Source organism: Danio rerio, chromosome 5, assembly GCF_049306965.1.
Source record: "Danio rerio strain Tuebingen ecotype United States chromosome 5, GRCz12tu, whole genome shotgun sequence".
NCBI classification, from domain to species: domain Eukaryota; kingdom Metazoa; phylum Chordata; class Actinopteri; order Cypriniformes; family Danionidae; genus Danio; species Danio rerio.
The window spans coordinates 73,259,374-73,322,070 of NC_133180.1; the positions used below are offsets into that span (position 1 = coordinate 73,259,374).

General features: G+C 35.7%; 4 protein-coding genes and 1 long non-coding RNA gene across 17 annotated transcripts in view; 2 read left to right on the forward strand and 3 right to left on the reverse strand.

Moving 5' to 3' along the window:
• The window catches only part of clip1a (CAP-GLY domain containing linker protein 1a), a 67,667-nt gene extending 65,656 nt beyond the window's left edge, over window positions 1-2,011 (reverse strand). For all 4 annotated transcript variants that reach the window (XM_073951644.1, XM_009301994.5, XM_009301993.5 and 1 more), the window contains exon 1: window positions 1,888-2,011. The gene's annotated coding sequence lies outside the window, so the exon portion shown is untranslated. The remainder of the gene's footprint in view (window positions 1-1,887) is intronic.
• A 3,589-nt stretch (window positions 2,012-5,600) lies between these two features.
• On the reverse strand, window positions 5,601-19,413 carry zcchc8 (zinc finger, CCHC domain containing 8). 2 transcript variants are annotated; one of them, NM_001083818.1, is given in 14 exon segments: window positions 5,601-6,781; window positions 10,086-10,203; window positions 11,158-11,244; window positions 11,985-12,094; window positions 12,297-12,433; window positions 13,147-13,271; window positions 13,412-13,472; window positions 14,883-14,948; window positions 15,080-15,183; window positions 17,301-17,378; window positions 17,470-17,569; window positions 17,889-17,963; window positions 18,067-18,109; window positions 19,215-19,410. In NM_001083818.1, coding segments are annotated over 14 exon segments (2,079 nt in total). In that variant the 5' UTR covers window positions 19,390-19,410; the 3' UTR covers window positions 5,601-5,981.
• Window positions 19,414-19,796: 383 nt separating this feature from the next.
• Window positions 19,797-26,217, forward strand: si:ch211-110p13.9. 5 transcript variants are annotated; one of them, XR_012406012.1, is made up of 6 exons: window positions 19,797-20,082; window positions 21,333-21,462; window positions 21,749-21,882; window positions 24,019-24,844; window positions 24,998-25,144; window positions 25,694-26,103. XR_012406012.1 is itself a non-coding variant. In NM_001326457.1 (4 exons), exons 1-4 carry the CDS (start codon window positions 19,960-19,962, stop codon window positions 24,760-24,762), a joined length of 1,131 nt encoding a protein of 376 aa, NP_001313386.1. In that variant the 5' UTR covers window positions 19,821-19,959; the 3' UTR covers window positions 24,763-26,217. The 5 variants fall into 5 exon arrangements, 1 of the variants encoding a protein (NP_001313386.1); XR_012406013.1 differs by lacking the exon at window positions 24,998-25,144 and having other exon boundaries at window positions 24,019-24,871; window positions 25,469-26,217; XR_012406010.1 differs by having other exon boundaries at window positions 24,019-25,144.
• Window positions 26,218-27,981: 1,764 nt separating this feature from the next.
• On the reverse strand, window positions 27,982-44,386 carry rsrc2 (arginine/serine-rich coiled-coil 2). 5 transcript variants are annotated; one of them, XM_073950106.1, is made up of 11 exons: window positions 44,276-44,386; window positions 43,693-43,822; window positions 40,945-40,985; window positions 40,574-40,653; window positions 34,906-35,081; window positions 34,268-34,405; window positions 34,060-34,176; window positions 32,849-32,928; window positions 31,815-32,068; window positions 30,354-30,446; window positions 27,982-28,323 (listed from the first exon to the last, which is right to left on the reverse strand). In XM_073950106.1, exons 7-11 carry the CDS (start codon window positions 34,086-34,088, stop codon window positions 28,135-28,137), a joined length of 645 nt encoding a protein of 214 aa, XP_073806207.1. In that variant the 5' UTR covers window positions 34,089-34,176; window positions 34,268-34,405; window positions 34,906-35,081; window positions 40,574-40,653; window positions 40,945-40,985; window positions 43,693-43,822; window positions 44,276-44,386; the 3' UTR covers window positions 27,982-28,134.
• Window positions 36,369-38,981, forward strand: LOC141385674 (uncharacterized). The gene is made up of 5 exons (XR_012406501.1): window positions 36,369-36,423; window positions 37,227-37,271; window positions 37,500-37,644; window positions 37,828-37,918; window positions 38,366-38,981. It is a non-coding gene; the product is annotated as an uncharacterized lncRNA (long non-coding RNA).
• Window positions 44,387-62,697: the final 18,311 nt, after the last annotated feature.

A 62,697-nucleotide genomic window follows, 5' to 3' on the forward strand; every position in this document is an offset into this window, starting at 1 on the left:
ACCCTTTTTTCAATTTATTTATTTATTTAACCATGGCCTCACTCTTTTTATTTATTATTTTGCCACAGCTCCGCTCTTCTAATATATTGTCTCGCAGCCCCATGAGCAAAATGCAGCCTGCAGGTTAATGATGTTGTAAATATCATTTTGGCCACACGAACGTAACAGCGCCATTGTGGTCCAGTGGTCAGCGCGTTGCGTTATGACGTGTTCGATCCTCACCTGAGCAATTCTTTCTTTTTTTATTGTTAAGACATATAAAACTGTAAGGTTGTTGAACATTTGAAGTTCTAAAGCAGCTGTTTTCTTGAAAAAGACGTGATAGTGTAGTTAGAAACTGAATTGAAAATGGCCTTATTTTAATATAGTCAGTCGTGAACTGAGGTGGGCCGGTCTAATGCTTGAAACTCCAGGGCTTAAAAGGAGTCCCACTCCGGCCCTGGGCCAATAACAATCCTGTCTACTGTCCCGAGCATCTCACACATTGGCCCCGGGCCATCAGGCAGTCCTTATTGTTAAGCCCTGACTGCGCTTCAATAATGAGACTAAAATTAGCATACTCCACATGTCTTAATTCCATTTCTGTTGTTTGATTATGACCTTAATCTGATAAATCAAAAATGGCCGTTTACATGGTCGACTCTTAATCAGAGTATTGTATTAATCGCATTCAAACCGCATCACTGGTGTCCATGTAAACGTACTTAATGGCTGCTGGCTTCCAACATTCTTCAGAATGCTTTGGATTGTGTTCAACAGAAGAAATAAATAAAAAAATTTAAAAAGTAAAGATAAGTAAACCTTGAGTAAAGATAATAGTGAGGAAATTTTCATTTGAGTGAACCAACCCTTTAACCACCCCACCTCAAAACCAGCCAAAGTGACTACAAGAGTATTGCAAGTGCACTGCATCAAATTATTTTTTAGCTATATAGTTATAAACAGCTATTAGTGACTAAAACAAGATAACAGTTCAAAACACAAATGTACTTTACTCAACATGACATTTATCTGTCAAACTGACCGAAAACACAAACAAGACAAACCTGCAGCAAAACTAACAAACGTCTGTTCGACGGTAGCAACTAGCATCTTGAAAGGCCACCCAGCTACGGCTATTCTCACATGCTGAGAGTTTACAGCCTCAATCAAAAACACGAGCTGTTTAATTCTGGCATAAAACTTATACTGCAGAGCTGTATGCAATCAGGAGCCACATCTGGGGCTTCAAAATCTGAGCCGATTTGCGCGTTACAGCTTGACCAGTTAAGCATGGTTTAGGATTTCCAACCAAAACAACGACCTGATATGAAGAACAGGATATCAATTTACAAAGCCTATACATAAACTAGAGGTTTGTCGACGACTATTTGACAGTTTTAAAATAAAAATGAGCTAGCTCAGAGGTGTTCATACGAGAAAATTAACAAAAAGTTCAAGCAACAAAACAAAAAGTTTCTCAGAAAACAACACATTACATATTTAGCAATGATTAAACTGTATATTTTGTCCTCAGAGGACTTTCTCCTTCAAGTAAACACAAGTTGGACATGGAGAAAGTTCACGAAGTTGGTCAGTATGACGACTTTCCGCAATGTCACATCTTGACTAACCGAACCAAAATAGAGAGAGCCGCAGTCAGTGATAATCAAGCAGCAGTGCTAGTCTTCGCACATACACAAACAACGCATTTCAACAGCAGCGTTAGCATAGAGAATGATGACAAACGTACTAAAGCAGGACTTTAAGGTTGTCTAGTGCGGAGCGAGGCCGAGAAGCAACCTGTTTTAATGGGAAATTCTGACTTAGCAACTTCCGATGGAAAAGGCGATGGATCCACGACACCCGGCGAACCTAGCACTTATAACCGGCCGATCGCAAGCTCACCTGCGGTCTCCTGTCTGCGAGCTGCTGTCAGAAATGAACAGTGCTGAATTCTCTTCAATCTACTTAGCTTGACGCCCGCGTTGGCGAAGGATTTAACCTGGTGCGTTCAAGCACCCACTTCTGTAGTGACACGAGTGGCGTAATGACGTAGACGCTCGTAGCTCCGCCCCAAGCCAACGGGAAGCCTTAAGAGGCGGGCAGATGGAAAAGCAAACGTGCTCGACTTCCCTTCTTCAGTATTAAAAATAAATTAATAATAATACTGCACTTGCTGTCACTCATAGAAATGCTTTATTGGTAACTAAACGATTAATAGCAATTAGTCCAAAATTAGTTTTTACATGTGTGTACTGTGCTTATTATAATGTACACATGCATGTATTTGTTCAAATGTTTATTTATATATAACATATTTCTGTCTAATACATATTGCACATGAATATAAGTAAAAATATATAAATAAATATATATAATAAAATTATATTTACATATTGTTGCATATAAATATGTCAATATTTCAGTTTTGTATCTACAATACATCTGTATTTTGCACTGTCTGTCATTTTATTTGCACTGTGTATTTAGCACTGTCGTATTTGCGCTGTCTGTATTTTAGCAGCTGTATGAGACACAAAATTTAAGGTTATAAAATTATTAATCACCTGTTTCGAAATGGTCTATTTCTAGGCGTGAGGGGGACCCCCGGTTGCTACGTACCTGCCCACCTGTAATGATATATAACCATATCAGCTACTCGTGTGATATTGCGTTTATACAAGTTTGACGGCATAATCGTGTTGATAACAGAAAATCAAACACAGAAAGACTTAAAATCCTTTTGTTTGAGGATTTACTTTTTTACTGCCACTCATTCACATCTGCAGCTGATGTCAGAACAGCAGAAACCATTGCTCATTCACCAACATCATTTTACAGCGAGTATTAGAATGATTTTCTTGCGTAATATCTAAAATTATGACAAAACAGGTGAATTCCCTGCTGAAAAATCCAGCTCAAACCAGCCTAGGTTGGTTGGCTGGTTTTAGTTGGTTGACCAGACTGATTTTAGAGGGGTTTTGGCCATTTCCAGGCTGGTTTCCAGCCATTTCCAGCCTGGTCTTAGCTGGTCAGGCTGGAAAATGACCAGCCAAATCCAGCTAAAACCAGCTTGACCAGCCTGGTTTAAGCTGGACATAGCTGGTTTTGGCTGGACTCCCAGGTTGGCAAGGCTGGTCAAGCTGGTCATCTCCCAGCCTGACCAGCTAAGACCAGGCTGGAAATGGCTGGAAACTAGCCTGGAAGTGGCCAAAAACCCTCTAAAACCAGGATGGTCGACCAGCTAAAACCAGCCAAGGCTGGTTTAAGCTGGATTTTTCAGCAGGGTTTGCTCACATTTTAAGATTATAAGACTGAACAGTATGAAATGCCATCAGTCTATAGACATTTCCCAGTATTTCTCTGTTGCAATGGGGAGATCACAATCATTACCCCCCAAAATAGCAAAAGCAACCCAATCACTACTACGTTACTGTTGTGTTTGCGATAACAACATACAAGAGAGGGAGTGATCAACTTAGACATCACTTACCTGTCCTGTAATGATTTGATCAGCTGTAGTTTGAAATGTACATTTTCTCCTCTAAGGAATTATTAATTATTACGCAGTCTCTGTCGCCATCTTGTGATAAAACATCAACTGTAGTAAGTTTATTGATCTGCAGTCACTCTGTCACTCTATGTAGGCAGAGTAATACACAAGGGTGAAGAGGCTGTAAAAAAGCTGTAGATACAGGAATATCGCACTGCAATGTATGAATTAGCATGTTTCTAGTATAAAATTGCATGTTTTTAGCATGGATTATACATGTAATAGCATGTTGCTAGTATGTTTATAGTATGAATTAGCATGTTGTTAGTATGATTAGTATGTTTGTTAATATGTTTTAGTATGAATTGGTGTGTTGATAGTATGTCAATGTAAAGTCAATAGCAGTTTTTTTTACAATGGAAGTCTGTGAGACAGTTACTAGGGTGCTGGTAAGCGGTTGCTTGGGTGTGGTTAGTAAATTAAAAGGTCATCAGTGATTGGCAGATTGGTAGGCTGAGTTAAATGAGCCCAACCTTAGGTCTGTATGACAGTCTGGCACAAAGTTACAAAAAGGTCACAAATTTTGGTCCCATGTTAAGTCAATGGGACTTATCTGAATGTCCAGGTCAGTGTTCGGAAAAGTCGGATCAGATGGAAAAGATAAAGTAACTTAATTCAGTATAGTTTGGAGGTTTGGAGTTAGTTTTGTAGTAGTATGAACGGATCAGGAGAAGATGCATTCTTAAAATAGTCTAAGAAGAAGAAGACGACGAAAGGAGAACTAGAAAAGTAAGCAGAGAAATCTTATAGTGGCTTGAGGAAGCCGAGCCTGGAAGTTCGAAGTAGTTTTTTTTAAAAGTTTGAAACAGTTAGCATAGATAACTACACGTATGTTAGCATGTTTCTAGCATGGATTGTCATGTTTCTTGCTAAGGCGTTGCTAGGGTGTTCTGAGGGGTTACTAAAGCATTGCTAGGTGGTTCTAGGTGGTTACTAAGGTGGTGTTAGGCAGTTGCTAAGGCGTTGTTAGGCAGTTGCTAAGTTGTTCTGATTGGTTGCTAGACAGTTGTTTGGGTGTTCTAGATGGTTACCTAGGTGGTTGCTAGATTGTTCTAGGTGGTTGCATGGGTGTTCTGAATAGTTGCTAGGTAGTTGCTAAGGTGTTTTAGGCCATTGCTAAGGTGATGCTAGGTGGTTGCTAAAGTGTTGCTCGGCGATTGCTAGGGTGTTGCTAGGTGATTGCCAAGGTGTTGCTAGCTGGTTGCTAGGGTGTTCTGAGTGGTTGCTAGGCAGTTGGTAAGGTGTTGCTAGGTGGTTGCTAAGACATCGCTAGGCAGTTTCTAAGGTGCTGCAACAGAGATCTGAGTGGTTGCTAAAGTGTTGTTAGTTGATTGATGGGGTGTTCTGAGTGGTTGCTATGGCGGTTGCTAAGGTGTTACTAGGCGGGTGCATAAATTAGCATGTTTCTAGTATGAATTAACATGCTAGCATGTTTTTAGCATTAATTAGCATGCTGTTAACATGGTTCCAGCATGCATTAGCATGTTAATAGCATGAATCTAGTATAAACTAGCATGTTGTTAGCATGAATTTAGTATGTTGCTAGTATGGATGGATTAGTATGTTTCTAGTATGGATTGGTATGTTATCAGTATGTCCAATGTAAAGTCAATGGTAGTTTTTTATAATGAAAGTCAGTGGAAAGATGCTAACACGCCATAAGGGTATGCTAGGGTGTGGCTAAAAAGTTTAAAGGTCATCAGTGATTGGCAGATTGGTAGCCTGAGATAAATTAGACCAACCTTAAGTCTGTACGACAGTCTGGAGCAAAGTTATGAGGTCACAAAGTTTGGTCCAATGTTAAGTCAATGGGACTTTTCTGAATTTTCCCGGTCAGTTTTCGGAAAACCTTAAGTCGGATCAGATGGAAAGACATAGCAGCTTAATTCAGTATAGATTAGAGGTTTGGAGTTAGTTTGGTGGTTGTAGTATGAACGGCCCAGGAAGAGATGCGTTCTTAATATAGTCTAAGAAGTTTATGTAGTATAACAGTACGTTGGCTTTCTTAAGCCACAATAATAATATAACTCCACCTTTCCAAAGAAAAAAAGCAAAGAATCCCAAAAACGACTCAAAAGTGCACCGATTTAATTTTACTACCAAGTTCAAGTTAAAACCTTTTAATTCGGCCATAAGAAATCTGAATGGAAAAAAATATTCACAATTAATTACATGCCACGAGATGTAGTGAACGCAAACTGTAATAACAGAAGATGGAACAGGAGGAAGAAGAATAAAAAACGCCTGTACACAGAACGCATACCCACAATCCGTTAATATTCATGTACAAAACAAACGTGACCTTTTCATCTTTAAAAATCGCACGACAGCAGTAAAAAGATACAAAGCACCCAAAAGTAAAACTACATACAAAAGGACTGCGATAAGAAGAGAAAACAATGCATGTTGTCGACAGACGCGCAAGTAAAAACAGACAACCTCGAGATCATTTCTTGCTTTTGGCTTGATTTCTTGGCGAGCCTTTTAGTAAATCTCGAATTTTAAGGTAAACCCCTGTCGCTTCAGCTACCTCCGTAAACTCAGGAGTGTCCTCGAAGGGGATTATCCCCGCTGCAAATCTGCTACGATGTGGGACGAAAGTTACTTTATTTACACCGCTTTCCTCAATATCATCCGCCACTTCAGAACTGGACTCTTGCACATTTTTCTGTGGAGCTTCTGAAGCATCAGGATTCCCGTTTTCCCCGTAAACTTCATCCAGGACAATAATATCGCTCATTTCTGCTTGCAAATCGATCTCCTGCTTTCCATCACTGTTGGTTTTATCAGTCATCTCATCCTCACAAACATTACTCACAGCGGGGGAAGAGGGTGTGCTCTTGATTTCAAACGTATGGATGGAGTCCTCCATCTTTTCTCCATCATCTTCAGTGTCAAATTTAAGAGAAGTGACCACACTGGGGGAACTCGGGACGGGGGTATCAGAATCGCTGTTGGTTGTGGTGTCAGCTTTCTCAAGGGCTGCCCAAAGAAGCCTCTGCTGCTCCTCTAGTTCCTCCAAAGTGAGCCCGTCCTCGGACTCTTCACCCTCCGTTTGAGCTCTGGCATGGGTGGATGGGTTTTTGTTTGTAGGTGGAGTTGCTGGTGGAGTTCCCTTAGGGATGGGAGGGGTTGATGGAGGCGTTCCCAGTGGAAGAGGAGGAGGAGTTCCTATAGATGAAGTGCCGGGAGGGAGAGGTGGGTGAAACTGGAAGCCATCAGATCCCATTTGAGGCATGTCATGATCTGTAAAATGACAAAAATTAACAATAAAGCATTAAACAGGAATCCTAAAGTTGAATTTACTAGCATTTTACTACCAATGCAAAACTGATCAGCTGCCTTTTTTGAAGGGGGTAGGGGATGGGTGTGCACAACATTTACCCATGCAAGATTACTCTCTCGTTCCATCAACCACTTACTAAAGTCGCTAAACTTGCTCATTTTGAGGCAGGAACCGGCGGACGTGCAACAACTTTAACTATGAGGTAAACACAAAAAAACTTTCCATCCGGAGCTCCTTCACAGGACTCCACACTTGTAAACAATCACTCTCGGTCCCGCCCAGACTCGTCATTGATATCAAGCCGACCAATCACAGAGCTTGCGCAATGTGTCATTGGGACGTGTAGTTACATTATTTGATAGATGCACGTCAGCGATGGCCACGGCATAGGGCTATGCGTCAACGCTGTAGCATACGCGTGCGTTTGACGCAGAAGTATAAATCAGCCTTAAGTGTGGTTAAAATTGTCACCTCGTTTTGTGTAGTTTGCAAAATATTTGTTTAATTGTATGTTGCTCCACGCGGCTTGTAAACAAGTATCTATTATAGATCAGTGCATGTACCGTATCTCTCAGGTTAAATCTTTATAGGGCGTATGCTGGATCATCTACTAAATATTAGTATTCAGAATCACTGGCTGCGTCTGAAACCGCATACTTCCATACTATACAGTACGCTAAAATCAGCATGCGAGGCAAGTAGTATTCATAGAATTCGAAAATCCGTATGTGAGAAGTACCCGTATGACTTACTACTTCCGGCGAGATTCTGGAGTGCGCATCCCATGCATGCTGCGCTATCCCATGATGCCCCACGAGAGAATTCATGAATGAGAGTGAAGTGACGCAATTGACGCAGGTAGGTCACGTGTACATGACAAAATGGCGGATGTAGTACGTCCGAATTTCATTCATACTTTTCACATTCATACTGTATAGAACGTACTTTTCTAACCGCCGAGTAGTACGTTTAATTTCAAATGCAGTACCTACTGAGTAGTAGGCGGTTTTGGACGCAGCCTATAAGTTATGCCTAGTCATTTAGCTTCTTTTAAATTGTTGTTGCCATAGAAATATTCTGACAGGTAAGGCTGATTTATACTTCTGCGTCGAACGCCGGCGTATGCTACGGCGCTGACGCATAACCCTTCGCCGTGGCCGTCACTGACGTGCACCTCTCAAAAATTGTAACTACATGTCGCAACGACGCATAACGTAAGCTCTGTGATTGGTCGGCTTGGTATCGCTGACGAGTCTGGGCGGGACCGAGAGCCGCGCGAATAGCGCGAGCGATTGTTTACAAGTGTGGAGTACTGTGAAGGAGCTCCAGATGGAAAGTTTTGTTTTGTGTTTACCTCATAGTTAAAGTTGTTGGACGTCCGCCGGTTCCTGCCTCAAAATGAGCGAGTTTGAGCCACTTGTACATCCCGGAAGTGTTCAGGAAAAGCAAAAAAGCAGTGAAGAATCTCGACACATAGGAACATTTACACCTCACTGCCAACTAGCGTTTCGGAAGTGTTAATGCAGACCAACACATACAGCGCGCAGAAGTATAAATGCACAGCCGCGCGCGTTGCATGCGCCGTGGGCTACGCCGGTCACCTGACGCAGAAGTATAAATCAGGCTTTAGAATCAGTTATTTGCCTCATTTAAAAAGAACACCCTACAAGAAGACACTTACAATCCACTCATCCTGCGATCATCTGCAGAAGCATTGTCTGTGAGTTTATTATCTGTTTGTATTTATATTCTATCTCAGATATTATTGTTGTGTACATAGATAACTAGCTCATTTTATGTCCATCTTTTTACATAGTTTCACTCTGTTTCAACATACTCTATGTGGCATGGAATAAAGCAGCAATCTCCCACAATCTCACGTGTTGGAAAGAGTTTATCTGTCTGTCTAACTTTGGGAAGAGAGACGCCGGAGTGAGGGCAGAACAGGGCGATTCACATATTGCGTCCAAAACCATGTTAAAAACATGACATGTAGTTCTTCCTTTACCGATTTAAATGCATTTTAAATTGCTCTGGTGTTTAACTGCATTGGTTTATTGCATTCCTGCACAGGGCTCTCACATATTCTGCTACCCTTATAGCCGTGGCGGGTGTTTCTCTGTCTCGCCTCTCGCGCAGAACCCAGTTGACCAATCACAACAGACTGGGTCATTGACCCAATCAGCGCAAAGGAGACATTTAGAAACAAATAAAATTCGTTTAGGAACAAATCGGTAAACAATCATATCGAGTCGTTGGGACAATCAAGTAAGAATAAATGCAGATTATAAGACAATGAAAGTGCTTTTAGACATTGCATGCAAATCAGCCTGTTGTTGGAGACCCCCAAAACCAAAACATGACCTTTAATTCAAAATAGGGGCTCTTTAAAGATTTAGGATGACCGTCTAGTGAAATGAGTCCACAGTTAGGTGTTTTTGAATCCATTCAACCAATCTCTGAGGCCCCGTTTACATTAGTGCGCTTTAGTTTGAAAACTGCGTTTTAGATCAAAAACGATCCGCGTCCACACTAGCGTTTCACCTAGCGTCTCTGAACATATCTCCGTCCACACTACGCCACCAAAAACGTATATCACGTGACCATACACGCACTATGGGCATGCACATTCTAGTATAAACAGAAAGCATGCGTCTCGCTCAGCATTTTGTTATTGTTAGTCAACAAACGCCGGTTGAACATTAAACGCGATGGCAAAGAAAGCAAGAGAGGTATTTTAGTGAACAGACGTCGAGGTCGAGTTGTTACTAAACGTAACAAATGAATCACTGCACAATGGCGCCCAAAACAGACAATAGTGCCAACAACGCTCCCATTTCTGTGTCCATGTTGTTGTTTACAGTACTGTCTTCCAGTAGCGTTAAAGCCATTTGTTATAGTCCTGTGATAGGGGCTTGACAAATAAGGGAAGGATATGCAATGACACAAAACCCCCAATCAGGTAGCGAATCTCAGAAGTCCCGACTCCGTTTTCAGATGTCTACGTTTTTCCTCATCCACACTGAGACGGTGCAGCAGCGTTTTAGAATGGCCTCTCCAGCATTTTCAAAATGCTCCGTTTTCGGCGCTCGAGAATTCCGGCGTAGTGTGGACGGATGGCGTAACCGTAGCAAAACTTATGCGTTTAAAAACTAAAACGCATTAGTGTAAACGGGGCCTGAGTCTGTCGCGAGCATTTTAGCATCACAGCTGACAAACACCAATACAGCAACTTTAATTAAATTTCAAGTGAAAGTTGTGTACCTGACTCGATCTCCATATCTGATGCTTGGAGAGTCTGATCGGAGCCAGATTTCCTTTTCTTTGTCTTCTGGGGTGTGGAATCAGACTCATGAGGCCTCTTACTGCTGCCGCTGTCCTGCTGTGCACATACAGATCCAGAAGGTTAAACAATCGCTAGGAAAATATACAAATATGGATGATTCCAGAATTGCAGGTACATTTTGTATCTGCGAATTAAACAATCTATTATTAATTTAAAAACTTTAATTAACAGTTTGGAATAAGAACACGTATTATACAGCTGTTGTGAATCTCTTTGCAATAAAAAAACTTAAATATAGAAATTACGGTTTTATTGAGATGTATTGTTGGTGGTTGGATGGATGTTAGCCAAATTGAGTAGCTTTACTTGGACAAAGCAAAATTGAGACGTTTAAAATGATTGAAGACCTACAGCACAACATTTCAGAGAATTTAAGACATTTTAAGACCCAGCGACCACCTTGGTTTTACATATGCCATGTGGTATCTGGTTTGTAGTTGGCATGAGAAGCTAAATTGGGTAGCTTTACTTGGACAAAGCAAAATCGAGATGTTTAAAATGATTGAAGACCTACAGCACAACATTTCAGAGAATTTAAGACATTTTAAGACCTTGGTTTTAGATATGCCATGTGGTATCTGGTTTGTGGTTAGCATTAAAAGCTAAATTGAGTAGCTTTACTTGACAAAGCAAAATTAAGATCTGTTTAAAATGATTGAAGACCTACAGCACAACATTTCAGTGAATTTAAGACATTTTGAGACCTTGGTTTTAGATATGCCATGTGGTATCGGGTTTGAGGTTAGCATCAGAAGCTAAAGCTGAAAATTGTGGACTCTGTTATCGTGGTTTAAAACATATATCAGTAATTACAAAAACAATTAGTACACAACTAAATGTTCCCTATCAGCATTTTGCATTATACATTAATACCAGATTTAATTCTAATGCACAGTTAATACATTTGTTCTATGCCATTCCAGTTCAAGAACGAAATCTACTTGAAATGTAGCTGCAATTCAGGACTGAGATATACAGTACTTTTTTTACCGTTGGAAAAGTATTGCTCAAAAAGGCTGCAAAGTTTTGCTTCCAGTGTTGAGGTTGCATTGGAATGGAGCCGAACGACCTGTAATCCTGCATATTAAAAAACAAACACATTTTTAATGTACGCAGTTGTGATGGATTTAAATAAATCGAGACACTAAACAGAGAAAAATAGTTGCTCAGATAATCTTGAACACAGATATGTTGACATAAATCCATTTAAAGGTGCTGCATGTAAGTTTTTGACTCTTCTAAAGCATAAAAATACCATAATATGTTTGCAGAGATTTCAGAAACATGCTAAGTGAACATTCTTGCTTATCTTAAAAACAATGCTGAAGTCAGATTTTCTGCTTTGAACATGTCCATGCCGGAATGTTTGCTTTTGTTTTGCTAATTTTAATCTGCCTAATGCCAGTTTAGCCAATTATATTTCAACACCCAGAGTTGCCTTGATGGAAAACAGCATATTTCATTCATTCAATCGGCAAGGCTCTCAAAGCATGCGTCTGTGACTGAAATGTGACCACCGATGGACAGTAGCAGACTCCGAAATGAGATGCAGATTCAGAGTTCCACAGGAGGTGGTTAATAATTAGCAAATAGTATAAATATTATTTCATTTAGAACAAGATTTAAATCAGCCTTTAGGCTCGATAGTCGATGGTCCTCAATCTGGCAACCTGCGCTTGCATGCGTTTTGAACCAGAAATACAATACCTATTTCAACTTCTGGGTGTCAAACTTACATACTACACCTTTAAACCATTAAGAAGTTTCTTTTTATTTGTGTGTGTGTGTGTGTGTGATGAGAGTGATCGTGCACTTACGTCTCTTATGTTGGGTGGTGCGTTGACATTGAACCCTGGAAAATCAACCAGCTTTGAGACATCATAGGATATCTTTTGGCTATGGTTATTTTCATCTCCATCGTTAGATCCTTGCAAAGAAGAGTTCGAGTCAATGGTGATTCGTTTTATTTTGATAGTTTTAGATCATTTTTAATCATGCATATAAACCAAGCTATGACGGAACTTTCATGTAAGAAAACCTTTATCTGAGTAATTAACAAATCCTTACAATAAAGTCTTGACCTGATGTTTTTGTTGCGTGGTTAATCACCAGCCTTGTGAATCTCTTACCATCATAAAGCATCAGGCCTGAGTTTTCCAATTCTGCCTCTTTGAGCCATCCAGGCGGGTAACCGAGCTCCCTCATGCGATAGATGAATGGAGGAAGGGTGTTTGTAGTCATACCAAGAGCATCAAGAAGGTCTTGACTAAAAAGGAAGTTTAAAAATGCATCAAAATTGCATTCATTATAATATGTGACACTAAAAGACAAGCTTTCCATTGACGTATAGTTAAAAAAATCTAAATACTAAGAAAAATCACCTTGCTACTAATAATAATCACAAAAAATTGAGTTCTGATATACAGTTGAAGAGTTATTAACCCTCCTAAATCCTTAGCTCCCTTGTATATTTTGGTCAAATTTTTGTTTAATGGAAAAAAGATCCTGTCAACACATTTCTAAACATAATAGTTTTAATAACTCATTTCTAATAACTAATTTATTTTATCTTTGCCATGATGACAGTAAATTATATTTTCGAGATACTAGCATTGAGCTTAAAGTGACATTTAACTAGGTTCTCCAGAAGAAAAAATATTATTGGAAATACTGTTAAAAATTCTGTTAAGCATCATTTGGGAAATATTTATAAAAAAAATAAATAAATAAAAATTTTAAAAAATCAAAAAAAAATAAATAAATAAAAATAAATCACAGGAGCGCTAATAATTTAGACTTCAACTGATAATCGTTTTGAATAATCCTGATTACAATTACGACCAAAAATAATCTTGATTCTGATTTTTCCTATAATCAAGCAGCCCTACATTCTAATGACTTTCGGCATCGAAAACAAATCAATGAAAACAAAATAAAACATATGTGCAGTTACTCATACTACTTCATAATATGGCTGACCTCATAATTCCGGGTTTGTACTTCGCGAATCGCTCTTCCACCTCTTCTGCGTGGTAACGCTGATTGCTCTGATTGTTCTGGGAAAACTCCTTCCTCTTTTCATTGATGCGAGCCATATCTTTGGGCTTAAACAATGATAAAACATGAAATGTAAAAATATGCACACACTCTGAGTCTGATTTACAACCATGCTTTTCAAAATAATGCATCTATAAACACAACTCTTGTATTAACAGAAGTGTGGTCTATAAGCAACGAGAAACACCTTTGGACAGTCTCGTAGTTGATGGTCCTCAGAACAGCAGTTAAAACAGCACGGTTTAGGTCTGAAAAGATAACATTAGCAGATTTCAATTCCTCAGAAATGAGCTAAATAAAAATAAAACCAGAAAGGCAAATAAATAAAAGGAATTAGAATAACAGACAGCACTATTAACAATAATAGCATAAAAAAGCCATGTATTATTAGTCTTGCAGTACCAGAAAAGTATCAATTTCTCTTTTTTTAGGGCAAACAAATGGATATTTGTTGTGCAATAAGATACAGCAATACTCAATGATGAGAAACACTTCTGGGAACGTGTAAGGAGAAAACAAATAGATTTTCCCTACCAACAAATATTAATCCGAGCAAAAAACGACACTAAAAGCAGACTCTTATGCACTATAACGCCATCACTAATGACTAAGGGTGCTTTCACACCTGTGAATCGATTCAGTTGTTCCGAGACAGGGATTAAAATTGTTACATTGTTGCTTTGTTCTTGGTGCGGTTCGCTTTCACACTGCAAAATTTCTACCAAAACAGCTAAAACAAGTCACGCGTGAGTAAACTCTCCTCACATTGGTCAGAGTTCCACGGTTTATTTTGCAGAATCCCGCTCAGCTGTCAGGGGGGTGGTGGTTTGGTGGTGTTTGACAAGGTGCTCGCGACGTGTCTGAAGAGCGAGGAGGGATGCGGTGGGGAGGGTGTGCAACGTATTTGAGGAGACGCACGATTTCCGGGAGATTATCACTAGTTTGCGGGCATCCAGGAGTCTCTGTGCATTTGGAGAAGACTCCTGAAACTTCCGGGAGACTTGGGATGTCTGAAATGACCTCCCGCCCTACTCATAATTCTCTCTTTATATAGCTGTATGCCTATTACATATCCATAACACACTGTGATATAGCCGGGCTCGGATCGCATCGCTTTCTCACAACAATCGATCCGCTCCAGAGTTCGTTTCAATCGAGCCGAGACCACCTCATTCAGGCGATCTCGGAGCGATTGTTTGGCCGCGGATTAGAGCGTAATAGCTAGATTCACATATGCCAAATGAACCGCGCTAACTGGCCAAATGAGACAGGTTCCGAAACATAAGTCTAGTTGTGAAAGCACTCTAAATCCCAAAGGAATATCTACAAAACAAATGTAAACATTGCCGAATTGGAGCTCTGACATGAGGCTTTTAAATGACTGAAAAGTTGCTGCGGGTGCTGCATATGGATCACAAGTGCCTACAGTTTAGTTTGTACTTATAATTTGACCATCTTGTTTTGTTTATATGTTATCCAAATATTAGTATCTTGAAACAGATGGAAAATGCTGCATTTCTATGGAGACTCTAGTATAGCTGCCATTATGGCCCATTGTTTTTTAGCCCGCCAACCTCAGTACAGGTCACATGACAGAAAACTATCCTTAGTGAGGTTTGGTATTTAAACTACAGTGTTCCCTTAAATTCTTGCCATACCTTTTCTGCTTTATCTCCACATCCTGGCCTTCAAGGGCAATGATCTGACCAAAGACCTGCTGGTATCTTTGCAATAATGATTCAGGAGCAGTGATGCACAGAGATGAGAGTAAAGCAGACTTAAAGAGCACAAAATCATAAATTATAAAGAGCACAGGGTGTGTAGATGCACAGCCGGGTATAAACGTTTAGGATACTTGGGAACCTCCCATCCTTCGGTCTGTTGAGGGCTTTCATTCATTAGCGGCTGACCCAGTTTATCAACACAGAAGTCGGTGAAGTATAAGACGCTGCCGATTACCTGCAGAACACGAACAAGAAGTGCTGGTTCACTTTAAAGTGGTGTCAACAGTCTAGAAACTGAATACAAATAATAAGTCTCATTCATTCATGCAAACATGTACGCACTAATTTTGGTGTGAAATGTGCATTTTCACAATTAAGTCATGATTCAACAAAAACGTTTGTGCTAAAACTTACTCTAAATGTATGAAAAAAAAAAATCAAGAATGACTTATACAACATGTGCGCAATCATCATGTATGCCTGGGCCTTAAAAACATTTATAAAGAACTCTATTATTAGATGTTATTTTGAGGGTAGACGAAAAGTAGACCTTAACAAAGTATAATACAGTATAATTAGATGTTCAATTATTTGAAAAAAAATTATGTTAGCGCTGCACATTACTGGGAATATACAGCTGAAGTCAGAATGATTAACCCCCCTGAATTATTAGCGCCCCTATTTTTTATTTTTTTTCTCCAATTCCTGTGTAACGGAGGTAAGATTGTTTCAACACATTTCTAAACATAACATTTTTAATAACTCATTTCTAAAAACTGATTTATTTTATCTTTGCCATGATGACAATATTTTAGTAGATATTTTTCAAGACACTTCTATACAGCTTAAAGTGACATTTTAAGGCTTAAATAGGTTAATTAAGTTAACTAGGCAGGTTAGGGTAATTAGGCAAGTTATTGTAACGATGGTTTGTTCTGTAGACTATCGTAAAAACTAATTAGCTTAAAGGGGCTAATAATTTTGTCCCAAAAATGTTTTTTAAAAAATTGAAAACTGCTTTTATTCTAGCCGAAATAAAACAAATGAGACTTTCTCCAGAAGAAAAAATATTATCAGACATACTGTGAAAATTTCCTTGCTCTGTTAAACATCATTTGGGAAATATTTAAAAAATAAAAAACAATTCAAATGGGGGCTTATAATTTTGACTTCAACTGTATGCGATGCTGCAGTTCAGTACTGCAATGGCGAAATTCATTGCGATCTAACATTTCCCTAGAGTAAAGCTCTTTTTATTTGCTATTTTGTATTATTTATGCATATAATGATCACACTAAAACAAACAGGTAATAATGAATATTTTTCTGATTCAATAAATCTTTCTGATCTAAAAAAAAAAAAAAAGTCCAAGTGCAAACTTTCGAACACTTTGAACAAATGAAAACTTGTTTAGTGTATTAACTTATAGCCAATAGCAGAACAGCACCTACTGGGTAGGCAGGAATAAAGACAGTTTGACCATCGAAATAATCAAATTTACATAAAATGTCAGTGCCGATAGCCACGTAGGCAATGCGCCAATATTGCACTTCGGCCCACAATTTTCATTACAATGCATGTCATTTAATTTTCATTACAAAAAAATAAATAAATAAATAAATAATAAAAATCTCTCTCTCTCTCTCTCTCTCTCTCTCTATATATATATATATATATATATATATATAAAATATATATATATATATATATATATATATATATATATATATATATTTTTTTTTTTTTTTTTTTTTTTGCACCTCTCTTTAATATGAATATTGCATGAATATTATTATCGCAATAGCCATAATTTCAATACATTAGAAGCCCTAACAGATGGAAGACATTGCACTCTAATGTTGTGTTTCCACTAACACATATGTCATATACATGTTCACATGAATAAATTGAATATGCTGTGCTCGCAACATGACAATGAAAATGCAAAAGTAGAGAGCGCACCTTTATATTGCTGAAAGTCACCAATGGCTGATTTAGGCAACTTTTTTTTTAAATAGCACATTTCCCCAGCTTCTAACTCATTCATTATTGTTAAAGAGGCTTTTTTGTGTTTGGTTTTGGTGCCATAATTGTCTTTCTCTGGATAAGAGTAGCTTTACGTAAAGCCCTTGTATGTTTGGGTGTGTATTATGCAAATTATAAATCTTGTGCATGCAGGCGCTCATTTAGAAGACTCCTAATTCAATAACAGAAGAACTAATTTAAAAACACTTTCATGTATTGTGAATTAGGTGGAAAGTTTTCATGAGAAGCGTATAAAAATGAAAAACGTACGCAATTATTAGTGATTGGCACCCAATGTTTGTAATGCGGCTGGGTTTTTAAACTCACACTGAAAGCATTTTTAATAAGTTTGGAGTCACTGGAAGTCTTCACTTTATAGCTCTCCGCCATGACAAAACTTGAGGCCTACAAATAACAAAAAAGCAAACAAAGACACATTATTAATGCGTGCTGATTTTAAACCACTTCAACAAATCTCTTGAAATAAACGATGTACATGTGGGACGACATGAGGAGTAGAGGCTTCTCGATCATTGTTATGGAGCTGTTTCTGGACAAGAGAGAAGATGAAGTCTTCGATTTCATTCCGGCACTGCCTAAACACAAAAACAAAAATCCCATTTTAAATAAAAAATATATACGTACACACACAAAATAAATAATTAACAAATAATAAAATTATATACACACACACACACACACACACACACACACACACATACATATATACATACATATATATATATATATATATATATATATATATATATATATATATATATATACATACACAAACACACACACACACACATGTAAATACCAGCTTTTAATCTGGATGTGACTAATCTTTTGACAACACTGATTTTAAATAAATGCTTAAATATTAACATCGATGGTGATGCAGAGAACACCTACCTCGATATGATGTTATTTCCATAATTAATCTGACAAACTGGCCCGCTGGTTTTAGAATCTTCTATTGTAATCCCCCTGGCAAGGAAAATTACCATTGATAATCAATGTAACAACAACAAATTTAGTTTGAAACAAGGTGCAAAAAAACCTGTAAAAAAAATAATAGAGATGTACTCACATAGGACGACTTAATATGTTTAACTTTCTCTTCAGTTCTTCATGTGGATCATCGTTAAGGTATAAAATATGACATTCAATGTAAAGACAAAATGAATAATGCAGTTATCAAAAACACTTGAGTATAAGTGGTTCAGTGTATCAGGCTGGTGGTGGTGGTGGTGTAATGATGTGGGGGATGTTTTCTTGGCACACTTTGGGCTCATCAGTACCAATTAAGCATAGTGTCAAGCCACAGTCTACCAGAGTATTGTTGCTGACCATGTCCATAACTTTATGACCACAGTGTATCCATCTTCTGATGGCTACTTCCAGCAGGATAACGCATAAAGCTCGAATCATCTCAAACTGGTTTCTTGAACATGACGATGAGTTCACTGTACTCAAATGGCCTCCACAGTCCCCTGAATTCAATCCAATAGAGCACCTTTGGGTGGGTGGTGGAACGGGAGATTAACATCATGATCATGGATGTGTGCAGCCGACAAATCTGCAGCAACTGCATGATGCTACCATGTCAATATGGACCAAAATCTCTGAGGAATATTTCCAGCTTGCTGCATCTATGCCATGAAGGATTAAGGCAGTTCTGAAGGCAAAAGGGGGTCCAATCTGGTACTAGTAAGGTGTACCTAATAAAGTCTAGTATGGTGGCCGGTGAGTGTGTATCAAACTGTAGGTCTCATTTTATATTAGCATTAAATAGAATTTAGCATGAGTGTGATTAGCTCAGTGTAGGGACTCCATAATACCTAAGAATTCAAATAAAATTAATATTATATTGATATATTTTTTAAGTATGGTACATATAATGTTACAATTATCTCTTTTGGTGTCTGGAGTCACTTGCATAATGTTAAAATCTAGATTTTTGGTATGATTTTCCTTGCATTAAAAGAAAGCTCCGGTGTTTACATGTCGATTTTATACCATAACAAATCCATTCTGCAGAAATCGGTGTAGTGAACGGTGTAGATCAACACAAACATCTCACATTTGATTTCTCCACACGGCCATTTACCAACTAATGAACATATTCAGATATGCACTGATAGGAACACCAATAATAGCAGAGACCGAAGCAGACGGTTGCGTTTCAGTGTAAAATGTGAAAGCAGCAGCAGCACATGATATAAGCCATAAGGATATTCTCAGCGTTCAGACGGCCAATGGTTTCTTCGCATTCTCCTAATGTCTGCCGAAGCCCCTGAAGCCGGTCTGAACTCTCACCCTCCTCCTCCCCACCTTCATCTGTTATACGAGCTGAAGCTTTATCTTCAAACTGCTCGAATAATTCGGTGTCTCCAAACTCCACCGCAGCCATGTTTGATGAACACAATGCGCGTCCGGTTCGAAGTGTAAAATCTAGAGGGGATACAGCTACGGATGCTCACGTCAATATAGCATAATTTTTGAGACACGGTATAACAATAAATTAAATTTTTGCATAACCGTAAGGGTTGAGTTTAGGGGTAGGCGTTAATAAAATACAATAAAACAAGTAATTTAATAAATAATATGAATAACGGTCGATTTAATTGCTGTTTTTACATTAGTGAGATGGTTAGTTTTAGAGTTGTTGAAGGGGTAGACGTTAATAAATACAATCAATGCGTAATTTAAGGAATAATAATAATATAGAGAGAGATATAAATCTTGTTAACTTCCGACCGCAGCTGTATCTATTCTAGAATCAACCGTTTTGAGGCTCGGCCGCTGATTGGCTACTCTGGAAGAAACAGGAAGTAAATAAAGTCCACCATTCAAATAACACGGCGGACTGCTCTTTATAAATTAAAGGCGGCTTTGGTACAGTATTGTTACCGCGTTAAAATGTCTCTGTTTTGTTAGATGTTTTCACTAAACGCTTTATTTCTCAACTATTGACCGCATCATGTCATCTGGAGGAGTTTCTCTCATCAATATGTCCCACTGGGAGAGTGGCAAAAGGAGGATACGATTCTTGTATCTGACAAATAATAACTCGTTTAACGTTACTAAAGGATGCAGAAATGAGGTGAGTGTAACTTTAGGGTTATATATATATATATATGGATCAAAGACATAAATGGGGGCTCGAATATAACACTAAAGTGTTATATGGCTTTAATTGTCTCCCCACATGTATTATAAGAAAGAGTCCTGTTTGTTTTTTTATCCGAGTAAGACATTATGACACATTCATTATACTGTCACTCTATATTTATTCTCCATAATATCAGTAACAATACTTTATTAATATAACATAATATAATACATTTTATTTTCGGCTTAGTCCCTTTATTAATCTGGGGTCACCACAGCGGAATGAACCGCCAACTAATCCAGCATATGTTTTACGCAGCGGAAGCCCTTCCAGCTGCAACCCATCACTGGGAAACACCAATATGCTCCCATTTTGACACATATACACACCATGGACATTTTAGCTTACCCAATTCACCTCTAGCGCATGTCTTGTAGGGGAAACCCACGCCAACATGGAGAGAACATGCAAACTCCACACAGGAACGCCAATTGACCCAGCCGAGGCTTGAACCAGCCCAAGTTATTCAGAGATACAGTGCAGCCCCAAAATGCTACTTTTTTTTCAGAGTGAACCACCAGTTTTACAGTTTTACACAGCGGATGCCCTTTCAGCTGCAACCCAACACTGGGAAACACCCATATACACATGCATTCACACACTATGGCCAATTTAGCTTATTCAGTTCACCTACAGCGCATGTGTTTGGACTGTGGGGAAAACCGGAGCACCCGGAGGAAACCCAAACCAACATGGGGAGAACATGCTGGGGCTTGAACCAGCGACCATCTTGCTGTAAGACAACAATGCTAACCACTGAGCCACCGTGTCGCTACAAACAATACATACAAGAGTCAAATAATAATAGATAAAAACACTACGTAAATAATATAAATACAAAAACGAATAAATAAATTTAAAAATACTGACCTTTAGTTTTAATCTAAATTAGTCTAATCCTCTTCATTTGACCTCTTTCCTGCAGAATTCATGTCTTTAAAATAATCTATGAATGGTTGCCAGATTTAATGGAATTTGTCTTCTTTCTTTTCTTAAAGAGAATCTGAATATTCTTAATATTTTTTTAATAACTGCAGTATACTCATTTTTATAACCTAATAGTTCATTCAAAAAAAGAATACATTCATTAAATCTTTCTGATTTATTTTGTACGGTCAGATGATGTGTCAACGTAACGTAATATCCATTTTCTAAAATCAAATGTTCTCTTTATTCTGTAGGCTCAGATGATCCCTCTCTTTCTTGGAGCTGATCTATTTTCTGAAACAGACGTTCGCGGTGAAAACCAGCCCAGATACCACACCAAATATGCTAAACGAGGACTGGCCACTAAACTGGTTTTCTCTTCAGGTACAATACGAAGAGATCTGTTTCAACAGTATCTGGATGCAGCCTTTATGATGCACGCTGAGATTGCATTGCTGAGTGATTTAATGTCAGACACAATGCACTCAATGAAGTGAGTGAAGTCACTGTGAGGGGTGGGGTTATGTGAGCGCATTAAAAAGCATTGAATGCAGCTCAGATTGCACTGCACCAGGTCTACATCAAGACTACTCTCATCTGTTTTTGTTTTAAGCATCAGATTAACAACATTTTCATGAATCAGTAATTATTAATATATGATGATGTCTAGACTGCAGATTTCAAGGTCTGCGGCTTCCCTGCTCCCACAACAGCCTGTGGTTTTACAGTGTTCAAGGAGTGTTTCGAGTGGCGTTTGAGCTGTACAGCAGACAAGACCAGCTCTCAGTTATGGAGTCATTTCAGGTAAAAATCATGAGTTTGAACTGTTTATTAGTTTTTAAATAGTCAAAATCAAAACCAGAGTAAACCGAAAGTACAGTTAAGTGTTGTGAACATAGAGAGGGTCACTTTCAAGACCTTTTCTATATAAAAGAAAGTTAAAAATAAATATAACTGTTAAACCAGTAATTTTTTTACGACATATTGGTTAATATAAATAATATATATATATATATATATATATATATATATATATATATATATATATATATATATATATATATATATATTCATAACGCTTCACTTTTTCCACATTTTTTAATGTTACAGCCTTATTGATTAAACTAATTATGGATTAAACTAATTTATTTTCTCAAAATTTTACACACAATACCCCATAATGGCAATGTAAAAAAAGAGTTTTGAAATTGTTGCAAATTTATTAAATATAAAAAAGCTGAAAAATCACATAAGTACAATAGTATTGACAGCCTTTGCTCAATACTTTGTTGATGCGCCTTTGGCAGCAATTGCAGCCTCAAGTCTTTCTAAATAGGATGCCACAAGCTTGGCACACCTGTCTTTGGGAATTTTTGCCCATTTCTCTTTGCAGTATCTCTCAAGCTCTGTCAGGTTGGATGGGAAGCGACAGTGCACAGCCATTTTCAGTTCTCTCCAAAGATGCTCAATAGGATTTAGGTCTGGGCTCTGACATTTGGACATTTACAGAGTTCTTGTGAAGTCACTCCATTGGTATTTTGGCACTGTGTTTAGAGTCATTATCCTGCTGGAAGATGAACCTTCATAACAGTCGGTGGTCAAGAGCGCTCTGAAGCAGGTTTTCATTCAAGATGTCTCTGTACATCGCTGCATTCATCTTTCCCTCTATCCTGACAAGTCTTCCAGTTCCTGCTGCTAAAAAACATCCCCACAGCATGATGCTGCCACCACCATGGTTTTCTCCAAACGTAATTTTAGTCTCATCAGATCAGAGAGTTTAGAGGGTCCTTCAGATGCCTTTTGGCTAATTCCAGGCAGGGAGTGGCTTCTGTCTGGCCACTCTTTCATGCAGGCCTGATTGGTGGATTGCTGCACAGATGGTTGTCCTTCTGTAAGGTTCTCCTCTTTCCACAGAAGAACACTGGAGCTCAGACAGAGTGACCATCGGGTTATTGATCACCTCCCTGACTAATGCCCTTCTCCCCCGATCACTCAGATGGCCGGCCAGCTCTAGGAAGAGTCCTGGTGGTTCCAAACATCTTCCACTTATGGATGATGGAGGCCGCTGTGCTCATTGGAACTTTTATAGCAGCAGAAATGTTTCTGTAACCTTCCCCAGCCTTGTGCCTTGAGACAATCCTATCTCTGAGGTCTAAAGACAATTCCTTTGTCTTCATGCTTGGTTTGTGCTTTGACATGCACTGTCAACCCTGGAACCTTATATAGACAGGTGTATGCCTTTTCTAATCATGTCCAATCAACTGAATTAATCACAGGTGAACTCCAATTAAGCTGCTGAAACGTCTGAAGAATGATCAGTGGAAACAGAATGGACCTGGCCTCAATTTAGAGCTTCATGCCAAAGGCTGTCAGTACTCATGTACATGTGATTTTGCAGGTTTTTTACATTTAATAAACTTGCAACAATTCCAACTCTTTTAAGTAAATATATGTATTTAAGAAACGGTTTATTTAAATATATAAATTTTTTAGATCTAATACAAATTATTCATTCATTTTGTTGTCGGCTTAGTCCCTTTATTAATCTGCGGTCACCACAGCGGAATGAACCGCCAACTTATCAGCAAGTTTTTATGCAGCGGATGCCCTTCCAGCTGCAACCCATCTCTGGGAAACATCCACACACACATTCACACACTCTCATACACTACGGACAATTTAGCCAACCCAATGCACCTGTACCGCATGTCTTTGGACTGTGGGGGAAACCGGAGCACCCGGAGAAAACCCACGCGAGGGCAGGGAGAACATGCAAATAATACAAATTATATATATTTATATATGAATACAGACTTTTATTTTGGATGAGATTAATTATTGGACGGCACTAATTCCTATTTGTCTTTGTATCCTCAAATTCTTATTAATTGTTGAATTATTATTATTATTATTTTATTCAAACACAATTTTCTTCAAAAGGATCTTTGGAAATCCCGTATAAATGACGACAACCTGAACATGAGCTATCATCTCAGCGCTCAGGATTATCAACCCCAAGATGAACAAGAACAAACAGCAATAGTGTCAAACGACCACACGTGTTCAATACACCATGACCAAGCGCAAAGAGACTTTCCTCCAGACACGTCCTCATCCACAGACCACGACTACTGTTCCTCAACAGAGCAGGCAAACCCAAACCAGCCCACATTACTCACACAGAAGCTTTGCAATCTAGCAGAAACAGCAAAATTGTGTTCAAATATAGACGAGGAGACTACAATGAAGGTCTTGGAGTATGTTGAACGCAGTATTAACGGGATGATTGAAGAGGAAATATTGACAGATGCAGTGATGTCTCTGCTTCAGGCTCATCTTCAGAGCTTCTCCATTTACTCCAGCAGTCTGTTGAAGGCCGTCGCAGGTTGGCTCGGTCAGCAGTTTAACTCCGCAAACAGCACTATTAGCCAGAGGGTGGAAGGCTTTAAGGCCCAGCACATCGAACATATCACAAACCTGCCTCCTCCAGAGGAACTGGCATCCCAGCTTTTCCCAGAAGCAATGAGGAATCTTCTTGCACACTGGATGGGTCTGAGCGACGAGGCCGAGGACTGGAAAAGACACAGCGAATACCCCATTTTGCTGCTTATACTTGAGTTTGCCAATCACAATCTGGTCACGGGAGTCGCCCATGTATTGTACTCCAGCCTGATATGCAAATGAGTGTACAGTTGAAGTCAAAATACCTCAAATCTGTTTCTTTCTTATGATGAACACCAATAAAAAACACCAAGTGAAAGGAGCGGTCACCAATCCTGGTCCTGGAGGGCCGGTGTCCCTGCAGGGTTTAGCTCCAACTTGCCTCAACACACCTGCCTGGATGTTTCAAGTATACCTAGTAACACCTTGATTAGCTTGTTCAGGTGTGTTTGATTAGGGTTGGAGCTAAAATCTGCAGGACACCGGCCCTCCTCGAACAAGTTTGGTGACCCCTGCTGTAGAGTCTAGATGGGATACAGCTGTGGATAGTCACATTAATATAGCGCTGTACAACAATAAATGAACATGTTTACAGTACTGTGATGGTTGGGGTTAGCTTTAGGCTGTGGGTAGACCTTAATAAAATATAATTAATGGGAAATTTCATAAATAACATAAATAAAACTTGGTATAAATACTATTTCAAATTACTGTGAGGGTTGGGTTTAGGATTTGGCTATGGGTAGTCCTTAATAAAATACACTTAATGGGTAATTTGATAAACAATATGAATAATGGTCAGTATAATTACTGTTTTTACATTACGGTCATGGTTGGGTTCGTGTTGGGGGTAGACCTTAATTAAATACAATTAATGGGTTATTTCAACATAATATAAATATAATTCTCAATTTCTGGCTGCAGCTGTATCCCTTCTAGAAACAACCAGAAACCATTGACATTTGGAAACCATGGTAATGTCTAGATGGGATACAGCTGTAGCTGTCACATAATATAGCGCTGTACAACAATAAATGAACATGTTTACTGTGATGGATGGGTTGAGGTTTGGGCTGCTGCTAGAGCCTAATAAAATACAATTTATTGGGTATTTTCATAAATAATATGAATAACAGTCTGTTTAATTACTGTTTTACATAACTGTAAGGTTTAGGCTGGTGGTATACCCTAATAAAAAACAACTTATTAGGTAATTTCATAAATAATATGAATAAAAATAAGTATTCTTTTGACTACTGTGATGGTTGGGTTTAGGTTTGGGCTGGGGCTAGACCTTAGTAAAATACAATTTCATGGATAATTTAATAAATGATATGAAAAATACCCTGTATAATTACTGTTTTTAATAGTAACCTGAGAGTTGGGGTGGGGGTAAACATTAATAACATACAATCAATGGGTAATTTAATAAATAATATAAATATGAATAATTCTCATTAACTTCCAGCCGCAGCTGTATCCCTTAAAGCAACAACCAACAACTTCCATGGTGTTGTTTTTGTTACTAAGGATGTCAGTGGTTACTGATATAATTTGTGTTCAACAAATAAAAGAAAAAAACACTTTTTGTGTGAACTTTGCCTTTAAATGTGGGTTGGCATGTCATGAGGGGAGTTTTATATGTGCATAGCCATGAAGATAATAATGATAATAAACTACAAATAGTTTATCATTAAAGCTCACTCAAATGTTTTCAATTTTCCAAACCTTGCTATTGAGGGCACAAGTACAACAATATGTCCTAAAATAAATTTATTAGGTGCAAATAAGTTTTAAATCAAAATAAATTTATTAAAGATGTTATTAAATTTCCTTGAAATCGTAATTATTTTCAAATTATTTCCCAAGTGCTGTTTATTGGAGATTTTTTCAGCCTTTTTTGTTAAAGAAGTTTAAATAACCAATCTCGTTTTGTCTTTGTTGAAAACATGACAGAACACGTTTTCTATATATTAGGTTAAATAGGCAAGATAGGTTAATTGCGCAGTAAAAAAAAAGCACAATATCCTCATGTTGTCCCAACACAAATCATTTAAGTTAATGTAACAAACTTAAGTGGATTGAACATAAAACTATTAAGTTGTCCTCCAAAAAGAAATCTCAAGAATTGTGTGCTTTCAATTCATTTTAAATGAGTAGTTTAAAGAATGAGCATAACATTTTTATACATGCAATTTTATGTAGGCAATTGATAGGACAAAAATGGTTTGTTCTGTAGCCAATCGTAGTAATAATGTTGTTGGGGGAGGGGGGGGGGGTATTGGGTGATGTTGACCCAAAATTTCTTATATATATTCTTAATATATAGTTATTATAAATATATGTATGCACGCCCACACACACACACACACACATACATATACATTATATATATATATTTGATTTTTTTTTTCCGGCTGGAATAAAAGCAGTTTTTAATTTTTTAAAAATCATTTTAAGGTCAAAATTATAAGCCCCTTTAAGCTAACTTTTTTTTCGATAATCTGCTGAACAAATCATCATTATACAATAACTTGCTTAATTACCCTAACCTGCCGAGTTATAAATATAAAATAAATCAGTTATTAGAGATGAGTTATTAAAACTTATGTTTGGAAATTGGTTGAAAAATCTTCTCTCTGTTAAACAAAAATTGGGGGGAAAATAAACAGGGGGGCGAATAATTCTGACTTCAACTGTATATAAAGTAAAATGAATGCCCTCATCCAGAATAAAGGAAATAAGACTTTCTGCAGAAGAAAATACATACATAATATATTATATAAACAGACAAGCAAATTTTCTTGCTCTTTTAAACAGCATTCGGGAAAATTATTTCTAAAATTATTTCTAAAATAATTTTGCAGAAGGACTAATAATAATGTTGTCCTCAACCGCGCATGTGTGTGTGTGTGTGTGTGTTCTGCATGCATGAATACAGATATAAGGTTTCACATTATTACACTGCCTTTACTTGTACGTTAATTTACCCTTTATAACATGCAGATACTTGATTACAGTTTGGGCCAAATTAACACCTTGCCTTTAATCTAAGGATTTGTGTCTTCAATGAGCAATCTTTTTTAAATCTTTGAGTGTTTAATTCTACCAGTGTATAACAATCCAACTTTCTGCATAGTTGACGAGCTGAAAAACACACTGCATTCCTCATTTCATCAGAATGGATACAAAAATATATTTACAACTAAAGTAACATGTAATAAAACATGATGGTATGCATTTCGTATGATAAATTATATCGTTTATGGTTATCTGTGCCCTTAATATATTTACTTAGTAACAATTTTCTTAAAAGCAAAATAGCATCTCTCAGAATACCCAAAAGCTTTCGTTGAAATATCAGGAATTGACATGTTTATATACAAATTCCACACCCCAATCACCTAAACCAACGTTGTACATTACTAAACACAATATATTCAGAGATCAAGCGACAACGTGTTTGAGCAATAAACTGTATTTACACGTGAATGTTCAAAAATGAATAAAACGACAGAACTGATGAATTATACATGCAAGCTAATGCACCAGCATTCTCTACAAGCACGTAAACACACCAGTTTTACAGAAACGAGAAGCACAAACACACACCGGTCAGACGGCATCCATGCCCCTTGAAGAAAACGAGGAGGAGAAGCCAAGGCCCATTCCCCTCTGTGTGTGCGTCTGTGAGCGGGCCATCTCATACTGGACGTCCAGATTACGAAACATCTCCTCCTGCTGCTGCAAGGTTTTCAGACCGTCCTCGTTCACCGCTGCCGAGGAAGCAGCTTCTTCTTCACCCTGCGGTCAACAACAGTCAGTCAGAAGACACGTCTACAGAAACCCTTGTGCGCTGTTAAGGATGTTTTCATCCACTATGGGGGGATTTTAAAGGCAATTTGGCAACATCATTCTCTGTTACTGCAGATGGAATGATTTTTGGTGACCAATCTTTCTTTAACACATATTTTGATGAAAGGCTTTGAAATAAAAAAATAAAATAAACTCTAGGCAAATTGATTACCCTTTTGTTATGTTTGGGGCTGTTTTTGCCCCCATTGACTTCCATTATGAAGACATTTTTTTTTTTTTTTTTAAAGAAATTGAGGATTTTAACTTTGTCCTATGCCTTAATAGACTGATCCTTGCATTAATAGTTCTGTTTTTAACTAATTACATGAAATTATGCTGATGTGTTTATCCTCATATACCCTTGCTCCATAACAGCTGTGGCTTTGTGTTAACTCCTTGGTACTTATTATCAGCAAAATGTTACAACTCTTCTTTCAGAGTGTGCTCGTTTACAGGAAGAATCACAGACGGGAGGGGCTCACTCTCTTGTTGGGCTGTTATGTGTAACCTTTTCTGTGGAGATTAAGGCCCCGTTTACACTAGTACGTTTTAGTTTTAAAACGGCGTTTTAGATCAAAAACGATCCGCGTCCACACTAGCGTTTCCCCTAGCGTCTCTGAACATATCTCCGTCCACACTACGCAACCAAAAACGTAAATATTACATGACCATTTGCGCGCACTGGGCATGCGCGTTCCAGTATAAACAGAAAGCATGCGTCATGCTCAGCATTTGGTTATTGTTAGTCAACAAACGCCGGTTGAACATTAGACGCGATGGCAAAGAAAGCAAGAGAGGTATTTTAGTGGACAGACGACAAGGTCGAGTTGTTACTAAACGCAACAAAGGAATAACTGCACAATGGCGCCCAAAACAGACAATAGTGCAAACAACGCTCCCATTTCTGTGTCCATGTTGTTTACAGTACTGTCTTCCGGTAGCGTTAAAGCCATGTGTTATAGTCATGTGATAGGGGCTTGACGAATAAGGGAAGGATACGCAATGACACAAAACACCCAATCAGGTAGCGAATCTCAGCAGTCCCGCCTCCGTTTTCAGATGTCTCCGTTTTCCTCATCCACACTGAGACGGAGCAGCAGCGTTTCAGAATGAAAACGGCCTCAAGTGTTTCCAAAACGCTCCGTTTTCGCAGCTCGAGAACTCAGGCGTACTGTCGACGGATGGCGTAACCGTAGCAAAACTTATGCGTTTTAAAACGAAAACGGGGTTGGGGGTTGGAGGAAGCATGTGTGTGTGCTTAGCTGACACAGAACGCCTCTGCAATGCTTTATTCATCTAATTAATTAAATCGACTGAACTTACTTAAAGCCTCTGACTGATGTTTTAACCTGGGAGGACTAGAAAAAGTCCAACAGTTGCAAAGATTTGACAGCATACAATCATGCATTCTTGATTATTGGTGGTTTTCCCTGCTGGGTAGAGGTCAAATGTGTCATTGTTACGGTTGATAATCAGTTGCAGTGCTAAAAAAAAAAGCTTAGTTTCTGGCTTCTATATGGAGTATACTGTGTGTGTGAGAACATTTGTGCACACTTATCTTGATATGTCTGAGAAAATCTAAAAATGCAGCTCGGCTCCCAGAACACAGTAAACATAGTGAGTGTATTTATGCGCACACACACACTATAATCTGCTGTTTTACTCCATATGCAAGCCAGATACTTTATTTACACAGGCCTATGTGAAGGGATAATACTGCCAACTAATGATCAACAGCAAAAATAACTCATTTGACCTCTTCCCAACAGGGGAAATCACTAACAATCAAGAATGCATGATTATACGCTGTCATGGCTTTGCAATCAAAAAAAGTTATTTTAATGGAAGTCAATGGGGCAAAAACAGCCACCAACATAATAAAGGGGCAGTCCATTTGAACAGTACACAAGGATTAATAAGTGTTAAAAGAACAATTAAAAGTGAGGACATTTGAATATTTAGTACAGGAGAACGCTTACTTTGATGCCCATAAGTTTCCGGAACTTCACATTTTGGTCTTTATTCCCAAAATTCAGCTTTTCCCAAAGTTCAGCGGTCTGTGACTTGTTGTCCTACAACAGAGACTATTATTAGTAAAGACCCCTCATATATCAAATATCATACGCAATCCAGAACCCCCTCTACACACCACAGGAAAACCTCAAAACACTGTGCAATTCTGAGTGTGCCTCACACAGGTGAGTGGGCTTGACAAACCACCTGTAAAAACACTCATCTTTCCATATGCACTGGACAATTTACATTTACAAATACTAAAGGAGGAAAACTGTTTACCTGTGAATGTACCACAAAACATGTCAAATTTAAGACACTTTAAGACCACGAATGACATTTCAGACTTATATAGGGATAAACGCTATGTTTTTTTTTTTAATGGCCCAGGAGAAAAAAAAAAAAAAAAGTACTTGCCCCATCAAAAAACTATAATAATTAGTTATTTCTTAGCAACATTTTAAATAATGTGTTTAAACAAGCAGACCCTAGTTTTTTTACATACATTTTTTTTAACAAACATTCATTAATTTTCTCTTCGAGTTTTGCTTAACATTTTATTCAGATGTTTTTATTGGTGATTAGATGCGTGTCAGACCGGTTGGGCAACTTTACATAAACAATGGGAAAAAAGGATTTAAGATGTACAAGCCAATATATAAGTGAAATTAAGAATTTGTTAAGACCTGAGATTTTGTTTTTGACCCAGCGGACACCCTGATAAAGCTTGACTTAACTCGCATGAGATTGTAGAATGATAAAATGACAATCAATTAGCTATAAGAGGCACCTTTTTTTTTTTTGGTGTCAAAAAGCTGAATATCCTGCCTGAATGCCTGATTCATAGTAAAAGTGTATTCTTGCAAGTGAAATTACATACAAAGCCAATGTAAACGCATCTACAAAGGCTAATTTCTGCCAGGAAAATGACCATATTTAATATCCAACTGCACAAAAGTGGTGGGAAAAATGTTAATGTTAGAATGTTTTGGTTTTGTATTTTTCATCCAAACAATATACAGCTGAAGTCAGAATTATTAGCCCCCGCTGTATATCCCCCTATTAACTCATCTCTAACAACTGATTTCTTATATCTTTCCCATGATGACAGTCAATAATATTTGACTAGATATTTTTCAAGATACTAGTATTCAGTTTAAAGGCTTAATTAGGTTAATTAGACAAGTTATGGTAATTATACAAGGTAATTGCTAATAATTTTGACCTTAAAATGGTTTTAAAAAAATAAAAACTGCTTTCATTCTAGCCTAAATAAAAAAATAAGACTTTCTCCAGAGGAAAAAATATTATCAGACATACTGTGGAAAAGTCCTTGCTCTGTTAAACATGTTAAACAGAAAAATACTTCAACTGTATATGGTGATATTAGTTGACTTAAAGTTTATATAATAGTGACTTGTCTGTACCCCTTCTTTCTTCCCCTGCCACAACATCTTCCTCTTCTTTTCCTGCTCTGCAAACTTCATTGGGTTTACTGCTGAGGGATTGTAGTAGCTTGGCACAGCGATGCCAGTCTCTGCCAGCGTTTTGGCCTGAAGCGCCGCCATCTGAGCGGCCATGGCAATCTGCGGCGTGACCTGTGTGCCGGATGCCAGCAGCGCTGCCACGTTCAGGGCAGGACTGGGTGCTGCCGCGGCTGGATCACACTGCGGTGTTGATGCTGTAAACAGACAACCAGCAAAACTATCAGATGGGTTTGCTAATGCAGGGGAAATATTGAAGCAATAGCCAGAGGATCAGTGGTCAAGTGTATCTGTAAGACTGCAAGACAAGGGCGTAACATGAAGGAATGTAGCTATCGAGATCACACTGAACCATGCAAGATGTCACAACAGGGTGTTTTTGGCAAGATGGCGGAAATATGGATGGTTGGGTTTAGGTTTGGTGTAGGTTTAGATGTTAATAACTGTGATGATTGGGTTAAAGGTTGAGGAAGGTGTAGATGTTAATAACTATGATGGTTGTGGTAGGTATAGACGTTAATGACTGTGATGGTTGGGGAAGGTGTAGATGTTAATAACTGTGATGGTAGGGTTTAGGGTTAGGAAAAGTTTTGGCAATAACTGTCATGGTTGGGTTTAGGGTTGTGGTAGGTATAGACATTTATAACGGTGATGGTTGGGTTTAGCGGAGGGGTAGGTTCAGACATTAATAACTGTGATGGTTGGGTTTAGGGTTGGGAAAAGTTTTGGCAATAACTGTCATGGTTGGGTTTAGGGTTGTGGTATGTATAGATATTAATAACTGTCATGGTTGGGTTTAGGGGTGGAGTAGATGTAGACGTTATTAACTGATGGGTACAGTGCCATCTTGCAAACAACAGTTTTGACATGTGGGTCTCTATAACTTCAAGTTACACCTCTACAAGTTACACACCTTTATGTTATGCCCCAGTCTTGCAGTCTGCAGACAGGCCCTACTCTCTGTAGTGGTTACTTGCCTGCTGCTTTCTCTTGATGCTGCCATTTTTCCAACATATCCTTCTCTTTCTGTTCCTGAAGCTTCTTTGCTCTTTCCAACCTAGAAGTGCAAAGAGAATCTATTTAGAGAACGTGCAGATTAGGACGCAACTAAACCATCAACAAACCTTAAGCATGGAGAGGTTTAAGCAAGTCTAAAAACTTTCAGTGAAAGGCTAAAGTGTGGCTTTTTCTCTAAGAGAATAGAGAGTGCTGTAATCAATTACTTTCCACTTTTTTCTTCTTTTGAACAAAAGATGATATTAAAAAAAAAATAAAAAGCTAGAAACCTTTACCTTTCATAGTTTGTTTCCTACTATGGAAATTAATTGTTCCAAAGCTTAATATTTATTGATTGTGTTCAACAGAAAACACTCAATGGTTTGGAATCAAGGTTCATTTAGACCCAAGCATTCACTTATTTGTTCAACCCTAAAACAAGATGGAAGGACATTTAAATGCAAGCACAGTGAGCAGCAGGAAATTCATAGTGAAGGCATGTCAGTTTACTGGGAATGCACCAGGTTGGCTCATCGACATTAACACAGGTGCATTTCCAATCAATTTGTACTAAAAACACTAGTGGTGTAACAATACACTCATGACAAAATTTGATACGCATCTAGATACTGATGATATGATATCTCGATATTGTATGCTTAAAAAAAAAAAAAAAGATTTACAACTAATATTATCATTACTATTAGATATTTCTTAAATACAATAATATTACTAATAATGATGTCGAATAATAACCAAATGCACCAGCTTAAGTGTGATTTCATAAATGCATATACATCATTATGCGACGTAATATAATACGCAGTCACGTATTTATATTGTAATAAACACATGACATTTAACAGGTTGCTTTTTAAAATTCATTTGATTGTTTGACGATAATATTTTCGTTAACCACTTTACAAAACACCCTATTATTTACATAAATATTTAATTTCTACCATTACAATTTAATTAATTTTTTTGCTAAGAGCTTCTGAAAACAACAGCATTATTGGTATAAGAGTTTTTCATAAACGTTTCGTCATTGTTTGCTTTCTAGTCGTTGTATGATTGTTTTTACTGGTGTAAAACATTTTAGTCAACCTTAACCGTAGTAATAAAATAAAGGTTGCTTGATTTATAGGACACAAGAAGTAATACAAAAATACAGTATTTTTGAGATACAGACCTCCTGGCTAATGCTTCTTGAGCATCCATAGCCGTGTTTCTGCCCCTGAAGGTCACTGGGCTGATTGATGGACTGCGGCTCTTCTTCCGTGATTTTTCTATCCTCTTCTTCTTTTCCCTAAGATGCAATTGGACCATCTCATAGTTTAATGACAAATGTTCATTCAGTTTTATGCACAATCCGCACAAACACAGAAATCTAAGCGCACCTGCTCTTGCTACGGCTCCTGCTGCGATGTCTGTGTTTGCTTCTGGAGTTTGACCGGGACCTGGCCCGTCTCTTCTTGTCACGACTTCTTGATCGCGAGCGAGATCTTCTTTTGTCCCAGTTTCTATTATGGTGTCGCCTGTAGTAAAATAGGAGTTCAAAATGAAGCACATTAAAAATCTACATATTAACTTTATACATTAATTTATTTACATGATTATGAGCATCAGAATGGGGAGAGAGAGAATTGAGGTTATTGCCATTTCAGCTTCTTTAGCTATGTCATGTCAACAACAAAAAAATAAAAAACCAAAATCAAGTTTACCACATTTTATAAATACCACTTTTCTATAGTAATAAAAAATATTCTAATAATTAAAAGTAACCAACAACAATAAATAATACAAAAGGTAAAATACATAAATACTAATACTAATAATGATAATTATATAATATTATAAAAATAAAACAAATACGATTTTGTCTAGAAGAAAAAATATTACAAAAAGTACTGCAAAAAAATCCTTGCTGTTAAACATAATTTGGAAAATATTTGAAGAAGAAATTCACAGGAGGACTAATAAAGTGGACTTTAAATGCATACTCCAATTCCGAATTAGCCAGGTGAAATGCAAATACTTTTCTTTTGAGCGTGATCTCGAATGGCTCCTCGGTCTGGAGGTCTTCTTGTCTTTTCGCCGGTGTCTCTCCTCCGTGTCTTCAGACAACCGGTCTCGGCCTTTGTCTGAAAACTCCAGCCGCTCCTCTGATCCGCTCTGACATTTCAGAGCTTTCTCAGAGTCCTTCTTCCGTGCCTGTTTTAAGAAGAATTGGTCTCTTTCAGGAAAATAGTGCAACAAAGAGAGTTAGTAAAATGGTCTAAGAACAAACTTGCCAAAATAAATCTGACAAGAAATACACTTTTTTTTTTTTTAATTACAAACTTCCACCACCATCATCATCATCATCATCATCATCATCATTCGAGTGCAGCATGTACACTTTCATTAAGCACAATTGAGTGTGTATACCCAGCACATTTACACCCAGATCACTATGAAAAAAATGCAGCACTACCATTAGTCGACAACAACTCAAAAATTGCATAATTTCTTAGAATTGGCCTTTAGATTTCTTGTTCGAATTGTTTTTCTACAAGATAAGTCAACATGAAACTGAAATAAAACCCATTTTCACTTGGTTAAATCTCGCACTTGTGCATACAAGAAATATTTAATCTTTGATCAAAACTAATAACTCTAAAGTGTGCTTTATGTGGGGCATTTCTGCATAAAAAAAAAATCTTAATACTTTCTAAAAGCACTGCAGGTGTTGTCAGTGCAGGAAGCTTGCGTAAATAAAGTACATTCGAGATGGGAATTCAACCAAATGTACTACTCTTCATTGAGATCAATCAGATCTGTAACCTGAAACAGGGACTTTTGTCATGATTGCATTTTATTTTTGGTTTGGTTTACTGCAATATGTTAAGTGCACCAAATTGTTATGCAAGTCATCTAGCAGAACAGTTGTCCTCAGTGATCAGTAAAAACCATCAAGATGGATTATCAAGTACATTACAGTACATAGCTATCATAAAACACATATGCATCAGTAATGCTTTTACCTGATTATATGTTACTTCATTTATATATTTAATTTATACAGTTACACTGGAAATCAAGGCTTAGCTAGTCTTCTTGCAGTACACAAGGCCGTTTATACAACAGTTTAGGTTGAAAATAATTTATTTAGAATAAGATGCTGTTGATTTTTGTGTAATATTTCTCATTAAAGTGATAATTAATATACAAGTTCCTCTCTTCAGGCTGAGACCACCTTTTTCAGGTGACTTATAATTGATTATTTACAACACTGTTATCCCTAAAGTTGTATTAATTCAAAATACTTAGATTCAATAAACATAAAAACCAACTTTTTTGCTTAGTTATCCATTTTGTTTAGTTTATTGTACGATTTGCATGATATTTTTGATTCTACTGGAATGTTTAAATTGAATGTACTTAACAAAGCTTATTTTAGTCTATTGGTAAAGGAGTGATGAGCAAGGGGAAATGTGATTGGCTCTTTGTCTTTGGACTGACGTCACTGGTGAATACAGCGTGAGCGCGCATTTTCTAATGGCTGCTGATCACTGTGAGTACGATTTCATACTTTTGTCTCAAACAGTCCACATTGTTTTACTTTAATAAACAAAATATGTAACCGTTAGCAAGAAAACCACATGTAAGATTAAGCTGTGTCTGACGTTAGGATCATGTTATTGTTCCGGTCAATCGCAACCGCCATTGCCACATTTATTAACAGTTCTAAGACGTGAAAAGTGCAAAGACGTGCGTAATAGGATCATGATAGATCATATATTATGTTAAAAAAAAGTTAATGTAAGTTTTGCCTGTGTTAGCGTATTCATTTATGCCACGTATAACCGATCACGGCCGCCGCATTTCATCTATATAATTCGTTACAGTTAACGTTACTGTACGTGAAAACATGCTTTATGAGGTCGTCACGTGTAAAGTTTAATATTGATGCTGTATTCGATGAGTCATCCGCGTTATCTTTTGAGTAAACTGATTATTTTTTTAGTGGTGGTTATGTGTCGTCAGATGTTTAGCATAACATAACCTGAGCTGTTTTTAACGTTTTTTTTTCTTTCTTGTAAGTAAAGTATTAACTGACTAGAATACATTGAGATTTGCCCCTTCGGAAATACGAATTCATGTTAGTTGGCAGTTTTTAAAGATATGCAACCTCGTGCTCATCAGTCTTAGCAAGTGAATTTTCAGTTAATTAGAATGAAAGCTAAATAATTAACTGTAGCTCTCTAATTCTTTTGATTAACAATAGCTGTTTGTGGGAAATTTGGAGATAACAGATCAAATTATGTAAATGTGTTTTGTCAGCTAGTAATCTAATGTATATTTTTGTAACTGTAGATTGCAGAAAGATCAAAGCAAGGCCAACCAGGATGAGATGAAAATGTAAGTATTGCTCATTTGCTTGTGACAAAAGATGGTACTTATTAAAACATTGCAGATTTAAACATGGGAGCTATGCAAAAAGCCAGCCATTTCCATGCATATATCAGGAATGTATTTGTAATGAAATGAGTACAGTATTGATAAACATGATAACATGCTAATTTGACAGTTGTTTAATTTTGACATTTCTCTGATGTTAATAAACTTTTTTGTGTTTTAATACTACAGGTGTATCAAGAGTTCAACCAGATAGTGTGTATATTAAGCAAGAATTATATTGGTCTCTTGATCATCACTGCCCACAGCTGATTCAGATCTTCAGGTCAAAGAGAGGATTCACTGGACAGATTTTTATCTTCTACAAAATATCAAGGTTTGTGTATGCCATTGTTTGTACATGCCTTTGACATAAATTGATGCCATTGTGTGCTGAATTCTGAAATTTATATAATTACTTTAGAAATCCTCAGTGACAGAGACTAAATTTTAATACATGAAAATGCCCTTTCTCTCATGTTGACAAATGATACAATGTTGTTTCTCTGCAACACCTCAGGCGTCTGACCTCACTGACATGCCATGTGTTGCCATTTGAGTGCTTCCAGTAGTTGTTGGTGATGACCCAACAGTTCTTCAAAGCATGTTTTGTAAGTATCCTTAATAAAAGTTTTTGTATATTAATCTAAGTTTTTTTGCATTATGTTTCTTAATGTGCATTTATGTTAGCAATAAAAATAAATAAATCACCCAAGCAATGTCTTATTGTAGTTCATTAATAAATAGAATAATGATCAACATGAAATTTGAATTCATGTTATAACTCCTTTGAAACTCTAAAATGATAAGTAGAATTATATAAAGTCTTTAGTAGTTTAATTATATCAAATCTTTTTATGCCGTATGCAATGACTTGTATACAAAAATATTTGTAGTATTTTTATATTTGATATATCATTGAATACTGGATATGTTTGGGTATACAATTAACAAATTATGCTTGCATACAACTAAAAAACATTACATACAAATAATATATATTAAAATCAAATGTACACCTCTAAGATATATTTATGTTATCTATTTATTGTTGTCAGGCTTCAGATGATGGAGACTCAAATCAACATGTGCCCGTTGGAATTCTTAACCAAGAAAATTAAGATGTGGCTCTGCAACCCCTGTCCTTCCACCTCCACCCATTCTCTGGGAATCATCTTGGAGGGAAATGTTGTAATGGACAATATAGACAATATACCCCAGGCCAAGTGTCTTTTTGGATCAACCTATGCACTGCACCTAGGCTACACAAAATGCATGGACAATACCCTTCTTTTTATTCAACAAGTTTGGGTAAGAAGATGCTGAAGGGTAAGATTCTGGCTGTTAAAAATCAACTTGTCATGTAAACTGGTACAGAAAAGGCATGTTCCTTCAGGCTTGCTGTCCTAACTGTGAGATAAAAAAATTAAAACTATGCTTTAGTGTTTGGCAAGTGTAAATATTCCATAATGTTACAATGTAATAACATCCTGTGGTTGTTTATTTTTTGGATATGTTTGTAAAAATGTATTAAAATATTTTAAACAAGTGTTTTAATAAGATTTATAACAATAAATATTGACTAATTGTTATACAAGGCATTTTCTAGTTTTGTCACTTGTTTCGGAGTGATATTTCTAAATGATTTTAAATAAACTGTAAAGTAAATTTTTATTCTTTGTCCTTGTTTGTAATTAGGGGTATTTTCATTAAATCATTTATTGTGAATAGCTAAGGTTAAAATTATTTCTGTCATAACATTCAGGTCAAGATTTTATGTTTTAAGTTTATACAGGTTGATTGAACTTAAAAAATTTATGGAAACTCGCTGCCCTAAAAAAGCTAATTTCGTCTTGTTGAAAAAACAATACTTTTTAGGTTTATTGTACCTAAGATTTAAATATTGTTGTACTAAAAACCTTTATTTCAGTCAACTAAATATTTAATTAAATGCATTTGAAATCTTAAGTACAATAAACTTAAAAAGTGTTGTTTTTTCAACGAGACGAAATTAGCTTTTTTAGGGCAGCGGGTTTCCATAAATTTTTTAAGTTCAATCAACCTGTCCGGGCTTACAGTGAATGCTCATATAGGTTAATGAAACAACTATGAAAGTACCAACACAAACATGGAAAAATCATTTCCTAAAATGATTTCTAGAAATGTGTTTTATGCTGCAATTGTAATGGGTTGAAAGTGCAGTTTCATGTTGACTTTAAAGGGCATTTTACATGATATAGCTTTTTCTTTTTGCAATCTTGCCACATATTTTGTTTACATGCACATTTCCATGCATATGATGATCAATGTTAAAAGCACAATATTTAATGAATACCAAATAAATTATACCTTTACACAGAGCGCATTATGGTTTAAATTCTTTAAGAGTTTCTGCAGGTTTCATCAAGTCAAATCTAAGACCTTTGTAAGACTGTTAAGAAGGAAATTTCAGACTTAAATGTGACAAAACCCTAAGGATTTTTTCTTACGGCCATTGGAAAAGATTTTTACTTGCCATATTAAAATTAAAAGTTCGTTATTTCCTAGCTTTAAGAACTATAATAAACTAATTGTTTTACATGAAGGCTGAAAAATAAGAAATAAAGACCCGTTTAAAATATCTTAATACCTACAACATCATATTTCAGTCAGTTTAAGACTTCAAAACCTATTTTTTATTTTTATTTAAGACTCTACAGACACCATGTATCTAAGCTTGGGTTTAATAGCATTTATTTCTCATCATCTTCATCAAATTGAATAAATTAAACAAATAAGAAACTAACGTTTAGGTTTAGCCTATTTTTTTTACTCTAGTCACCATATTTAAATGCGTTATTACTATGTTTAAGCTTAGTAAGACAAAAAGTTCAACCAAATATTTAATAATATAATAATGACAAATCTCCGATTGATCAATAACACACAGCAGCTGCGTTCATACACAATAAAGTGGCATGATTCATAAGAATGATCCCCTTCTGCTTACTCTCCTGTTCTCCCATCTGAATTTAACTCACGGCTATGTACATCATAAAATGCCCTTAAGACTTTTAAGCCAATTTAAACAAATAAAATTCAGCTTAATGGCTTTAAAAAGGATTTCAATAACGTACACATCTGCATGCATTCACATGGGGAATATCCACTCAACTTTTCATTAGCAATTCTGAGCTTGTGACTACAAAAAAAGGCAGTAACTGGGGTTGTGAGACAAAAAGAGATCTTTTATAGGCAAAAAAAAAGTTTAAATGGCAGATAGTTACCTGTCCAGGTAGTAGGCATATAATTTTGCTATCTGTCAGCAGCGTCTTCTGTTCAGAGTGTCTCTTCGTGCATTAGCACGCTGAGTATAATTTATTATAGAAATGTTATCATATGATCTAAAATACAGGACGTTCAAAAATCTCCCAAACAGACATTTCTCTTCATCTGTAATTAATATTTACAAAAGAATGTAAGATTACATGCACTTGTGATTATCTCAGTGCTCTTTTTCTCAGTCTGGCATTTCGTTCTTTTGTCTAAACTTCATACTTACCCTGGCCTAAAGCTAGAAATGCCAGCTGTAAAACTACTGATGATGTGACCAGTTTAATTTAGGTCTACATGACATCAATGGGCTAAAATTAGTTACCTCTTTGCTTCTGCTGTGGCTTCGTTTGTGCCTCTTGTCTCCTAAACGACCAAAAAAAAAAAAAACACAAATAAATATGTTTAAGGGACATTGCCAGATTCATATAATTTGAAACTTAAAAAAGGGTCTAACTAACTATTTTCTTTGGAATATATGGCATAAGATGTAATATAGCCTTTAAAAGATAGTTCACCCAAACATTTGAATGTTCTCATTGCTTACTTGCACTTCAATGGTTCTAAACCTTTATGAAAGGGATGCTCCAATCAGGATTTTTGCAGCCAATACAGTAGGGCTGTGCAATTAATCGAAATTGCGGTTTCGATTATGGCTTCTAACGATTATGAAAAACCATTAATTGAGATAAACGATTATTGCATCATATACCGCCCCTTTCCAGCTGTACACATTTGTCGCTCTGCAAAGCTCAGTTTCACGTGAAAATGACTAAAAGCATTTACTGTAATGTAACGTCTGCAGCACGGGATGCGCAGCATTCATTGATGTACGTTTGAATCATTCATATTTTTTATAGCACGAAAGAGCGCCGCCGCGCTTAGCCTCAGACAGGCTCGGAGACTAGCAGAGCACACACATCTAACGCCATCTTAACGTGAGCACTTTAATGTTCAAGTACATGCACATTTGTGTCAGAGCGCGGTGTTTAGTGATTATTCATATTAACCCTCATTTGTGTAACTAACAAACAAGTCAAAACACATGTGAAAGAGAAACCATATCAGCGCCGCACTATTCTTAAAGTGACAGCGCGCATAATCCTTGCTGTCGTCTGTTTTTATCATTATTAATCAAACAAAAGGACAAAATCCCTCACTAGTTGACTGAAGGACTTTTTTTGTAGCTAAAGTTTTTTTCTTACAGTGAAGATGCTTAAAGCATAGTTTAAACATAACAGATTCAGCAACTTATTTCTAATAACCGATTACTTTTATCTTTGCTATGATGGCAGTACATAATATTTTAGTAGATATTTTTCAAGATACTAGTATTCAGCTTAAAGTGACATTCAAATGCTTAATTAGTGTAATCAGGTCATGTTATAACAGTATTTTTTTCTGCAGACAATCAAAAATATATATTGCTTAAATGGTCTAATAATATTGAGCTATTTAAATAAGTTTCAAAATATTTAAATATTGAAAAATTATAGAAAATACTGTAAAAAAATTCCTCTGTTAAACATCATTTGGAAAAAAAAAAAAAAAAAAAAAAATATATATATATATATATATATATATATATATATATAAATTCATAGAAGGGTGAATAATTTTGACTTCAACTGATAATCGTTTTAAATAATCGTGATTACAATGTGAATCCAGCAATCGTGCTCGGATCCGAACCAAAACAATCGCTCCAAGATAGCCTGACTGAGAGGGTCTAGGCTCGATTGAATTGAAATCTGAAGCAGATTGATTGTATTGAGAAAGCGATACGATCCAAGCCTGGCTACATCACAGTGCATTATGGATATGTAATAGGCATATATGGCTATATGAAGAGAGAGTGATGAGTAGGGTGGTCATTCCTACCGGCAATTGTGCGTTTAATGTAAAATACGAAAGTGAAAGCATGCTGAACTATTAAAGAGAGCTGTTTATCTGTTAGGAAAATTGACCGAACTGCAGTAGTTTATCTGTTATTTCTCTCTATAATGTAAAGCCTATAATGCATAAGCCAACTGCTGTGTATGAGAAAATCTTACCAATGCTCTAAATTTATTGACGACGTCTTTGGGTGTCACCATTCAAAATTAAAGCACAGATTTTCACTTATAATGTCTTATTGCTCATCATCATATATTAAAATAAGGTTGATGACAGCTGAGTGGGACTCTGCAAAATAAACCCTGAAACAATGACCAATGTGAGGAGAGTTTACTCGCATATGACTTGTTTTAGCTATTTTGGTCCGTTTAGAAACTTTGTCGTGTGAAAGCGAACAGCACAAAGAACAACGTGCAACAATTTTAACCCTTGTTTTGGAACAAATGAATCGATTTACAGGTGTAAAAGCACCCTAAGCTAATAAATTAAGGATGCTGTATATAGTCTCTTAAACATATCTTATAACAGGGTTCTTGCACCTTTTCCAATTTCCAGTGATGTTTTGCACAATTTGCCGTCAGTTTGACAAGTCAGCTACCTTTTGTTAAATTATTTTGAACTCCAATAAAATACCTGCTTATTTTACATACTGCTCTTGTTGTTGGCGTAACACTGAACATTCCTCATTATACATTTATTTACATTTTTTAAATATTGAAATTCTAGATTCACAGACATTATTTGACACATTATTTAAAATATGTGGCTAAAATAGCTATAAACTTCTCTTTACTTTTTGGTGGGGCCAGTGAAAATTTTGGCAGGGCAAGTAAAAATGTGAACCATTGGCCCGATCGGACCAGTAGAAAAAAACCTTAGCGTTGAAGCCTGAAAATACTTGCAATTTATTGGAGTGGTTCTAAACATAAATGAATTGCTTTCTTCTGTGGAACACAAAACAAAATATTCAGCCATTGACACCAATAGTAGGAACAAATACTTTCTCTGAGTTCAACAGAAGAAACTTAAATATGTTTGGAATAAGTAGCTGATGAGTAAATGACTGCATTGTCATGTTTAGATGAACTATCATTTAAACATGTTTGTTTTTGTTATAATAGACGTTTATAGTAGCTTATCAGTGGCTCTAACATGATATTAGGTAATAAATGTTTACCTGACTTGCGCTTTCGCTCGGTTGAGCGTGATCTGGACCGTGAACAATGCTTCGAGCTCCTGGAGGCTTTACGATTTTCACCTGGCTGCGATTTTCCGGAGAAAGAGTCGTGTAACTCGGCGTCATTCGCCTAATAGAAAGCAAGCCACACAGCCAAAACATAACACTTAAAGCTTGTTGTTTTGTTAACATTTGATTATGAAATACAAATGAACAAAATAAATCAATTTATAAACATTCAGATGGGAGTGTTTGTCTGATTTGTCTTAGTTTACGTTAGCCGAAATGAGCTAACGTTGATCGACGCCCATTTGCATGAATGACAAAGGTGGAGAACAAATCCTTACAAAATTGTACTGTTTGACATCTCAAATACACTGTAATTATAAAAACAGTAGTTTGGCATTGTAGTTAACATCACTGATTTGAATCTAAAGATTTAGTTATTTACTGGGCAGCTCAGAATACGCTGTCCGCCATTTTCCAAATAGCGAATGCAGCAAATCAATTACTCTTGCGTTATTAACGTGCTTCTGTCGAATATGATTACAGCCAGATATAAAAGTCAAACTTGTGTACTCACCGCCATGTCAACAAATAAATAACAGCAGCTGTAAATTTGTGGTTAGTGGTCGCACTCGTAAAGCGTCTTCAATCATTCGCTTCTTTAGCGGTGGAACAAAAATACCCGGATGTGCTTCTCCTGCCGATGACTGGAAGAAAACAGCACAGCGCCGCTCTGGTGGCCGCACCCGTGCATTCTGCTAACTAAAAAAATTACCAACATCATTATAACATCAGTTTATTCATAAAATAATATATCAATATTATGCCATGGAGTGGGGTTTCCATTGCCATCCAGCTGCATCCAAGCCTTACAGGGAAATGCAAAGTGTGACAGCATTGCACTTGAATATCATTGAACATCATTGAACATCATTAAAAAATCATTGAAAATCTATAGATTGATTTGAAAAGGACAATTGATGCTCGTCACCCATGAAACCTGACTGAGTTGGTAACATTTACTTTCCCACCCCTAGCGGCACCTCTAATTATTATTATTATTTTTTTTATTAAAGAGGTCAATCCAATACAATTACATACATAGAGACAAATAATACAAATAAATAAGAAAATGCACAGAACTACACACAAAGACAAATAAACGCCAGGGTAACAAAAATAGGACTGATGAAATAAAGTTACATCTTAAAGAGACACAAAAGAAGAATATAAGGATACCGTTTTTGTTGCTTTTGGATGAAGAGAATGCTGGATAGTTTCCAAATATTGGTCTAGGTCGATTTTGAATAGATCAAAAAAAGGTTTAGAGCCACTAAACTTCTGTTTGTGAATATGAAACTTGGCTAATAGAATACATAAATTAACTACATATACTTTTCCCATGTTTTCTTTAGAGTCATCAAACAATCCAAAGAATATAACTTTAAAAGAAAAGGAAAAGTCACTCATAATATAAGATTGAATAAAGATCAACAAATCTGACCAGAATCTCTCTGTGAAGGAGCATTGCCAGAACAAATGAATAGAGTCTTCCTCCGAAGAGTGACAGAATGAGCAGTTTAAGTCAATTTCAGGATTATATTTCTGAAGACAGACCTTAGTAGGATAACATTTGTGAATTAATTTAAATGTTACTTCTTTTACTTTATTTGTAATAAGATACTTGTGAGGCAAAGTCCATACTTTCTCCCATGGAATATTTTCAGTGTTGTTCCAATAAGGTATTACATAAGGGATTTTTATGATCTCTCTCTGGAAGAGGCCTCTAATTTTACAGTTATTTTTTTGTTGGTCTGCTGAAAAACACACACTTCCAACCATTGTGTCGATTAAATTCAGGGAGTGAGTGTGTGGCCATGGTAGTGTAACACCTTGCATTAGAATAAACATGCCAGAAGGGATAGAGTTTACAACAATGGCATATTCACTAGGAGTAGCAGGAATGTTAAACTTCTGCAAGAAATCTGGATAGCGGCACCTCTAATATAACTAAACTATTTGAATTTGAATCAGTGAATCACTTACAGGAGACTCACTTTGGATGGATCATTTGAATCAGTGAGTTGTTGACACATGAACAGAGGTTCTCCAATTCACAATTTAATTGCTCAATGTAATTTTTGAACCAATTTAACAGGTTAAATGATCAAATGAAACACTAATATCGTCTTTGAGCAGGTCACAATATCTACAGATAACTTCAGGAAATGTAGCAGAGTAGAAAGTACAGTATTTTGTTGTGGAATGTAGTGAAACAAAAGTAAAAGTTTCCTAAAATACAACAATATTTTATTGAGACAAAGTACAGTATGGATATATACAATATGACATTAGTAGTGAAGAAACATAGTTTGCCGCCCACTGTAATATAATGGATGTAATGCCTAGTTAGATGTGTGTGTGTGTGTGTGCTGTAATCCCATGTCTTGACACTGGATGGAGTGTGTTTAATCAGTATATAGATGTTAGTGAATGTAAGAGAAGCCACAGTTTTGGACTGTATGGATAACATGTTAGGATATCTTCTGAGTGCAGCAGATGGACGCAATATGTGTGGATTACTTCCAGTTTTTTGCACATGGAAACAGTGAGTTCAGTGATTTGATCAACTTTTACAGCATTGCATTATAACATGTAACAAATAATGTTATAAATGCTATATGCAGGAATTAAATGTTTATTTGAAATGTTCAATCCTGTGCGTCACGACCAATCCTAAACCATCTCATACTGACAAACTGCAAATGAAGATTTCGTTCCCAAATTCATAACTGGGATTTTATGAATGCATAATATAAAAACATGATTTACGAACAATGAGGAGTTCTTTTGCACGAACAGATTGATTTATTATTAATGTTCATAAATCATGCTTTTATAATATGCAATGAAGAGTTCTTTTGCATAAACATACAGATTTCCTATTAGTTTTCGTAATATTGCTTGTATATTATGCAATAATAAGTAAATTTACAAAAACATGACTAATTTTTAGTACATTTTCATATATCATGTTTTCATTTTATGCAATGAAAAGTTCATTCTCAAAATCCATGACTCAGTTTTAATAAATTTTCATAAATCATGCTTTTATATTATACAATGAAGAGTTAATTCGCAAAAACATAACAAATTTTGATACATTTTCAGAAATTATGTATTTATAATATGCAATATAGAGTTCTTTTGCAGAAACAGAATGATTTCCTATTAATTTTTGTAAAAAATATGCTTTTATATTATGCAATGAGTTAATTCACAAAAACATGACTCGGTTTTAAATAAATTTTCATGAATAATGTTTTTATATTATGCAATAAAAAGTTAATTGGAAAAAACATGACTCATTTCTAACAAATTTTCATAAATAATGTTTTTATATAATGCAATGAAAAGTTCATTCTCAAAAACCTGATTCCCATTTTAATAAATTTAATAAATTATGCATTTATATTATGCAATATAGAGTTCTTTTGCATAAACAGACAGATTTCTAATTTATTTTCGTAAAAACAGCTTTTATATTATGGAATAAAAGTTAATTCGAAAAAACATGACTCTTTTTTATACATTTTCATAAATTATGCTTTTATATCATGAAATAATAAGGTATTTCACAAAAACAAATTGTTTTAATACAGTTTCTTACATTATGAATTTATACTATGCAATAAAGAGTTCTTATGCAAAAACAGATATGATTTTATTATTAATTTTCATAAATCATGCTTTTATATTATGTAATGAAGATTTATTCACAAAAACACAACTCACTTTTAATAAATTGACATGAATCATGCTTTATATTATGCAATGAAGAAGTCTTTTGCAAAAGCAGATATGCTTTTATTAATTTTTATAAATCATGTTTTTACTAATAAACTCTTCAGTAAACTCTAAAATAAACTCTAATGATTTATGAAAAGGCACAATAAAATTCCTCAAATACATCACATATTTACATATAACACAATTTGTGTCTCAGTGTTTCATTGAAAGTCAAATGAAACCAAAATTGCTTGATTATTAACGTTATTTAATATGATTATGTTCTCTAAAAACAGAAAGTCACATAGGTTTTCAACAGCATGAAATGATCAGATAATGATGACAAAATGTATATTATATGAACTGTTCTCTTTTTATTATTATTAATTTGGAAATGTTCAATTATTCTGTAGTAAATTATTACTCTACATCAGTGTTTCTCAACCACATTCCAGGAGGAACACCAGCACTGTATGTTTCGGATGTCTCCTTTGTGTGTCATGCCCTTTACAGGTCTTTCGGTCTGTGCTAATGAGCTGATGATCTGAATCTGGTGTGTTTGGTTACCGGAGACATGGAAAATGTGCAGAGCTGGTGGTCCTTCAGGAACGTGGTTGAGAAACACTGCTGTAAATAAATAAAACTGACAGTTTACACTGATGTGTTGTTTAATTGTCAGTTTCCCATTTAAATATAACAACAATAATAAAGTTTACTCAAAATTAAAATTAAAATAAATTTTAAAAACTCTTCGTCATTTACTTATCCTCATTTGGATTTAAACTTGTGTTTAAGTCTTTTTAAAGTAATGTATATATGGTGCGCTCTCAGAAATAAACGTTCGAGTATTGTCACTGGGGTGGTTCCTATTCAAAACGTGCACATTTGTATCTACAGGGTTCTTATTAATACCTAGAGGGTATATATTAGTACATATATATTAGTATATACAGTTGAAGTCAGAATTATTAGCGCCCCTGAATTATTAGCGCCCCTGTTTATTTTTTTCCCCAATTTCTGTTTAATGGAGGGATGATTGTTTCAGCACATTTCTAAGCATAATAGTTTTAAAAACCTATTTCTAATAACTGATTTATTTTATCTTATCTTAACTTTATTTATTTTATAGGCAAGTTATTCTATAACGATGGTTTGTTCTGTAGACGATAAAGGGGCTGATAATTTTGTCCCAAAAATAGTTTTTAAAAAATTCAAAGCTGCTTTTATTCTAACCAAAATAAAACAAATAAGACTTTTTCTAGAAGAGAAAACATTATCAGACATACTGTGAACATTTCCTTGCTCTGTCAAACATCATTTGGGAAATATTTAAAAAAAGACAAAAAAATCAAAAGGGGGCTAATAATTCTGACTTCAACTGTACATGCCGGCAGCTAGCTCTGTGCAACTCTCACATGGTCGCCCACTGAAGCTAAGGAGGGCTGTGCCCGGTCAGTACCTGGATGGGAGACCACAAGAGAAAGCTAGGTTGCTGCTGGAAGTACTGCTGGAAGTGGTGTCAGTGAAGCCAGCAGGGGGCGCCCAACCTGTGTGGGTCCTAATGCCCCAGTATAGTGAAGAGGACTCTGTACTGCTCAGTGAGCGCTGTCTTTCGGATAAGATGTTAAACCTAGGGCCCGACTCTCTGTGGTCGTTAAAAATACCAGGATGTCCTTCGAAAAAGAGTAGGGGTTTGACCCCGGCATTCTGGCCAAATCTGCCCACTGGCCTCTGTCCATCATGGCCTCCTAACCCTCCCCATATCATAATTGGCATCATCACTCCTCTCCACCAATCAGCTGGTGTGTGGATGAGGAGATTGTGTAAAGCGATTTGAGTGCCCAGAAAAGCACTATATAAATGTAAGGAATTATTATTATTATTATTATTATTATTGTAAAAAGTACAAAAGTGTACCTCTTGACATTTTAGGGTACTAATACATACCATTTAGGTACCAATATAGTACAAATGTGTACCAGTGACAGCTGTCGTACCTTTATTTCTGAGAGTGTATATATCAAACACAACGCTATAGAAGCACATATCAGGTGCAAATAAAAGACTTGTCTGGAAAGGTGTGACAGGAGTCATTTGAGGTAGCATTGAGTCATTTTTAAAGTTCTCTTCCCTTCAACAAAATTCTTCACAAAAAACTAATATTAAAGTTTCAGTTTGCTTGAAATTGCCTTAAAAAGTCACTGCAGTGTTTCCCCCACTAAAATCTAAACATATATTAACTTTATTAATTACATTTCCTTTCCATTAAGGACGTATTTATTTTATCTTCTCCACAGAGGTTGTCAGTGTTGTAAAAAAAAGTCATCTATCTTTACAAATATAGACGCTTTGAGGAGTTCCAGATGCCAAAGAATAAACTTTGTTATATAAAAACAGCTGGAGTAGTTTCAGGTACTTTTCCATTTTAATTTCTTTTAAACATTAAAACCAAATATTCAAACCCATCCTCTCTCACTTGCCACTGTTAATCTTCATCTAATAAACAGAGCATATCTCGTGTCGTTTCGTGGCTGGTGCATGCATGTTCTTAGGAGGATTACTGGTACAAGTCATTGAGTTCATTTAATTTTTATATAATCTATGCTTTAAACAGGTCTGTGAATTAATTTAAAGGCCTAAAGGCATAAGAGGTTTCCTGGTTTCATCTATGCCACAAGTACGAATGAGTAATCTCTATAATAAAAAAATATAACTAATGAACTCACTGCTACCAACCAAACCTTCTCATGCAGCCATAAAAGTTATATTCAACTCAATTCAAGTTTTTCTGGGCTTATTTTGATGTCTATGGTAATGTTAAAAACTAATGCTGATGTCATAGTTTTTATTTATCTCTTGGATAAAGCTTAAAGAGGCAGTTCACCCAAACATGAAATCCCCTCATCATTTCCCCATAAAGATTCATTCTGTTGGACACAAATGAAAAATGTAATTAAAAGCAACCTCTGACATCCATAGCAGGAAATAATTAATTACTAAATAATAAAGAACTAAAATATACTATAAAACAATAGAACAAACACAAAATAACATTTACATTTAGTCATTTAGCAGACGCTTTTATCCAAAGCGACTTACAAATGAGGACAAGGAAGCAATTTACACAACTATAAGATCAACAATGAATAAGTGCTGTAGGCAAGTTTCAGGTGTGTAAAGTGTAAGAAGCAAAACATTAGTAATTATTATTATTATTTTTTGTAATACAGAGCGCTAGAACCAGAGAGGCAATTGCAGATTAGGAAGGAAAGTGGAGACTAAATAGTTGAGTTTTTAGTCGTTTCTTGAAGACAGCGAGTGACTCTGCCGTTCTGATGCAGTCAGGGAGTTCATTCCACCAACTGGGCAGATTGAATGCGAGATTTCGGGAAAGTGATTTCTTCCCTTTTTGGGATGGAACCACGAGGCGACGTTCATTCACAGAACGCAAGTTTCTGGAGGGCACATACATCTGCAGAAGTGAGAGCAGATAAGGAGCGCAGCCAGAAGTCGCTTTGTAAGCAAACATCAGAGCTTTGAATTTGATGCGAGGAGCAACTGGCAGCCAGTGCAAACGGATGAGCAGCGGAGTGACATGTGCTCTTTTAGGTTCATTAAAGAAATATATAGTGAAATTATATAGTGAAAATAACAAGAAACACTGAAAATTATTAAACACAATACTGAAAAATAACAAACACACTATAAAATAAAAATTATATAATGAAAAATAAAAATATATATAGAAAATTTAAAAAAATACTGAAAAATACCAAAAACATTATAAATAAAATTATATAATGAAAAATAACAAAACAATGTAAGTTATAAAAAAGTTAAAAATTACAAAAAAAATTATTAAAAATATAATGAAAAATAACAAAATAATACTGAAAGTTTTTGAAAAATGCACTGAAAAATAACAAAAACACTATAAAATAAAAATATATAAAAGTAATAAAAAATACTGAAAGTTATTGACAAAAATACAGAAACATAACAAAAACTATAAACTATAAAATATAAAAAAATATAAAACAACAAATACTGAAAGTTAGTGACAGAAACACTGAAAAATAACAAAAACTCTATGAAATAAAAATATATAATGAAAAATTAATAAAAATACTGAAAGTTAGACAAAAATACAGAAAAATAACAAAAACTATAAACTATAAAAAAATATATAAAAAACAAATACTGAAAGTTATTGACAAAAAAAACAAAAAATAACAAAAACATTATAAAATAAAAATATATTTAAAATACAAAGAATACTGTAAGTTATTATCAAACACTGAAAAATAACAAAAACTACAAAATAAAAAATACAATAATTCTAAAATAAAATATGATGAAAAATAACAAAAAAGTACTGAAAGTTATTGACAATTACGACAATTGAAAAAGACACTATAAAAATTAAATTATATGATGAAAAAATAATAATACTGAAAGTTATTGAACAAAATACTGAAAAATAAAAACACTATAAAATAAGAATTATATAATAAAAATGACAAAAATACTACAAATTAAAGAAAAAATACTGTAATATAACAACTATCAAATCAAAACTATATTATAAAAATAACAAAATACCGAAAGTTACTAAAAAAAAATACTAATATAAAAAAATTATAAAATAAAAATTATATAATGAGAAGTAACAAAAGTACTGAAAGTTATTGAACAATACTGAAAAACAACAAAAACATAATAAAAAATGACATGCAGAAAAATAAAGCTGAAAGTTGACAAATACCAAAAAACATTATAAAAAAAATTATGAGAAATAACAAAAATACTGAAAGTTACTGAACAAAATACAGAAAAATAAAAAAACACTATAAAATAAAAATGAGGAGAAATAACAAAAATACTGAAATTTAATGAAAATAATACTGAAAACAACAAACACTATAAAATAAAAACTATATAATATAAATAACCAAAATAACAGCTATTGAAAATGTAATAATGATAATTTATATGAAGATATTGAAAGTCAATAGTTGCTTTTTCCAGCATTCTTCAGAACATCATGAAAAGTTGAAAATTAGTGAACAGTTTTTTTGGGGGGCGAACTATCCCTTAAAATACACCTTACTTAAGAGTGTAGTAGAGCATAAAAAATCAGCAGTTAGATCAACTAAAAATACTTCTATTGCTAACACCAGATATAAAGTATTCCCAACCTCATTTATTACTTTTTATTAACTTATTTTTTTAAATATTTATAATAAATACATCAGTTGCGTGGGATGAATAATATAACTGATTTTATTTCTTTAATGGACAAAGTGTAGTGTTTTTGTTCCCTTTTTACAGTGTGATTATAAGAAACATGCGTAAATAAATGCATAAAAGTGCAAAAAGCATATAAGAGAATGAGTGATCATCTGAAAAATGTCAACAAAGGGACATTGCAAAATTAGATGCAAAGGTCTCCACTGTGACGTGATCATCAGAAAGGTCTTCCCCAGGTATACTCAGATCTAGATAACTGGACAAAAGGGAAATCACAAATTCTGTCATCATGTGCAGTTCTGATGTGCAAGACTTTACAATGATGCACAGATATTTCTAAGAGATTTCCTGTGCTGTTGCAATAGACAACACAGAGTGGAATCATCCTGTCTCATCACGATCAAAAGTTAAGAAGAAAGAAAGAAAGAAAAATACTGAAAAATAATAAAAACAGTATAAAATAAAACTATATAATGAAAAATAACAGTAAATATTGAAAGTTACTGAAAACAATACTGAAAAATAACAAAAACATAATAAAAAAATGTAATGGAAAAAACTATTACAAAAATACTGAAAATTAAAGAAAAGAAATACTGAAAAATAACAAAACACTATAAAATAAAATTTAAATATTAAAAATACAAAATGTTATTGACAAACAATTATAAAAAAAATAACAAAAACACTATAAAACAAATATTATATAATCAAAAATATCAAAAATACTGGAAGTGATCGAAAAAATACAGAAAGTTACTAAAATATACTGAAAAAAACAAAAACACTCTAAAATAAAATTATATCATGTAAAATAACAAAAATACTAAAAGTTATTGAAACAAAATCCTGAAAAATAACAAAAACACTATAAACTAAAATTATTTAAGAAATAACAAAATACTAAAGTTATTGAAACAAACAAAAACACTATAAAATAAAAAATATATAATGAAAAACAACCAAAAACTGGAAATTATTGAAAGATATACTGAAAAATAACAAAAACACTATACAATAAAATTAAAGAAAGAAAGAAGAAAGAAAAAAATATAGAAAAAGAAAAAAAGAGATAGTGAAAATAAGAAAGGACAAAAAAGAAAGAAGAAAGAAAGTAAAATAAGAGAAAGAAAGAAAGAAAGAAAGAAATAAAGAAAGAAAGAAAGAAAGAAAGAAAGAAAGAAAGAAAGAAAGAAAGAAAAAAAGAAAGAAAAAAAGAAAAAAAATAAGAGAAAGAAAAGGAAAGAAGAAAGAAAGAAAGAATGAAAAAAGAAAGAAAGAGAGAGAGAGAGAGAAAGATAAAGAAAGAAAAAAGAAAAAAAAGAGAAAGAAAACTAAGAGAGAGAGAAAGATAAAGAAAGAAGAAAGAAAAATGGCTGGATTAGTAAGCATTTCTGAGTGGAGTTTGCATGTTCTCCCCGTGTTGGCGTGGGTTTCCTCCGGGTGCTTCAGTTTCCCCCACAGTCCAAACACATGCGCTATAGGTGAATCGGGCGAGCCAAATTATCCGTAGTGTATGTGTGTAAATGAATGTGTAAGGGCATCCCCTGCATAAAACACGCTGGCTAAGCTAGTGGTTCATTCCGCTGTGGCGACCCCTGGTTAATAATGGGACTAAGCCGAAAAGAATAAGAAATAAATTTCAGAATAAAGGGCGGTACAGTGATGTAAAGTAACTAATTACAAATACTCAAATTACTGTAATTGAGTAGTTTTTATTATAGGAATTGTAATTTAATAAGTAGCTTTAAAAATGTGAACTTTTACTTTTTCTTTGAGTACATTTTAGTGCTGTAATCAGTACTTTTACTCCACTACTTTCCTTCAACCTGCAGTCACTACTTTATTTTTTATTGTCTAAGTGGTTTAGAAAAATCAGTCCTGTGATTCCTGTCCAATCAAATCACATATAGAAGGTGAATCGCCTCATTATGAGCTACCTTAAAATAGGGTTGATCAAAATTAATTTATTAATGCAATTCAAATATATATGAATTGATGTTTACTTTAAACTTAACATATATTTATATTGTTCAATTATAATAATTAAACTATTTTTTTGTCAAGTAATTTTGTGGCTTAAAAGTATCGGTTCAGGCACTGTTTTGGCACTGGTACCGTTTTAAAAGTATCAATTTAGCACCGGTATTGAAATAACCCCAAGCGATACCCAACCCTACCACAAAACATGTGTGCTTTATAATTGCAGCAAACTGTTAGGAAGCATTAAAAGTGTACAAGATGTCCAAATTCTTTACATGCATTGACCCAGAGACTGTTAAGATGCATGTTACTGATAAGAAGATGACAGATGTTTACTGTATGATGATCGAAATGGCCTTAAACACCCAGCAGGCACAAGATGTCAACATGACGTCAGAATGAAGTTGTACCCCAGCGTCGTGGGGATCTTTCATTTTGTTTTTCCATGAAAATGAGCTTTTAAAAGCGTAATACTCACTACTCGCTACTCTTGAGTATTTTGAAAGGGCTACTTTTTACTCATACTTTGAGTATTATTTACAATATATATAATTTTTATTTATTTATTTATTTTTTTACTATTTTACTATTTTCCCCAGTGTAAATGATTATTACTGCAAGAAAAGATCAGCATTTGGTATCAGTACATACTTTCAGTATCACCTTTGCTTAAAATGACCCGATTTAATCCTGAGCAGGATTGAGCTTTGAAGAACGGAGCGATCCTGGATAGTGTCAAATCGTCAATAACCAAATCCAGCTAATTAAGTAAATCCACATACGAAAAACAGTTGGCATTTTTGTGTGGAGTTTGCATGTTCGCGTGGGTTTTCTCCGGATGCTCCGGTTTCCCCCATAAGTCCAAAGACATGAGGTACAGGTGAATTGGATAAGCTAAATTGTCCAGGGTATGTATGAGTGTGAATGAGTGTGTATGGGTGTTTCCTAGTGATGGGTTGCAGCTGGAAGGGCATCCACTGCGTAAAACATATGCTGGATAAGTTGGCGATTCATTCCACTGTGGTGACCCTAAATTAATAAAGGGACTAAGCCAAAAAGATAATGAATGAATGAATGAATGAATGAATGAATGAATGAATGAATGAGAGTGTAGTTCCTTCCTATATCAGCCTAAAAAAAAAAAAAAAATTCCATCAGTATTAGTATTAGTCAAGCTTTAAATAGGGAAATTAATTATTCAATTAGTACTAAATTAAATTGATTATTATTATTATTAATAAAACTTTTAGATTTTTTTCAAAGTGAGATGCTAATGGTCTAATCTGATTCAATGATCTGTGCTAAGCTAAGCTAAAAGGACTCCCATACCTGGAGATCAGCTTAATGGACTTAAAAATGGTTATACTAAAGTGTTTAACTCTTAGGGAGATGTAAAAAGAGACTCAACAAGATTAAACTCTCCAGCTGTGAGTCAAATCTCTACAATAGATTGAGCAAAAAACTAAAATCATGTCAGGAAAACCCGCAGTCAGAGCTGTGGCTTTTCTATCACTAGCATTTATAACAAGTTAAGCGAATTAATCCCTCACTGCAAACCACCTAGAGATCAAATACATTATTCCTCATCATGACTTCACTATTAGATTAAAAAAAAAAGTCCACCAGCAACGTCTGGATTCTGCGACTACATTTGATGAATAAAGAAAGATGGAGAGATATTAAAGAGGAAAAAGCTCTTCTTATTGCATCATGGTTTAAGTTCTCTTGATGTGGGACATCCGAACAGATAAATCCGAAAGTTCAACATCATCAAGCTTTCTAATCTTTAATTACTCTTATAAAGTTTGACGTCTGGGGGGAAAAAGTATTTTATAGATTGTAAACAATCCTTCATAATCCTCTGGCCAAAACAAATGCTCATAAAAAAATTATTTGTATTAATGTTTTACATGTGTTTAATGTGATGCTCTTAGTTTTCCTGGAAAGGATGTCTTTCTGGGTATTATTAGGGTAATTACACCACTTAGGAACAGTGACGGATAATGTTCTGGAAAGGGATTTTGTGCCTCTCAGTGATGGAATTCATTCACCAATCCCAAAGTGACACACACATATTATATCTTAATACAAAAACAGGATAATTTAATAAGATATGAATATAAGCTAATAATGCATCAAATTCAGTTCAAAATAGTTTAGATTAGGATGCCCAAACTTTTTTTGCAGAAGAGCTATAAAAACAAATATCACTGAGCGGGGGGCGGGGTGCCAAAGGTAAATATGCCAGACTATATTACATTCAGGGGCGGACTGGGACTAAAAATCAGCCCTGGCACTGTAGCCACACCAGTCCACATAACCACACCGACACAGCCCCATCCACCGACACGCACATTCACTACTTATATTGGTGTACAGATGAAATAATATAACAGGTGAAATAATATAAGCAGTACCATATTGTACGCAGCGGATGTCCTCCAAGCTGCAACCCATCATTGGGATACCCCTACACACACAGATTCACATACATGCACTACAGACAATTAGGCCTACCCAATTCACCTAGAGCACATGTGTTTGGACTTGTGAGGGAAACCGGGAGGAAACCCACGTGAACATCCAAACTCCACACAGAAACACCAACTGACCCAGCCGAGGTTCGAACCATCGACCTTCTTGCTGTCGACAGTATCCTTTCGAGACTTTTTTAGTTAATTTTATGCATTTGGCAGCGTCTGAATGCAATTGTTTGGCTTTCTCCGGGCTTTTCGGCACCGCCTTTCCTTTTTTTACGGTCCATCTCTGACAATTAGCTTGTGTTGCACTTACTGTTTGTTTGAGATTCTTGCCAGATTTTGATCACGTCCATGTAACCTCTGATTGGGTCGGCCCATTTCGAAACCAGTCGGCCATTGCAGATTGGGCCAATGCTTAACATTTATTATTATTATTATTACTATTATCATCATCATCATCATAATCATAATAATATTCACATCTTGCAAGAGATAAAAGCTTCCTGCATGTAAAAACTATACATATATAAAAATTTTATTTAAAAAATAGTATACTGGCCCACATTTAAAAAATGGTCCGGCACTTCTGGCATTTGCCAGAATTGCCAGAGGGCCAGTCCGCCCCTGATTACATTAATGTAGCCATGGGTAATTTCCCTATTAATTTCACAATATTTAAAATAAGTAGAAAACATTGCTTTAAACCGTGGTAACTAGTGCAGCATAATTTTTTGATGATAACTTATTGCAATAACGTAAACAATCACATTTATAACACAGTGGCGTTCAATGTTGAATACAGTAGTCAAGCAGAATCCGCCTTTGCATTGATTTGCTCACTAAAGTCTCTGCATTGTCCTCAATGCGTCGGGTGACAGTGTGAACATTTTAAACTAAACTACAGCATTTAAATTGAAATGTTTAATTTGAGTTTGCTTTTTTTGAAGCTTAACAATAAAACAAACAATTCAAAGCTTACATTAAATTTGAAATGGCAACACCTAAGCCAGCGGTGCTCAACCCTGTTCCTGGAGATCTACCTACCTGCAAAATTTAGTCCCAACCTTAATCAAACACGTCTAAACCAACTTGAAGGAGCACTTGGAAATCTGAAAAGCTTAAATCTGCAGGAAGGAAGATTTCTAGGAACAGGTTTGGGCACCCATGACCTAAACCATCCCCATCATTCTCCTTCTCTTCTCAGACGGGGTAGTGGGCCAAATCAAAGATTACCATGGGCCAACTTTAGCCCACGGGCCCTTTGTTTTGGAATCTCTGGTTTAGATACTCAGTGCTGGAGGCTCTACCATTGCTCTACCAGTGCAATGTTAAAAGCAATAGTTGTTAAATTTATTCAGTGGGTTTAACTAGATCGAGTTTCAGTCTAATTTTTGTTAAAATCATGCTTTTTTTTTTTTTTAGGAATGTTTATTTATTTGTTGATCTCTTAATCAGTGTCTTAATCCTTTGAATTTATGAATGATCTCAGCAGGCACAGTACGTCAACACGACGTCAGATTGATGTTGTACCTCAACATCAGGGGGACGTTGCATTTTGTTTGGAAATTAAAATTAAGTTGACGTTCTAAACCCAATGTCAGGCTGACGTCAATGTCCAACCTAAAATCAACCAAATATCAACGTCTAATGATGTTACAGCTTGACGTTGTGTGGACGTTACCACTATGACGTCTATCAGACATTGGATTTCGGTTGCCATACCTGCAGAATAAATGTCAGGATTTGAGAAGACATTGGCTCGACGCTGGATTTTGGTCACTTTCTAACACATCCTAAAAATCAACTAAATATCAATGTCATTGGACATGTCATGTTATAGGACATCAAAATAGCATTGTCTTTCGCCGCATGCTAGACATTTAATTTTGGTCAATTTTCATAGATATATACATTAGATGTCGCCTACCCTGTTGTTGTCTATTGGAAGGAATGCGTCAATAGAGTCGCCATTTTGGAACAGGGTAGCGCCCCTTTGAAATGAATGCGGGACCAAGGTACAGTGGAGGACTGTGGCCATCCAGAGCCAGAGATATACACATATACACATATATCTATGATCGGGAGTTTTCCTGGATGTTAGTATGCAATTTTTTTTTAATTACAAAAAATTATAATTTTACATCACTTTTCTACATTGATGGATCAGTGACCGCACGGGCATTCCTGACAAAAAGCTTGTGTTTGTGTGTACAGAAATGTACTATTCACCCTCCCTGTTAAATTTAATCTAATCATGTCCTGAAACACACCTCCTCTCCTGCTTTCACTTCTCATACTGACGGAGGGAGCGATTCATTTGTGAATGAATCTCCATTATGAACGACTCATTCACTAGTTTCTGGCAGCGCAGCATCTCGTTGTCATATTTCTTTTGCATTATTTGCTGATTTTATTCAACAAAACTAGCATAAGCCGAGTGTTTAGTGCGAGTTGGAGCTGCTTTGCTGTATGGTGAATGCAGTAAGTGACTGTTATCATCAATAACGTTACCTGATTAGCACAAAAGTTCAGAACATACAAAAACGTAAAAAACTAAACCTAACCTATGAAATGTTCTGCCTTTGTGCTTTGTTTTCTTTGTTTGCTCGTTACTACACCCGTAGACAGCGCTAAAGTCCTGTATCTTCACGTAATAACACTGTCTTGACTAGTGCGGTTAAATGACATTTGTCCTGGGAGCACTGTACCAATGTGGCGGTGCTATTGACGCATGCTCAGGGTCCCTATGCGATATCTAGTGTATATATCTATGGTCCATTTTGAACAACGATCCAAAGCACACCATCAAGTCCACTTATGAATGGCTGAAAAAAAGCTAAAGGAAGACTTTGGAGCGGCTTAGTCAAAGTCCTGACCTCAATCCTATTGAGATACTCTGAAAACAGGCCTTAAAAAAGGTGGTTCATGCTTGAAAACCCTCCAAAGTGGCTAAAGTACAACAATTCTGCAAAGATGAGCCGGAATAATGCCGTTTATGTGTTTACTTGTGTGTTCTTTGACAATTTTTTATTTTTAGATGAAACATTATAGTGTAGGTGATGCGGTGGCGCAGTAGGTAGTGCTGTCCCCTCACAGCAAGAAGGTCGCTGGTTCGAGCCTCGGCTGGGTCAGTTGGCGTTTCTGTGTGGAGTTTGCATGTTCTCCCCGTGTTCGCGTGGGTTTCCTCCGGGTGTTCCGGTTTCCCCTACAGTCCAAAGACATGAGGTACAAGTGAATTGGATAGGCTAAATTGTCCGTTTATGAGTGTGAACGTGTGCGTGGATGTTTCCCAGAGATGGGTTGCGGCTGGAAGGGCATCCGCTGCATAAAAACGTGCTGGATAAGTTGGCGGTTCATTCCGCTGTGGCGACCCCGGATTAATAAAGGGACTACGCCGACAAGAAAAGGAATGAATAATTACTTACTCTGTAACCAATTACACCCAACACTGCATACAATATGATATCATATATGTGATTGATTGTTTTTGTTTAAAAAATAGATTTATATATGCAAAATATATTAATATAACCAAAAAATATAATTACTTTGCTTTTCTGAACTGATTTTTTACAGAGCTAGTAAATTTTGTACACTATTTATATAATATATTATAATAATGTGCGTTAATGTAAATAAATTACCTTAAAAAATGTAAAGTAATCTCTTATACTTTACTTTTTTTTAGCAAATAACCCAATACTGCTTACAATATCATATTTTCTGTGCCATATAAAATGGATCAAACAGAAAATCACGCATACAAACATTTATTCATATTTTGTTAAAGCTTCACTAAAGTGTAAACCTGATTCTCTATTTATATGGAATAAACTATACCAGTACAGTTATACTTACTATTTAAGTGAATTATTTTGTATATTAAAATTGCATTGATTCTATTTATTACCTCATTAATCAGTGTAACATGAATCGGAGTTTTTTTGGAAAATGCATCAGCATTGTAAAATCCCCATTAGTAAATGCTGATTAAAGATAAGCAATTGATGAGGCATTTGACGACTTAAATATGGCTAAACACATGTACACACATCAACAAAGTGTCTCAACATGGCAAACAGAACACATCTTTGCATTGCTGGTGAGTCTGCTTTCTGATTTAGTAGAGGCTGAATATTATGAACTCTTATTTAAATGGAAATAGGCAACGATGTACAAACTTAACACATGAAGAGTTCATGTAATGGCGAATGCTCATTAAGCGTTTAAATATATTCTTATTTTCGATCAAATCCACTCACAAGGGTCAAACGATTTTCCTTTTGTATATTAATTCAATGTTTCTCTTGTATTTGTAGGTTTACTCCTGCTGCTGTCTTTGCTGCAAACCACTGAGTCGGTTTACATTCTGGCTATACGTAAAATGACGGAGTTGGGTGAAGATGCACTGACACATCTGGTGGGTTCATATTTATATTTTAAACTGGTTTCTGGTGTATTAGCTGACTGTATTCTTATTGTGCAATCAGCTTTTAGTTGGTTCGATAAAGATCATCCTAGCATGCGAGTGAGAAAACAGCGTTGTGAAATGCAGTAACGACTGCCATGTCCATAGTTAGGGGTTGCAAATTAGTGAGGTCTGGGGTTTCTTTGAAAACTTAACTATATTAATGGCTAGACATAAAATATATACAGTTTTGTTTTAATGCAGCAATACGTTAATTCATTAATTAATTTGTTGCTGTATCCATTTTCATTAATAACCTATGGTGTATCAAAGATGACTGACAACTTATTCTGTAAGTTATTCACTTTGGCTGGTCAAGTTTTAGCTAGTCTCCCAACCTAACCAGCAAAAACTAGCCTGGTTCACCTGCAAAATATAGTTTTTCCCAGCTGCATTTTCACCAATTAACCAACCACAAACACAGTTTTGTTCCTCAGACACCTAATTGTTCTCTCTTTTTCTTGTTAGTTATAACTACGCTCTCTAAAGTACACTAAATTTTTCCTGTCCCTAAACCCAACCTGTAAATTACTCCCAGAATCAGAGGGGGATAATAGTTAGATAAGAATCATACAGAAGTGAATAAACCTGTAAAACTGTAAGCCTAATCATAACATAAACGGTAAATGTGTCCCTTAATTCTGATGGGAATGTAGATCCAGGAACTCCTACTTGGTAAAATCAGGTTAGGGTATTATGGTGCCACTAAAAATGATTAATTGTTGTCATTTTTGAGATGTACTAAAACATTTAGGGTACTATAAATTAACTATTGAGCAAAACAGAAGCTGTCTGAGGAACAAAAGGTGTTTGTCAATTGGTGAAAATACAGAAGGGAGAAAATGGCTTAAACCAGCCTAAGGTGGTTGGCTGGTTTTAGATGGGTTTTGGGCACTTTCCAGCTGGTCTTAAAGCGAAAACCAGTTGAAATTGCCAGCTAAAACCAGCTAAGACCAGCCAACTAACCAACTTGACTAATCAAATTAGCTATAGTCTCCCAGACTAACCAGCAAAAACTAGCCTAAATTG

Coding starts and splice junctions, on each gene's coding strand:
- zcchc8 (XM_073950378.1), bottom strand. CDS start 19,389: ATGGCTGCGGTGGAGTTTGGAGACACCGAATTATTCGAGCAGTTTGAA. Junction 14,949..15,079: donor GAAGGATGGGAGGTTCCCAA/GTATCCTAAACG, acceptor ATTATTGCAAAG/ATACCAGCAGGTCTTTGGTC. Junction 12,095..12,296: donor AGGCCTGATGCTTTATGATG/GTAAGAGATTCA, acceptor CTTCTTTGCAAG/GATCTAACGATGGAGATGAA.
- si:ch211-110p13.9 (NM_001326457.1), top strand. CDS start 19,960: ATGTCATCTGGAGGAGTTTCTCTCATCAATATGTCCCACTGGGAGAGT. Junction 21,463..21,748: donor TAAACTGGTTTTCTCTTCAG/GTACAATACGAA, acceptor GATGATGTCTAG/ACTGCAGATTTCAAGGTCTG. Junction 21,883..24,018: donor CAGTTATGGAGTCATTTCAG/GTAAAAATCATG, acceptor TTTCTTCAAAAG/GATCTTTGGAAATCCCGTAT.
- rsrc2 (XM_005165621.6), bottom strand. CDS start 43,818: ATGACGCCGAGTTACACGACTCTTTCTCCGGAAAATCGCAGCCAGGTG. Junction 40,986..43,692: donor CGAGCGAAAGCGCAAGTCAG/GTAAACATTTAT, acceptor TTGGTCGTTTAG/GAGACAAGAGGCACAAACGA. Junction 34,406..34,905: donor AGATCACGCTCAAAAGAAAA/GTATTTGCATTT, acceptor ATTTTACTACAG/GCGACACCATAATAGAAACT.